Source organism: Mytilus galloprovincialis, chromosome 4, assembly GCF_965363235.1.
Source record: "Mytilus galloprovincialis chromosome 4, xbMytGall1.hap1.1, whole genome shotgun sequence".
NCBI classification, from domain to species: domain Eukaryota; kingdom Metazoa; phylum Mollusca; class Bivalvia; order Mytilida; family Mytilidae; genus Mytilus; species Mytilus galloprovincialis.
In genome coordinates, this window is record NC_134841.1 from 6,746,074 (window position 1) to 6,818,162 (window position 72,089).

At 31.6% G+C, this 72,089-nt stretch overlaps 3 protein-coding genes across 6 annotated transcripts; all 3 read left to right on the forward strand.

Moving 5' to 3' along the window:
• Positions 1-1,593: 1,593 nt before the first annotated feature.
• Positions 1,594-23,853, forward strand: LOC143071234 (interleukin-18 receptor 1-like). Of its 2 annotated transcripts, none has more exons than XM_076245418.1 (6): positions 1,594-1,690; positions 3,142-3,438; positions 3,742-4,056; positions 6,890-7,036; positions 9,615-9,758; positions 23,417-23,853. In XM_076245418.1, exons 1-6 carry the CDS (start codon positions 1,627-1,629, stop codon positions 23,767-23,769), a joined length of 1,320 nt encoding a protein of 439 aa, XP_076101533.1. In that variant the 5' UTR covers positions 1,594-1,626; the 3' UTR covers positions 23,770-23,853. The 2 variants fall into 2 exon arrangements, with proteins under 2 accessions (XP_076101533.1, XP_076101532.1); XM_076245417.1 differs by lacking the exon at positions 23,417-23,853 and adding an exon at positions 10,994-11,744 and having other exon boundaries at positions 1,595-1,690.
• A 2,355-nt stretch (positions 23,854-26,208) lies between these two features.
• LOC143071235 (uncharacterized) lies at positions 26,209-39,123 on the forward strand. Of its 2 annotated transcripts, XM_076245419.1 has the most exons (11): positions 26,209-26,288; positions 27,197-27,275; positions 29,102-29,701; positions 30,597-30,663; positions 31,349-31,390; positions 33,353-33,397; positions 34,709-34,732; positions 35,049-35,117; positions 36,237-36,377; positions 36,566-36,638; positions 38,720-39,123. In XM_076245419.1, exons 2-11 carry the CDS (start codon positions 27,210-27,212, stop codon positions 38,862-38,864), a joined length of 1,272 nt encoding a protein of 423 aa, XP_076101534.1. In that variant the 5' UTR covers positions 26,209-26,288; positions 27,197-27,209; the 3' UTR covers positions 38,865-39,123. The 2 variants fall into 2 exon arrangements, with proteins under 2 accessions (XP_076101534.1, XP_076101535.1); XM_076245420.1 differs by lacking the exon at positions 34,709-34,732.
• Positions 39,124-50,136: 11,013 nt separating this feature from the next.
• Positions 50,137-55,600, forward strand: LOC143071236 (insulin gene enhancer protein ISL-2B-like). 2 transcript variants are annotated; one of them, XR_012976828.1, is made up of 7 exons: positions 50,138-50,290; positions 50,407-50,596; positions 50,953-51,263; positions 52,691-52,971; positions 54,312-54,488; positions 55,012-55,302; positions 55,536-55,600. XR_012976828.1 is itself a non-coding variant. In XM_076245421.1 (6 exons), exons 1-6 carry the CDS (start codon positions 50,245-50,247, stop codon positions 55,228-55,230), a joined length of 1,224 nt encoding a protein of 407 aa, XP_076101536.1. In that variant the 5' UTR covers positions 50,137-50,244; the 3' UTR covers positions 55,231-55,305. The 2 variants fall into 2 exon arrangements, 1 of the variants encoding a protein (XP_076101536.1); XM_076245421.1 differs by lacking the exon at positions 55,536-55,600 and having other exon boundaries at positions 50,137-50,290; positions 55,012-55,305.
• Positions 55,601-72,089: the final 16,489 nt, after the last annotated feature.

Genomic DNA, 72,089 nt, shown 5'->3' on the forward strand with positions numbered 1-72,089 from the left:
AGTGCTGTAAAATGTAAAAATAGCACTTTAAATTTCATGCATTCGAAGCGCCTTTCTTGATTTATCTTCACTAGAAACGCTAATAACCGAAATTTGGAAAACGAGGATGTATAAAAACCGAAAAAAGTTGAAGAGCTAATCCATATAAAGTCAACTTTGCCTGAGGGAGTTGAAACTTTAAACGGCCAATTTTAGAAATGTTTGTTATAAATCATGTCAGTACTGAAGATACTCTTGTACTGGTATCGACCAAGTGCTATTAAATGTGAAAACAACACCTTATAGTTCAAATACGTCCAGTAAGAAATGCAAATGTTAAACCACTATAAGGATTTTTCCCCTTCAGAAACAAGTATATGTAGATTAACCATTTGCAATTTAAACATGTATTCTTACATTGCATTCAGTTAAAATGTGAAAAGAAAGGTTGATCAACAAGATATCGATCAACGTGGAATGACGCCTGTGGTAAAGGAAAAAACAAAACTTAAGATTTTTTTGAAAAGCAATTAAAATGATGTAGTTAATCGTTTATTCTTATTAATACCATAATCATTTACTTTTATTTATTTTTATTCTAGCGCATGGACTCTTGCTTTATTAGTCTTAGTTTAAAGTGCACTTTTCCTGTCATTCATATTTATTCTAACACTTAGAAGTACTTCAAAAAGTCTGGTTGAGTGAAAGTTCAAATCTTAAATAGTTTTACTAAGACTCATTGTTTTATTGTGTTATTGATAAATAACATTATGTTTTATTGTGTTATTGATAAATAACATTATGTTTTATTGTGTTATTGATAAATAACATTATGTTTTATTGTGTTATTGATAAATAACATTGTGTTTTTATTGTGTTATTGATAAATAACATTGTGTTTTTATTACTGTGCTGTTTGGGAGATAAGAAATTTGTCAAGAATCTTTTAACAATCAAAAAGTTCCGAAATGTCTAACTAACTGGAAATCTAAAATCAAAATTTATCATTAATAGTATATACCCTTTAAATGCATTTAAAAAAACGTGTTCACTCAAATCCATCGCTAATTTAAGTTAACACCTAGCTGATGACAAAGTAAAACAATAAATCGGCTTTCTTTTGCCTGTTTTTTTTGTCTTATTGAGAATGTCAAAGAGACAACAACCCGACCAAAGTGCAGATAACAGTAATCCATTAGTATAGATAATTGAAATCAGATTAAAATTATTCTGTTAAATTGAAATGTGCGTTTATTTCTGATTTCCCTCATATGCATCAATTATGTGCAATAATGGAAATATGCATCTTATACATTAACTGATCCTAGTATAGTGTTCCAGTCTTGGAGAGTGCAAAGTGAAGGTATATGTCTGATTTATATACAGTGAAAATGACAAAATACCTGTATAAAATTAAGTCATATGTTTAAACATACTGTCATATGTCATATCTGCAATACACATATTTTAGTATATCCTCTTTGAATATATTTCGAATTCAAAAGTCATTTGCTATACATTTAAATTTAAAAGATGAAGACAAGTATGTATCATTATCCTTAAATATAGTGTGGTTTGATAGTTAAACATATGTATATACGTGGGCGCTGAAATATTGCATTCACTGCAAAAACTAATAGTCATGTGATGTTGATAGTTATGGCCACCGAATATATTAATGTTTGGATAATATATATTTCATGCATTTCTGGTCAGTATTCTTTATTGTTTTGGTCTGAAATAGCATTGATAAACTATAATATAAATATATGTATATGTGTATAAAATAATGGTATAATTGTACCCCTTGATAAAACTAATTTGTACATATATTTATTCATTAAATTTAAAAGTTGTCTTAGCCATGGAATACGACTTTCGGTATCAACTTCTTCCGGTTTATACCAACTGGTTCCGGTTTATATCGCATGTCTTTCTGTAACGTTACTGATTGCATGGCATTTCGACGTCTTTCTGCAAATTCAATAAAATACACTTTTATGGTACATTTGTAGGGAAAAACATAACTAAGTAGGATGAAAAAACAGGTAAATGTATATCATTAAGAAATGCAAATCATATAAAACAATAAATGCATTTTTCAAAATTTTAAAAAAGTTCTTATCTGCGTGTCTTCTAAAAGTACATGATAAAAAATTAACATAGCATGTCATTTTTCATATCAGAACCCTTATCAGCCCATGGTGAAAATCATCCCTTGAGCCTGTCGGCTCTCGGCCTGATAAAGGGTCTGATATGAAAAATGCCATGTTATAATCTATATATATCATATCCGACATGGGAGTTGTTAACATCCTCGTTCTACGTTCACTTGTTAATAGATGTTATAAATACCCCAGCTCCTAATTTTTGTGTGTGTAAAATTACGACAGATAGGAAGCAAACGCTGTTGTCAATGGGCAAAGAAAAAGGCAACAGCAGATTAATGACGATAAAATCTCATAAATCCATTTAGATTATACAAATTATATTAAAAAAAAAGTTAATTCAAGGAAATTGCATTAACTCCAATCGGAGCTAAACTGTCTGTCGACAGGATGTTTTGAGAGTGTTATGCTATATATGCATCAACCTCTCGAGGACAGAATTGGTCAGTTAACAGATCCGACGCCTGGTATCTAAGACCATAGAAGCATAGGCTAGCAATACCAACTTAATTAATATTTCTACAATATATGACTATTTATTGCATTATTAATCCACTCAAACTGTTGTCGATCAACTATTCAACTCCTAGGGATTTTAAAAAGACAGCGTCTTTTAAATATTTGTTATAGACGAAAAAATATCTTTAATGTTCTGATCACAGACATCTATGTTTTGATGTACATAAACGCTTTGTAATTTGTATCAATATCAGCTTGATAAAGACTATCTATAGAACTGTATGTCTTTTGCTTTAAACCATGGACCATGTATACTTACTAACTTATTTTACAATCATGTAAATATGACAAATTCTCAGCAAGTTATTGTCAACCTTTTTATTTGATAAACTGGGTAGAAAAGCCGCCTTTTGGATCTGATTTTGATGTTTGGGGTTTTAATGCCACTTTAAAGCACCGCATTTAGGTTTTCTGCATTCAACTGTTGCAAATATTATGTCGTTATATATACATTTTTTTGTAATTCTACTTACAGGTGTGATAACAACAGAACATGTAAATGGATTGGTGCACTCAACAATCACATTAAACTGTTCTCTACGGGGAGGCATTACATGGAAAGGTCCACCTCACGAATCGGTTTATTCCTGGCAAAATCGGTTAAATCGTCCTGGAATCCCTACAAATTTATTTCCAAGATTGAATATAACAGGGAATTTTTCATTCGGAAGGTACAATCTTCAGATTAAAAATTTACAGGCTTCCGACGAAGGAATGTACAAATGTGACATATATAAAGATTCATTTGATCTTTTCCGATTAGACGTAGTAGGTAAGTGATTCCCATAAAGTGACATATAAAGAATATACATGACCACATTTCTCTAGATAGACTTTCAAAAATATGTGATTGAATTTCAAAAAATGATTAAATCTTGTATTTTTGTTGAAAAAAATAGAACACCAAGGTATTGATTTCACAGAAATTTAGATCGATCTTAACAACATGTTTTGACCATAATAACATAAAACTTAGGGTAATTAAATTTACAATTATACAAATAAAAATCCCTAAAATCAAAAGACTAATTGAAACAATGCCACCTTTGTCCATAAATAACATATATATTAACAGGTAGCATAACTGTAAGAGTCGAACAGTCAACATATATTGGAGCTATAGGAGGTTCTATAACACTAGGTTGTATTATCTCCTCTGCAACAAGCATTGTACGTCAAGTTAGATGGTATTTTTATTTCAAAGACAGTTACCAAGTAGTGAAATATAAAGAAGGAAAATACAGCAAACCTACGACAAAGAACCCGTCGTTAACAATAGAAAATTTAGACTTGAGGGATGTGGGGCCTTATATATGTTCTGCCACAAATACTGCTGGAATAACGGCTAATAGCACTACACCAACTAATTTAACAATGTTAGATACTGATGGTAAGTATTCATTTCTTTGATACATAATACGTATATTACTATATATAAGTATTCTTTTGGACTCTCAAGATATGTAGCCACTGAAATGAATTATAGGTATAAAATGCAGTAAACTTAAACAGTCAAAACAGGAATAACCAAAAATATTAGGTTCATATGTGAAAGAGAGGCGAAAAATACAAAAAGAACATTTACACTCTTAAGTTGAAAAGAAACTGACAACGCCATACCTAAAAACGAAAAAGATCAACAGATAAACAGATAAACAACAGTACACAAAATACAACATAAAGAATTAGAATGAAATTCAAAACAGTGTGGCTGTGGCCATTGATTGACACATTAAATTCATCCATTGACTGGGACAATTTAGGTGAACGTTTGTATGTAACGACCACTGCTCACTATGTACTTTTTAAAGACACTTAAACTATGGGATCACCAAAGGTTCTCAACACCTTAATAAAGTAATTCGAAAAATTAATCAGAAATAAAACGATGTTTTGATTTATATCAATTATATAAATCAAAACATAAAGGTTATTCCTGATTGATTTTTCGAATTATTTCATAATTAAAGGCGTTAAGAAACCTTTGGTGACCCCACAGTTTAAATGTCTATCGTAGGTACGTCGTGAACAGTGGTCGTTACAGACAAACGTTCACGTAAATTGTCCCAGTCAATGGATGAATTTAGTGTGTCAATCAATGGCCACAGCCACACTGTTTTGATTGGGAAATTAATCCTTAGCTTACCATAAGACATCATTGAATAGCGGATTGGAAAACTGACTCTTAGCTTACCATAAGACATCATAGAATAGCGGATTGGAAAACTGACTTTTAGCTAACCATAAGACATCTTAGAATAGCGGATTGGAAAACTGACTCTTAGCTAACCATAAGACATCATAGAATAGCGGATTGGAAAACTGACTCTTAGCTAACCATAAGACATCTTAGAATAGCGGATTGGAAAACTGACTCTTAGCTAACAATAAGGCATCATAGAATAGCGGATTGGAAAACTGACTCTGTGCTGACATGAATTATCATTGATATTGTTATATTTATAAATTAACTTTACAAAATTTTGAATGTTTTGAAATACTAAGGTTTTATACCTCAGGCATACATTACCTTAGCTGTATTTGGAAACACTTTTAGGAATTTTGGATCTCTATGCTCTTTAACTTCGTACTTTATTTGGCTTATTTAACTTTTTTGGATTCGAGCGTCACTGATGAGTCTTTTGTAGACGAAACGAGCGTCTGGCGTATATATAAAATTTAGTCCTGGTATCTATGATGAGTTTATTTAGCTAACCATAAGACATCATAGAATAGCAGATTGGAAAATTGACTCTTAGCTAACCATAAGTCATTATTCAATAGCGGATTGGAAAATTGACTCTTAGCTAACCATAAGACATTAATTTATTGAATAGCGGATTGGGAAATTAACCCTTAGCTTACCATAAGACATCATTGAATAGCAGATTGGACAACTGACTCTTAGCTAACCATAAGACATCATAGAATAGCGGATTGGTAAACTGACTCTTAGCTAACCATAAGACATCATTGAATAGTGGATTGGAAAACTAACCCTTAGCTAACCATAAGACATTATTGAATAGCGGATTGGAAAACTGACTTTTAGCTAACCATAAGACATCATAGAATAGCAGATTGGAAAACTGACTTTTAGCTAACCATAAGACATCATGGAATAGCGGATTGGAAAACTGACTCTTTGCTAACCATAAGACATCATAGAATAGCGGATTTGAAAACTGACTCTTAGCTAACCATAAGACATCATTGAATAGAGGATTGGAAAATTAACCCTTAGCTTACCATAAGACATCATTGAATAGCGGATTGGAAAACTGACTTTAAGCTAACCATAACACATCATAGAATAGCAGATTGGAAAACTGACTTTTAGCTCACCATAAGACATCATAGAATAGCGGATTGGAAAACTGACTCATAGCTAACCATAAGACATCATTGAATAGCGGATTGGACAATTAACCCTTAGCTTACCATAAGACATCATTGAATAGCGGATTGGAAAACTGACTTTTAGCTAACCATAAGACATCATAGAATAGCAGATTGGAAAACTGACTTTTAGCTAACCATAAGACATCATTGAATAGCGGATTGGAAAATTGACTCTTAGCTAACCATAAGACATTATTGAATGGTGGATTGGAAAACTGACTCTTAGCTAACCACAGAACATCATTGAATAGCGGATTGGAAAATGACTCTTAGCTAACCATAAGACATCATAGAATAGCGGTTTGGAAAACTGACTCTTAGCTAACCATAAGACATCATTGAATAGCGGATTGGAAAACTGACTCTTAGCTAACCATGAGACATCATTAAATAGCGGGATGTTAATTGACCCTTATCTTACCATAAAACATCATCCAATTCATAAACTATCGATCATGTTAACTTGCTAACCCTGAAACCTGACCATTGTTAAATTGAAACGAGTGTTTATGACAAAGGATAGAGGAGACTCCTAATGATAAAAAAAAATCACAAACATTAAAAAAAATAATGATAAAAACCTAGAAAAGAACTTATGTCTTGCCCCTTACTGATGTAGTTTAGTACATGAACATCATGGTGTTGTTTAGCACAAATACAATAAATTTAACTGTCAACACATATTTTCATCGATTAATGCATGAAAGCTTTGGGACTATTGTGTTAAAAACATAACAAAATTCAATAGCAGGGATTATTTTTGTTTAGCTGTATGTATTGAAAATCGCCATTTCATACATGTCACATAAATCTCTTTGTAGACTCCACAGATAAGAGGATTGCGTACATATCAGTTTTAGTGTCTTGTCTTATTGTGTTGTTGGTCATTACTGCTTTGGTACTGAGGAAAAGGAAACCATTTTTTCTTTTGAAAATTGCATACAAATTCCAAAAAGTTGAAGATGATGGTAAGTACTCATCATTGGTTGCAAAAAACACATATGTAATTAACGTAGATGATAAGTTGATAATATAAACACTGTCAGCTAAGAAAAGTGCCAATAAGAAAACTGTTAATAACATCTAACCATGCTTACACCGAAGACCATCATAGTTGCCCAGACTGGTTTTCTTCATTTAAAGATTTGAATTATACGTCAATTGCCATAGACATAGTGAAGAAAACATCTCGATCAATTTTCCAAACAAGAAAAATTTCAAGATAATAAACTCATCATAGATACCAGGAATGAAATTTCCTATATACGCCAGACGCGCGTTTCGTCTACTCATCAGTGACGCGCGAATAAAAAAATGTTGAATAGGCAAAATAAAGTACGAAGTTGAAGAGCATTGACATAATATGAATGAATGATCTTTATTCTCATAAACCAAATACATAGTTACAGAGAAGATATTACAATAATATACATTACATATATAAGATATAGCATGTGTGAAATACAAATAAATATGATAAATATTTACACAATTGAAAAATAAACATATAGTTGTATTAACCAGGAGGATAGACTTTCACAGAAATAGATTTAATAAATCTACAAAGTTTCTCAAGCTCAACAATATTTTGAGTTGAACATACTTGTTTGAATTTGATAACATTTATATTTTTATTACAATATTGTGGTAAGTATTTGCATCTTTTTAATCTTTGAAATAATTACATGACATGATACAATTGGTATTAATTACCAATGTCAGCTGAGGCGCAAAGGTGACACAATCTTTCAGATCTTGGGATGTTGCGCCACCTTCCCGTCTCAATGGGCAAACGGTTGTTCCCACATCTAAATTTACATAAGGTTATTAATAAATTAAATGGTAGTACTGATAAATAGTGTTCAAATTTAAAAACATTTTTGTACAATCTATAACACAGCCCCTTGGGCGAATTGTTCATTTCTGTTGACCATTCTTGAATGAACTGATCTCCTAATCTTTGCTGAACACTCAATACAACCCAACGTTTCTCAAATAAGTTGTGACTTTGCCATATATTTGACATTCCACAGTCATCAAAAATTTTCTGTATATATAATATCCATTTACTATCATAACCATAGTTATTGAGATTTACATATAGCAGCTTATATAATAAACATGATAGTTTGCTCTCTTTCCATTCTTGTAAACGACACCAGAAATTAATCATACGTGTCTTGACGGTAACTGAAATCGGGTATATTCCCAAGTCCCCATAGACCATAAAATTGGGGGTTGAATTTTTTAACCTCAATATATGTTTACAAAAACGCAAATGAACTCTCTCAAGAATATCTAAATTTTCAAATCCCCATATCTCACACCCATAAGTTAGTATAGGAACAATAGCCTTATCAAACATATCGAGTTGGCACTCGATCGACAAGTTATTTAATCTGGATTTTTTTATTACAGCATACATTGCTTTAATCGCCTGGTCACGTAGATATTTTCTGGTGGAAAGAAATGAGCCACTTCTAGAAAAAATAATACCAAGATATTTATAGCTACTGAATATCTCAATTTCATTTCCATCTATATTAAATAACAAGTTTCTAGGTATTCTACCTTTTGAAAATATCATAATTTTCGTTTTATTTATATTTATTTTCAATTTCCATTGTTTGCAATATTCTGAAAATTTGTCCAACATACATTGTAAATCATGGCTAGATTCAGCAAGTAGTATTGTATCATCAGCATACAATAACAGAAAAAAATTAAAATATACAAAAAGTTCATTTTCAATATCTTTTGTTACAGACTGAATTCCTTCAATATCAGAATTTTCTAAAAATTCATGTAAATCATTTAGATACAAGGAGAAAAGTAAAGGAGAATGGTTTTCCCCTTGTCTAACTCCTGTTTCACAAGCAAAGATATCAGAAACTTCTGAATTATGAACAATTCTAGATTTGACATCATCATACATACTTTTAATAATTCTTAGAAATTTTCCGTTCACATGGTTTAATATCAGTTTAAAAAATAATGAGTTTCGATGAATAAAATCAAAAGCTTTTTCGAAGTCGACAAATACACAAAATAATTTCTTCTTTTTCACCCGTAATAATTCAAATAAAGCATATATATATTTATACTCTTGTGACTAAAATTTAGAACAAAAATCACTTAAAAGATAAAGAAAACGGAATAATAATGTTGGCATGTCTAACAAATTTACATAGATTATTTATCAACAAACATATTTTAATGAAGCATGGAAATATTTTTAGCAGATTTGTACGGTCTATGAATTTAAAAATGGAAAATGTATTTGGATTTCGAATTTAAAAGTTTCTGAATAATTTTAACCTTTTAATACATATAAATAGAATGTTTCATTAAATATAACATTTTCTGAAGCTTTTGATAGATCTGTTGTGTTGGTGATAACACTTTTGATATACTCCTTATTGTCCTTATGACATTCTTGGTTTTACAATCATCTTGATGCCTCTGTTTCGAAACTTTTCATTGTTTACTTATCATAATCATGCGTTATTTAAAAATTGATATCTCTTTCACTCCGTATTCTTTTAGACTCAAAATCATGGGATGCATTTGTATCATTTAAATCAGAAGATGCAGATAACAAATTTGTGACAGAAAAGTTGTACGTGAAACTTGAAACACAACTTGGTTTTAAACTTTGTATTCATCATAAGGACTTCTTACCAGGAAAAGGTAAATATTATTCAACTTATGACTTTTTTTTATCTTTTTAATTTCCTTATTCGTATCAAAAGGAAAAATGATGCTCAAAAAGGACGATAGCGATTTGATGTTTTGTTCATAAAATTTATTTTTATATAGACTTATCAATAAAAACTACAAGTACCAGCGAAAATACTTTAAATAAACACATCATATATACCATGATTGAAAATTTGTATATTCGCCTGACGCGCGTTTCGACTACAAAAAAGACTAATCAGTGACGTTCTAATTATCTAATTAAAACATTTAAAATGGCCGGAAAAAAACAAAGTTGAAGAGCATTAAGCACCAAATATTACTGACAGTTTTGACAAAAACAGCTTAGATAATCTATTTCTGAATTGGAAAAATCCTTATTTGTATTTCAAAAATGCAAAGGTTTTTAAATAGTTATCAAAGGTACCAGGATTATAATTTTATACGCCAGACGCGCGTTTCGTCTACATAAGACTCATCAGTGACGCTCAGATCAAAATAGTTATAAAGCCAAACAAGTCAAAAGTTGAAGAGCATTGAGGACTCAAACTTCCAAAAAGTTGTGCCAAATACGGCTAAGGTAATATATTCCTTGGATAAGAAAATCCTTAGTTTTTCGAAAAATTCTAAGTTTTGTAACAGGAAATTTATAAAAATGATCATATAAACAGTCAATGTTTTATTTATGGCCATATCATTGATAGTTCATGTCAACACAGAAGTGCTGAAAACTGGGCTTGTGGTACCCTTGGGGAAAAAAACTCCATCAATATTCATTTGACAAGAAGCAGATTAATTATATAGAAAGACCTTTGATAAATTTAATCTTAGAAATATAATTTTCCAATCCATTAATTATCCAAACAATTCAGTTATATTGCTTAGATCTATTATAACTACATGGAGAATAGCACTTTTCATGTTGCATACTACATATAAGGTAGAGAGCCATATTTATCGATTTAATTTGGAAAACGTAAAAACTCAAACAGGTCTTCTTGTTTAGTTAATAAAAAAATAAACACCATACCTCATTTGTTAGTTGATGGGCTTTTAATATATTTCCATTGTCGAAGGTAATATACGATGGATACAATGAATTATCAATCAAAAAACGCCACAGATAGTTGTATTTTTGTAGAAAAACAAATGTATGCAGAAATGGAAATATTTAGTTTTTTGTTCTTGCAATAATAACATTAATTTTAAATGTTTTCTTTCACCAGCCATTGCCACCAACATAGTGGACTCTATAGTTAACAGCCGTCGTTCTATACTGATCATAAGTAAAGAATACCTTCAAGGAGGATATACCACTTTTGAATATGAAATGGCATATGCTGAAATGATAACCAGCAAATCTAAACATCAAATCATTCCAGTTTTAGTGGACACATTCGAAAATCTACAAGGTTTAATGGACGACACTATGAAATGCATTTTAAAGTCCGTAACTTATATCACGTGGCCAGGAGAAACAAATCGGAAGTCTTTAGTGTCTTTTTGGGATCGATTAGAATTATCAATGCCGAAGAAGTCAAAGAAATCTAGTCTAGGTTTGACTGAAAAGTCTAACTTGTTAGGAAGTAGATAACTTTACAAGAGATACAATTTATCATAAACATGGAAGACCGGGAAAGATGTATGAAGTATAATTCACAAATATATTATGGAAATTCAGAAACTGGACGGGTATTTGATGGAACTAGTATTCTGATTCCGACTCTGAGAGGACTTATATCTGGCAAAGAACTAAATGGCAAAGTTCTATAAAAATAGACTTTTACTAATAAACAAAACCAATATATAATTTCTATAGTTTCCGGGGTTTTTTGCCATGGTATTGTCAGTTCGTTTCCGAAATACGAGTTTGATATCCTTTTGTTATCTTTCGTCTCTTGTTAGTTAAGATTTTACGAAAGTTCAATGATGCAAACATTAACTATCAATCAGTGAAATAAAAAGTTACTTAGGTCATTGTGCAGCTGTACTTTATTAAGTGATAACAAATGCAGAATCACACTCTTATTCTCAGGAAATGAAAAATTGAAGTCATGTGCATGTAAAGTGTTTTCGCTGAAATTTCAAGTACAAAGATGATGTTGTTTTTTTAGACATTTGTCTCTCCTTTTTTTAAATTGAAAAGAGTCACTGTATTAACACAACTGTCTTGTTTAATTTTAAACCTTTTCCAAACGTAACATTTGAAGCTATAGTAAAAAAAGTAACAAAAGCTGCAATATCTTTTCAGTTTGGTAACCACTTACATTGTAAAAAAAGAGATAACTTTTTTTTATAGATAAAGGCAACAGTAGTATACTGCTGTTCGAAACTCATAAATCGATTGAGAAAAAAACAAATTTCGGTTACACCGGGTTAGAATAGCTAGTGTATAAAATTAGAAGATGTGACGTGATTGTCATGTATATAACTCTCCAACAGACACTAAATCACGTAGAAATTAATAATAACAGGTCATCGTAAGGTCTTAAATTCAGCAAAATGATGTCAACTGTTAGTGTCTCGAGTCATTTAATAGGTACTGTAGAGTACTAACAAATATGGTTAATACCAACAGTATACTTGACGGTTTACTTTCAGTCAGGAGTCTTTTAGAATAATATTGCTCTATCTTCATAGATAAATATTACTTGTATGCTGATGACTCAATCCAGATATTACTTGTATGCTGATGACTCAATCCAGATGTTACTTGTTTCACAATTTGCAACTGATACCCTTTTACGTCTGAATATTGTGGACTTTGATTGTAATTGAAGGGCCAATGCGGGACATTGAAATGCTTAGATATTTTTGTCGTGTTCGTTTGGTATGGTTTATAATTTTTCGGAATATTCGGTTATTAATGATCTTCAACTTCGTAATATTTGATTTGGCTCTACAACTGGTTTGATTCGAACTCTCATTGCGAGTCTTATGAAGATGAAACTTTCGTATGGCAAACCAGACTATACAAATGTTAATAGCAGTCATGCCACATCTTATAATCATACTATTTTGAGTGAATTCTCATTGAATTCATAGTGCAAATATTATTCTACCGATTTTATATCGTCACGTTTGTCATAAATTCACGTTTAAAGTCGTCCATATATGTCAATATCAATATCGAGGAATAGATCAAGATATGAAGCAGACTTTGTAGGTTCAGTATTATCCCTTCAAATTCAATGAGAGAAATGAGATGCAAATGCTTACTGAAATGTTGGCTATTGAGTGACCGAAAATCATCAGTATACATGTTTCTAAAAGTTCAAAATAAAACGAAAGAACTTCAAAAATTGGCTTTTATTCTTTTCATGTTCAAGAATATTTTAGAAGAATTCTGCCTCGTATTCATATAAAAAAAAATCAGAAAGAATGATTGCAAACTTAGTACCGATTAGGAAAACGACGTTTTTTCTAAATATTAATCCATCAAACTGAACAAAATTGTTATCGATCAAAAAGTCAATCATTTGCGGTTTTATCATCTTCGTTTTTTTATACTTGCGGTTCTTCATAAATCAAGATTGTTCTTAAACTAAAACGAGAAAGAACATACCAATTTGTGTTCTATGTGACGTTGTATTTGAACTTTCAACGTGTATTTGGAATAGTACTATAAAGAAAACATTCAAAAGTGTATATTAGCATTGTCTTCTTTCTATTGCATTTGTTGATCGGAAGGGTTGTTGGAGTTTCTAGCTAGATCCTCCTTATGTAATCTCTTTAACACATGGAGCGTGGTTGGAAATTTTGTGTTTGCTGATATATGTTTTCGTAAACAACTTGAGTTTGCACTATTCATAATATATTAAAATACGGAGATGCAAATTTCCGTGGTATGAAACAATGTGTCTGATGTTAAAGTTGTTTTGTTCACTACAAATTACAACCAAAGACATGACGTATTGCATTTAAAGAAGAAAAAAACCTTATAAGATATCATACACTTTTCTTCAAGAGGTCATTGTGTGACTACATCTTATTACCTTATGACAATATCACTTGTACTCTAGGATATACAAATTGTAGTCATGTGCACGTAAAATGACTTTCTTTCTCGGAAAACATTTAATTATAAATATACGAAATCAAGATGAGTTCAAAAGAGTTCGATTCTTTATTTAGACATATATCTGCTACGTAAAATATGTGCTAAATGATATGTGTATTGGATGTTAATTCCAATGAAGAAACATTAAATCAATAAGTATTTTTTGGAATTTTAGTTCCCCAATGCTCTTCAACTTTGTACTTATTTGGCTTTATAACTATTTTGATTTGAGCGTCCTGATGAGTCTTATGTAGACACGCGCGTCTGGCGTTTAAAATTATATTTTTTTTACACCACTATCGATGTCACTGCTGCTGCACATTTCATCCCCGAGGGTATCACCAGCCCAGTAGTCAGCTCTTGGGTGTTGACATGATTATCAATTATATGGACATTTGAATAAATTTCTTGTTGACAAAACCTTAAATTGTTCGAAAAAACTAAGGATTTTCTTATCCCAGGAATAGATAACCTTAGCCGTATTTAGCACAACTGTTTTGGATTTTTGGGTCCTCAATGCTCTTCAATTTTGTACTTGTTTGACTTTATAACTATTTTGATCTGAGCGTCACTGATGAGTCTTATGTAGACGAAACGCGCGTCTGGCGTACTAAAATATAATACTGGTACCTTTGATAACTATTTGTAGACTATATAACTACCCGCTCTCTCTCTCTTTTCACTTTCAGCACCAAGATTATTTGACGAATGTGTGAAACATTCTCATGAAAAAAAGCTCCATAGAAAAGATTATATATGGTGTATGAGATCGGTACAGCCTTTTGTTGCAATGATAGATCTGTCATCAACCTAGACATAAATATTTAGTGCCCAACCGCACTTCACTCATACGACTGACAAATTCAAGACAAAAAAAGTACATATAATTGTATCTGTGGTATCCGTTATTTTGTGTTCGATGGCGATCAATGAGCTCCGATCAAAATTCATCAACAAAATTTGAAATGTTCAGAGAAATATGAACTGTTAGCAATGTAATATCATTAGCAATTCAGTTCATTAAATTTTTATGAACAATTGCTTGGAAACTTGTTGCAAATAATAATCAGTGCAAGCTGGGTCGAATAAATTCAATGACATTTACTAATTCAAGTGTTATGTCATTTTTCTTTTAACACTATGACAGCGTGCACAAAGTTGACGGCAACTGTTAAATGTGCTTTTAAAAAGTGTGTTATTCAACCTTGTTTAAAATATCTTAAAACATGAATGGTTTTTGAATGATAAAATAATAGGTGTTAGCCATTAAAATCCACATTATTAGTAAGGTTATCAAAATTCAATATATAAAGTATTAAACGAACGTAGAGAAAACGGAAAAAATATGTGGAACTTGTAACATTAGATAAGCATAAAATAGATTTTTTGACATAAAATTTATACAAATTCAACATATTTACACGCATTTTCGTATGATACAATTTTTCGGAGTCCGACAATGACGTTATACGAAATTTACCCCCCAAAAAATAAAAAATAGCAATGGTGAATGAGTTTGGAACGTAGTTCGCTATGTGTAAGAAGTAGTAATTTGGAAGGATTAATATTCGAAAATGGAAGAATCGCCAAGAAAAAATATATGTAATTTCTATTTTTTATTACAAAATAACTTGATATTTCAAATGTAAAATTGAGAATGAAAATGGGGAATGTGCCAAAGAGACAACAACCCGACCATAGAAAAAAAAACAACAGCAGAAGGTCACCAACAGGTCTTCAGTGTAGCGAAATTCCCGCACCCGGAGGCGTCCTTCAGCTGGCCCCTAAACAAATATATACTAGTTCAGTGATAATGAAAGCCATACTAATTTCCAAATTATATTATTATTATCCAAAAATATGCTTTAAATGTGCATATCAATAGGTTAAAAAAAATCTGCAAAATATGAATGATTCGATAGTCTAGGCTGAACACCTGATTTTTATTAAATATCCAGCTAGTATGTTACAGTTTAAAGAAATGACGTTTTAACGCTATTTTCTGTGTAGGGCCCACGGAATAGTCGCTTTTTATTTCCATTACACTGCTCTTAGCATATATTTTTTTAGATTTCAAATGTGCATTTGCTGTGCTTTGTTGTTCGAAAAAAAAAAAGTATGTTCAAAATCTTGTTATAAACTAAGTTACCAGTGTGTTTGTTATGCTTACGTTTTATTGAGGGAAATATCGACGTCGTAAATGATTTTATTAGTTTGAAGACGTTACGTTTGTGGATTCAGCTTTATGCACGCCGTCTATGCATATAAATAGAAATGTGCAAATGCTCTTGACAATGTATCCAGGATGTAAAAATTAGAGTCATCAATGAATGGGGGCGTTAAAAGAAGAAAAAAAAGTGAATATCATAAGAAATAAGTCTTTCACATTTTTTTTAGAAGAGAGAACATGAGATGAACATGCACATCAATTGCTTCAGAGTTAAATTACAGCCCTAACACTCATTATGTAATACAACACAATCAGGTAGCAATATTGTAACTAACATTATAAGAAATATGTTTGTTTTGGCTGTATGCTGTTTTTGAGATGCCTTTTTATATATTTTATTTAGTCGATTTGAATATCTAAATATCAAATCTAATTTTGAAATAAAATATCTGTTATTTACTTCTAGGCTTTTCAACAGCAATACACACTGTGATAGGGCATGTTGACTCAACAATCATATTAAACTGCACATTAGATGGAACCATTACATGGTACGGCCCTGCCAAAAATCCCCCACCACATGAAGCTGATTATTCCTGGAAAAATCAATTAAATAAACCCAAAATTCCGGATGACTTGAGACCGAGATTGTCAGTGGTAGGGGATTTTGATCTTGGGAGATTCAACCTTAAAATTGAAAGACTAAAGGTTAAAGATCAAGGCCTATACAAGTGCGAACTCAAAGGTTCAGTCGACAAATTCAGATTGAAAGTAATAGGTATGAATAAAAGGAACGTTCATTCTAGTATGAGAATTCATACAATGATATAATTTCCTTTCTCAATTTTAAATGATGATTTATGGACCGTGTATGGCATCAATGACTTAACGGACATTTGTACCGTAAAGTATGAGTAGCAGTAAGAAAATAAGAAGATAAGGAATGCTTGCCACCTGAGCGACTGAGAATCAAGTTTGTTGCATGATCGTATTAATTTTAGTTTTTGATTCATTGATTATTGGTCGCTTAACGTCCAGTTGCAAATGTTTCATACGTGTTCAGGACGAGAACAAAATAGAAATAAATACCAGAGGTAGTTCCTGTAATGCGGGGTTCACACATTGACGATTGTTGCTCCTGTTTGAGATCAGACATCGATACGACACGAAAAGTGAAAAAGTCGGATTACTTTCCTCAATTATCTGGAATGTCCTATCATTGTCTGAACGCAGTCGTTTAAGTTCGTAACAGATTCCTACGGGTCGGGAAGGGTCAGAATAGTTCGGCGAAGCACCCCGACAGTTAGCTGCGTCCCGTAACATTCGGTAAAAATCAGCCGATTTTGTCTAGTCGGATTACAATCGTGCCTATGTCGTGACAGATTCTGCTGTATCGGATCAAAATCCTAACAATATTCTGTGTATTCTGGATGGTGTCCTGCGGAACGGTAATGATCTGGAGAAATTTTTCATTGCTGTTTTTCTGCCGATTGCATCCAGATCTTGTCGATTGCGAACCGTTTTTGCCGAAACCGTTCCGGAACAGTTCCGTTATTGATACGAAATTCGTCAATGATACCCACGTCTGAGTACCGACAATTACATTTAACTCTACTTTCCGCTATATAGATGACGTTCTTTCACTAAACAATTCAAATTTGGTGACTATGTGGAACGCATCTATCCCATCGAATTGGAGATAAAGGATACTACAGATACAGTTAAGTCGGCTTCATATCTTGACTTACATCTAGAAATTGACAATGAGGGTCGGTTGAAAACAAAACTTTACGACAAAAGAGATGATTTCAGCTTTCCAATTGTGAACTTTCCATTTCTAAGTAGCAACATTCCAGCAGCACCTGCATACGGGGTATATATCTCCCAATTGATACGATATTCCCGTGCTTGCATTTCCTATCATGATTTTCTTGATAGAGGGTTACTGCTCACAAGGAAGCTATTAAACCAAGAGTTCCAAATGGTGAAGTTGAAATCATCCCTTCGTAAATTTTACGGACGCCATCACGAGTTGGTTGATCGTTATGGAATAACCGTTTCACAAATGATATCGGATATGTTCCTTACGTCGTAACTACAATCCCCTTCCCTTTCATGAATGTGACCTACCGAATTAGACTATTTACCGGATTTGTAATCACATAAGCAACACGACGCGTGCCACATGTGGAGCAGGATCTGCTTACCCTTCCGGAGCACCTGAGATCACCCCTAGTTTTTGGTGGGGTTCGTGTTGTTTATTTTTTAGTTTTCTATGTTGTGTCATGTGTACTATTGTTTTTCTGTTTGTCTTTTTCATTTTTAGTCATGGCGTTGTCAGTTTGTTTTAGATTTATGAGTTTGACTGTCCCTTTGGTATCTTTCGTCCCTCTTCTTTTACAAAATACAATACGACTGAGACCGGACAAAGCCGTTTGCAATGCGATAGAGCGGACCGTGATAGGATTACGTTCCGACAGTACCTGATCATCCCGAGTCAGGCCGACAGTTTTCGAACGGATAACATCCGTCAGCGTCGGTTCACTGTCTGATCTCTGTCGGATTACATTCGGTAGAATCGGGACGTAGTCGTGACAGACTCGGGCGAATTTTACCAGGCGAAATATACAAATTGGATTAGAAGCGGATTGAGAACGGGATTATCGGGGTAAATTCGCTTGGAAACGGTTGAATATCGACGCTTCCTGAACAATATCTGATTGTTGTCGTGATTAATTTATTTGTTTTACAAATTTTAAATAAAGTTTAAATATCCATCCACGATTTACAGGATTTTGATCAGACTTTTGACAAATTTTAATCGGGAATGGTCCTGTCAAGGACGGCAGTAAAAATCGTGAATGTGTGACCCCAGCTTAATAAAGGCCGTTCGGGGTGAGGTAATATTGACTGCCACTTAAATGCATTGCAACAGGTCACCTACGGACCCCTCATAAAGTTTGCAAGGGTTCTCTACGTGCAGAGAGCGCAACATTTTCTATATTCGGCGCATTGGAATTAACGTCCACATTTAAGTCATTTTGGCCGGAATATTTTTTAAAAGATTTTTTTGACAGATCGTTAGCAATATCGCAGTCCCACTAGTCCACGATCGCACTACGATTTGTGAAATAAATTAAAATTTTGATGATCGTAGTAAGGTCGTATCACGGTCGTGGTGAGGTCTTCAAGATCGTGAAGAGCGTGACCAACTTTGAACATGTTCAAAACAATCGTGGTGCGGTCGTGGCGAAATCAGGTCGTAGAAGAAGCGTAGTGAGAGCGCACTAAGATCGTAGTAAGATCGCAAAGGTCTCTGTACAATCGTAGCGAGAGCGTAGCAAAAGCGTGATTTAATTCGGAGATATTGCGCTACGATCTCACAGCGACGTTATCGCGACCTCACTACGACCATCACGTTCTCACCGCGACCCAACTACGCTTCCACTACGACTATACTACGCTGTTCACGTCCATAGTACGATTCTAGCACGCCCTTGTCTTCCTCATCCCGCTCTTCTTACGACCTGGCTACGTTCACACTACGACCATCATTCTTATTGTCATTTTCACATAAACTATATAAAAAAGCTCCCTAGATTTTGTTAGTCTGAACGTAATTATCCATTTGCTCTAACGGCTCAATCATGCTTCTCGTTTTTATGTAGATTAGACCGTTGGTTTTTCCCGTTTAAATGGTTTTACACTAGTAATTTTGTTGGGCCCTTTATAGCGTGCTTTTCGGTGTGAGCCAAGGCTACGTGTTGAAGGCCGTACCTTGGCCTATAATGTTTTACTTTTATAAAGTGTTACTTGGATGGAGAGTTGTATATCACATCTTCCTATATCTATTGACACATCTGAGTCATCTCTGCTATCGTTCATTAAAATATCGTCATTTGAGCTTTATGGACCAGCAATAGGTTGCAATTTTGGTTGGATTGGTCGGTCAGACATCTCTGCTTGATTTGGATTCGTTATTTTGCTCCCTCTGTCTCTACATCAACCCCTACCACCACGCCCACGTGTTCTAGTGGATTTTGGTGGCATGACTGTATTTTTTCCGAGAAATCTACGTATTAATCAGAAATAGAAGGAATTGAACTGTATTGATATGGAACACAATGTTGACGTTATTGCTGAGAACGTAGTAAGATCGCGGTATGAACGTAGTATAATCGTGGTAAGAACGTGTTATAATCGAAGTAAGATCGTGTTGCAATCGAATAACTCGTGGCATGTTCGTATTGAGAACGTGAAGAGCGTAGAAAGATCTTGATAAGCATAGTGAGGTCGCAGAATAAGCGCGGTGAGAACGTGGTATAATCGTAGCGGGATCGTTGTAGAAGCGTAATGAGGATGTAGTAGCATCATGAAAGCAACGAAATTTTTTTTTTCGTTTTTTCGTCGGACACCATTCAAAATGCAAGAGGGGTTTTATTGGCACACTTTACTACTTCTTGATCAAAATGCAATAATTATTAATTCAAAAATTTATAAATTTATAAAAAAAATGACCATATAATTGATATTCATGTCAACACCAAAGTGCTGACTACTTGGCTGGTGATACCCTAGGGAATATATAAGTGATAAAAATCTTCGTGTTTATTTTATTCCTTTGTAGGAGATTTAACTGTAGAGGTATCTAAGACAAGCTATGTCGGAGAGATAGGAGGTTCTGTGAATCTAGGTTGTGCTGTTACATCTAAAACTAGTCCTGTCAATCATGTAGGTTGGTATTTTCTGTATCAATCCAACGGAAGCTATATACTCCTTAAACCTAATGAAACAAAATACAGCAAGACCACTCCAAAGAACCCATCAATGACAATACAAAAGTTAGAATTAAGCGATGATGGACTATACATATGTTCGGCAACAAACAAAGCTGGTGTTACTGGAAACAGCACTACATCAACACATCTAACAGTTATCAACAATGACAAACCAGGTAAATGTATATCAACACAATTTTACTTGTTTTTAGTGTTAAGCATACGCTCGTAAATTACAGGCGTAAGCTTTCTTTGACAATGTTATCCAAATATGTTAAGAAATATAAGATGGGTTAGGGTTAGACTTTAATAAGAGCAACTGAATATACACAGGTAGGGTTAGGATTTAATAAGAGTAACTGAATATACACATTCGTGTGTTTTGTTTCTATTACTTTTATTTTTCTCTGTTCCATCTTAAATGACGCCAACGCGCACCTACTAGGATTTCAAATAATTATTTGAAATATTAAAACATGCCTTTTCTGCGATAAGATGGTCAATTTTATTCCCTCAGTAATTTTCTATACTTAAATTTACAATTGTGTGAGATGCTGTAGATACATACTTATCTTTACAGGTTCCACTGGTAAAAAGATTGCATACATATTTGTTTCTATGTGTTGTCTTCTTGTATTGGTAATCATAACGATTCTTACCCTGAAGAAAAAGAAACCAATATTTCTTCTGCAAATAGCATATAGATTTCAGAAGGTGGAAGATGACGGCAAGTATATAAAAAAATAGATTTCAAAACAAATAATAGATAACGACATAGGCGACTAATAAAGGTGTGAAGTATTTAAAAAAAAACGACCCTATAATTATAAACGATATTAACAGTTTCGTTTAGCATAAGCATTTATACTCTCTTTTAAGTTTCTTGCCCTAACAACAATCAGCAGCAATATATGAGTATATCGTATAACAGGAGACATGATATCATAAGTTTGTGTTACTTGAGTTAAAAGATCGAAGTATAAATGTGCCCCTTGATATCAACTACGTGAAGGTACCCAAATTTCACATATTTTGACATTTTTTTTTTCGTTCTGCGTTCATTGAAGAAACAGACACAAGTTTCCATTCTGTGTTAATTTTATAGATGTATCCTGATTTACTATACACTTACTCAAATGTAACTTTGAATCCATGCTGAATCATAGAAAAAAGGGTTCGAACCGACCTCCATATATAACAATCAAGATTATATTACTGTTATGTGGAGTACCTAAAATTGCATCCATGTTTAACAACATATCTGTAAAAATGAATAACTGATGTTTTGTTTTATTTCTTAACATTTTTTTAAAACAATTTGACATTAGCCCATGTTTGCTATGTATTTTTGTTTTATGAAATGGTAGTCATATTTTTAAATTTCCAACTTTTATAAATTGTACATTGTCGCATGCAACATGCATGTAATGCGAACGTTTTGTTAATATATTATGCCTCATTCACACGTACGTTTAATTCGAATTGAGTATATGTAGCTATCTTTAAAGACGTGCATTATGACAAATTATATAAATACAAATAGTTTAGTCTCTATGAAATCCCATAAGATTTCGTTTGTTATCTTGCATAATAGATGCAATTTGGGAACTTTTACGTTATACTTAAATTGGTCCATTCATTAGTCGTTACACAGCCACCTATCTATCTACCTTCTGAATATTCGTAAAACCTTTAACAATCATTTCATCATTACATCCAAATAGTACACATCGCTGCTAATCGGAATTTTAAAGCAAAATTTTAAAAAGTTCACGTAAATTTGTAAAATTGCACCAAAGCATACATATCGACATAGTAAAAGCTTTTTTTTAATTAAAATTATCTGAAAATACGCCAAAAAAGTTCATAAACCCTTAACTGCATGCTGTCAATTTAAGTAGTTTGACCAATAAACTTTCAGAAAATGGTCTGCTGTGAAATAAATGCGGATAAATTGTATCTATTTTATTTTTACAATTATATAATTATAGTTTATTGACTTTTTGTGTCTATTTTTTTTTCAGATTCTAAATTGTGGAATGCATTTGTATCGTTTAAAGAGGAAGATAACCAATTTGTTTATCAAAACCTGTACCCTAAATTGGAAAAACAACTGGGATTTAAATTGTGTATTCATCATAAGGACTTCTGACCAGGAAAAGGTCAACTAATAAGCTTTTATGAATTTAAAAGGGTGAAAATGGGATAAACATCAATGCGTTATAGAATATAATCACAGAAACTAATAATTATTGAAATCTAGATGACATTTGTCTTCCACATATTTAAAGCTCTAAATAGCCCTGGGACTTTACAACACCATCAACATCTGCTTGAATCTTTGGTTAAGAAAACTATGAAAATACTAGGTGACCAGTCAAACTTTTAAAAATCAAAGATGGGTAAATAACGCAATCGACAAATGATAAGATAATAAATAATCTTTCCAAAAACTTCACACAGAAAATGAAAGACTGAGCAACCCAAACCCCATGAAAAATATCTCTATTAGAAATTTTGAATATGAAAGCTAGCGATCCGATTTTTACATCTTATTAATATCACCACCACAGCAAACCGTGTCACATTTTTAATTTTTTCGTCTTATACTGAATATAAAGGTTAGATTTATATTTTTCAGCCATCACTTCTAACATACTTGACGCCATTGCCAACAGCCGTAGAACAATAATGATAATCAGCAGAGAATATTTACAAGGAGGCTATACTACTTTTGAATACGAAGTGGCTCATGCTGAAATGATCAACACTAAATCAAAACATAAAATAATTCCAATATTTCTGGATAAATTTGAAAACTGCCAAGGTTTAAAGGATGATACCCTCAAATGTTTTGTACAATCCGTAACTTATATCACGTGGCCTGGAGAAACCAATCAAAGGGCTGTAGATACTTTCTGGAAAAGACTGGCATTATCCATGCCGAAGAAATCAAAGATCGTTCAGACTTACGTGAAAATTCTAGTTTGTTAAGACGAAGCATGATGTGAACGATTTAGTAAATGAAATTAGACTGATGACAAAATAAACTTAAGGTAGATGGGGTGTCTAAATTAAAATCCATAGAATTTTTTAATAATTTGCCAAAATAAAGTTTATAGTATGCTTTTTTTTTAAAGTTATAAAAAGAATGGATCACCGGGCTTATTTTCATGCTACACGGTGTTCAAAATTGACAAATTTTGTATAGATTATGCATGGAAACCCCAATTTTCTGCAATAAATTGTAAACTACACCATAGAATTTTGAGATAACATATGAAAAGATAGCTTTAATAGAAGAAAAAGAAAAAATGGGGTCATCGGACCCGTTTTCTTGTTACATAATAAAATAGAGAATTTCCTAACACATTCTATTGTAAAAATACCTTAATCTGAATTATCTGCCCTTGCATTTGAGTTGCTCCCCTTATGTGGCAAAGTTGCAAAAAAAAATGTTCAGACAAACATTTTCTGTTTTTTTGTAAAAATACAATCATAAAAAGGATAAAAATGTCATTTTCTATGTAGAAGTGGAAGTTCTTACACATGAATTACCTACTACTCTAAAAATTTGCACATTCTATTAAAGATCTAGACCTTGTTTTCTGGTATTTCCAAATCCAAGATGGAGGAAGACACCCTATCTACCTTAAAGGATTGAACATGCAATTTTTTAAATAAGCACCACATTTGCACTTAATAAAAGAAAATAAAATATGAAAATGTGGCATTATTTTCAATAGCAGAGCTAACTAACAAAATCCAATTAACGTGGATTAAAGCATTTTTTGTTACATTCGACAAAGATTAAAACACATAAAGTTAAGTCTGCTATGAAATGGCTCGACATGACAACATTTGAAACAATTCAAACAAAACCAATCGCCTGAATTATGAAAAAACAATAAACGAAACACAAACATAACAGACAGAATACAATTATATCAAGTTAATAACTACTTATTAAAGGTACCAGGATTATAATGCAATACGCCAGATGCACTTTTCATATACATAAGACACATCAGTGACACTCAGATTAAAACAGTTATAAAGCTAAATAAGTACAAAGTCAAAGAGCATTGAGGACCCAAAGTTCCAAAAAGTTGTGCCAAATACTGGTAAGGTAATCTCTTCCTGATATAAGAAATCCTTAGTTTTTCGTAATATTCAAAGTTTTGTAACAGGAAATTTATAAAAATGACCATATAATTGATATTTATGTCATCACCGAAGTGCTGACTACTGTGCTAGTGATACCCTCGGGGATAGTTATCAAAGGTACCTGCTCCTGACTTGGGACTTTCACATAATATTGGGGCTGGGTGAAACATGTTTTCCAGAAAACAGTATTTTATATATATATAGACCTAAATGTACGAGCTTTATAAACAACCTGAGCGTACGATTAGGATAAAATTATGCTATAATACTTACACACGTTATTTTCTTGATTCTGTTATACTATTTGCATTCCCCTTCTGGTTATTAATTGCCGTTTTGATAGATTGTTTAGATTTTAACGCCTCTTTCAGCACTATCGTGCTATTCCGTTGCCACTGTTCAGTTCAGTTCAGTTTCTTTTATATTCCTCCATTAATAGTGGAGCACTACCCATAGGGTATAATTTTAGCAACTATATGTACACCTTAAAACATCATGAAACATTTAATTATATACAGTTGACTGAATTTGGTTTTAATTATAACTAAAGCGACGCCCCACATTTTGGCAAAAAACAACATAAAAAATCGAGAAATCGTCATTTTTATTACATATATAACGTCAAGTTATCATGGTATAAATTTCCAACGTCTTGGTGTTGATTATGTATGATTTTTTTGATATCTTATACCTCTTTGTTAATCTCGCAGGAGATAAGAGATAGATATTCTTTGAAACAAATTCAGACTCAAAGTATAGTTTATTGTTAACTTGTTCTGAATACCTGTATTTACTGAGGAACATACATATATAAACCTGCAAACTAAGTTAGCCTGACCAAATGAAATAAAAATTAAGCAAAAGTGAACAAATTAGATCCATGGACAAACTGTTTATCTTTTTAATAACTTTACCATCATAATCTTATAAAACTCTTTGGTTGGATTCGTGTTTCTCAGGCTAAAGTGGGTTTTTTTTGGGTTTTTTTTTATTATTTGTGTATTGTTTTTTGCCTTTTGATCGATTTTCCTATTTTGCCTCAGGCTTGTACGCGTTGTCAGTGCATCTTCAGGTTACATTTTTTTTACAATTCGAACATATTATGACCAATGTCTATAATCGAAAGTATATTATAAAGAATGTTCTTAATTTACTTACTTTTCATTGAATACTACATCATAATACATATGTAACGAACTCAATACTGGGAAAAAAATTGAGTACGTTATTGGTCTGTTTATATAAGGTATTTGGTCAAATCAATGAAACGAAAACGAAAGTAACTTAGTATTTTTAACAAAAGGGATTTTCCATGTTAAAAGAGGAAACTAATAATCAAGAAGAAGGTTTGTATATCACAGGAAAACACTTTATTAATTCATAAAAAAATAAAAGAGCCCATTCTTTCGTTCATTTTGGTAATTGCAAGTTAATATTTTAAAAAGACATTTTTAATTTGAGAGATTTCTAGATACTTTCAGTTTGTTTTCAAGAATGAAATTAGATCGTATTACTTAGCCTTTACTCTCTTCCCTTACTGGTATGTGCTTCAATCTAGGTCTATGTGTTTTTAAAATGGTTTACTTCGGGTTTTTCAGTTTCCTCTAGTGTGAATATATCATATATATAGCAGTTTTAATGTGCGTCATAACCACAGCTAGGGCTTTGTCAAAAACTGCTGATAATAATTATAAAAGAGAATTTAAAATTATACAACTTGTTTAATCTAAAATTTATTTAAATGTTTTGAACAAATGTCTTCTAAGTGTGATATTTGATAAATTAATAAGATATAACGTGACACAATTTTTATGAACTGACACAGATTGAATTTCAGAGTAACGTTAATTGTTAAAAGAAAGATAACTCTATTATAAATATAAACTAGATAAACAAATGTCACACTATATTAGATCAACATTATTAACATTAAACAATAGAATCATAAAAGATAGTTGTTACAAGAATATTGATGTTTAAAATTTAATCGGTTCAAAAAGTTGTGGAGTATTCGAATATGGACCAACCACAGACGATTCACAGGCACTTGTCTCAGAAAAAAATATTTTGAGACAAGTGCCTGAGGGACCAACCAATAACTATCGATTCATTCATAACTGCAGACAAAATGATAAATACATTGCCTTAAAAGGGGAGAGGGGGTCAAAAGATTTTTGTTTATCTGTTGGTAAAAAGGTAGACTACTATAGATTATTTTAAGTAATATTTATGATGATTTTTTTTGTATTTTCAGTAACATTACAACAATGGCAGAGAGTTTAGTACAACTTCCGGAATGGGCATACAAAGCAACCAATACAGATAGTCAGGAGGTATAAACTGTTACATATGTTTTTCATCCAGACATGACTAACTATGTGTAAAATTTTCATTTTGAAATAACAATATTGTCTACTATAATTGCTATACAGAAATGAAAATAACGAAGGAACAGTGATTTTATAAATAGTTTGTCAATGTGACTTAAATTATTATTTCATGCATCAGTTTAGATCAGATTTATAACTAAAGGTTGAAATAAAACAACATATATAAATTACAGCCATGTTTTTTAGGAATCATATCATATAGAAAAATTGATTTGTATGCATATTGTTGGTTTGTTTTTGTCATAATATAAAACACTGTTAAATAAAGCTGATATTTTAGTATTGAAAGTTATGGTAGATTGTTTTTTTCTTCTAAACATTAACAGCTTTTGGAAGCTTTGGTAATATATTCAAGAATGGTAGAGTTGAAGATTTGATAGCATTTATATTTCTGGGAGTATTGACAGTTTTGTGGGGAGGATCTACTTACTATTCATGAGCACCTAAGAACAACTCTTTTATGTTGGGGGTCGTGTTGCTCTGTCTTGAGTTTTCGATGTTGCGTTTTTTAACACTGTTGTTTGTCTTCTTTTTTTATTTGGCAGTACGACTTATGAGTTTGAAGATCACTTTGGCGTCTGTCGCATTCTTTCGGTGTTGGCTATTTTGATAGTATTTGCAATTCTAGTGGTAATAACAGTTTTGGTAGTGTATGCCGATTTAGTAGTAGAATATTGACAGCTGAGGTATAATTTGCATATCTCTTCATGGTAATATTACTATCATTTACGAAACTGTGGTGTAAACTTGACCTACTGACTTCTCACTTACAGATTTTACTTACCCTCTAAGTCTTTGGAGCAGTAGGTGGCCTGATTAGATTCATATCAAATCAAATAACTTATAGTCTGGGCCTTCTTGAAAGAACTTATTTATCAAATGATATTAACAGTTTTTTGCGATCATTGTATACGTGTCCGTACGTCCAAATAAAATGCATTTTATCTCAAAAATAATAGTACAAACTACACAGCTATTTTTGCACATGTATTATTTCTGTACTAAAAATATGTAGTACTGGAAATTTACTTTTAATATTTAGTACTATTTCTTTACTTAAATTATTGTAATATTTAGGTACTTGTATTTTACAGTACTTGATTTGTACTAAATATTTTGGTACAGAAATAATACAATATTCCATGTTTGAAAATCATAATTTTAAGAGATTTGAAATAGAAAATACTTTCAAAATGCTGAAAATGTAACGGTAGTAACCAAAAATCTGTAGTACCTAAATTTCAAGTACAAATCAAGTACTGTAAAATACAGGTACCTAAATATTACAATAATTTTAAAGTAACAAAATAGTACTGAACATTAAAAGTAAATTTCCAGTACTACAGATTTTTAGTACAGAAATAGTACCTATGCAAAAGTAGCTGTGTAGAGCTGTCTGAAATATTACCAGACTGAGTATTGATGAGAATATTCTTTATCGTCTTACATGCAGTTCAAACTACTCGATTCTCAGCTTCCTGTGAACCGAATACTTTGTGGTAAATTTTTGTCGCAACTACAATTTACAGTTTCTTAAAATTTGCCATCGAGCTTCGTGTAAAATTTCTTTATCATGTGAAACGCTGTTCAATTCATCGCTGATAGCAACTTCCTGTTTACCAAATTATAAAAGCGTGGGTATCTTCTCTTATTTTCTCTAAATATCAAAATGTATAAAGTTTAAACATATATACAACATGCAAAGGGTGTTTGCTCTTTTTCTATATTAATGAAGTCATATTGGTTGATGGTAATTATTTTTTATAAAGGTCAAAGCGGCAGCAGAAAATTCAGATAATTACTCCCTGATAAAAGTGGATGTGATAGGCAAGTTTACCAATAATGAACCATGCCAGTTTACAATGGATGGCAATGGAGATAATTGTATTATTCATCAGACAGAGATTACCCGATTGAGAAGTTGTTTGTTTAGAAAAGTTGGAGGTGAAAATGGTGATACAAAGTATGGTGTACAGATATCTACCATGATTGGAGCTGATTTTGTCTGGTTCTTGATACTATTTGAATCACTAGATGATACTATGAAGGTTTTGAACGTATGCCGTCGGAACTTGCATTTAAAAGGCGGATATATTGACTATCTGTGTCCAAAATGGACAGGTGATCTTGAAATCCAGGTGTCCACTGTAACTGGTTCCGAAGACGAAATCCCTAAGACGAGTTATTCTATCGTTTTAGATGAGGAAGCACTGTTTTTGTTCCGAGACTTCAATAAAAGACTGCCGGACTTTTTTTTAATGTTTTACAAAGAAGGAACAGACCATAGTATAGAACGGGCCCTTGTACAACACTATTCCAATAATATCGTATTGGAAAGTGTTAAGATGAAATTTGTGATACAAAATGCTGTAAGTATTTAATTGAAAAATTCATTACAATATTTTTGGATTTAATAGTACAGTTGTGAATGATTCAGGACTGAGTAATAAAACGACCAGTTGTCAATGGTCCAGTTATTAATGTAGTCTATTTTTAAGCAATGATTAAAATTTCAGTTTTATAATTTACAGCTGCTGATATTTATTTTGTGGCTTGCATCTCTATAGGAATATCCAATATTGTGTTACTCAAAAAGAGGCACAAGATGGCAAACAGATGTTCAAACTCATATATCCCCAAAACAACAATATATAACACAAACATATAAAAAAAAAACTATGGACGTCGTAACACTGATCGCAGGTGCTCTGAAAGGGTAACCAAATCCTGATCCCCATGATATATTTGTGTCTTGTTGCTCTTGTGAGTACACACCTTGGATATGTCTAATTCGGTTAGTCACATTGTAGGAAAAGAGAATGGGATTCTGCACAAATGGAACATATTCATCGTCATCTGTGAAACAAATATTTCATACGGTTTACCAACTCGTTGTGGGGTCCGCTAAATTTTCGAAAGATGATTTTCTCTTCAATCAACGCACTGCTTTGCATTTTCTGATGGAGTAAATCCACAAAAATATGTCGTGATTAAATGTCACCCTTTATTTTATTTGTGTACAGCAATAGGAAATAAGCACGTAAAGAGAAAGGAAAATTAATTTGTTAGCATACGATTAATAAACCAGTTTTAAGGAGATAATAATTACAACATCAATAAGAGCCTTAGCAACTTTAACTTTCTTTCTTTTTGTCAAGAAAAAAGTTCTCCAAATAATCTTCTGTTCAAGGATTATATTTTTATATTGTATTTAATAAACAACCCATGATGTTGATCTCTATTAAAATATATTTTTTCGTTAAGGTTGGCTACAGCAGTTTTACTGAAGCTATCAAAATGATCAAACCAAAACCAAAGCATATCTTTGAAGGTAAGTACAAACGTCATGTATTACTTGATGTAAAGCTCTGTTATTTATACCTTTTTTTCTAACCAGAAAGTAGTTCTTACTGAGAAGCAATGCTTCACATTACAATACTTGCACAAGATATCATTGCCATTATTTTAAAGTTTGATATACCGAAAATGATAACTGACATGTCAAATCTCTATGAAATTAAAAGACAGCCAATTGATTTGGTTTTAACAATTAGAGTGTGTTGGAGAGAAATGAAGCATGTCAAGGACTACTACTGCTAGTGTGAAATATATTGGTATATACTCAAGCTATAGCATGTCAAGAACACATTATGTCACACTGCTGTGTACTAGATCAACACACAGAGGCCGATTATAATTTGGTCCTAAATGAGGTGTACCTGATGGAATATCTGAAATACCAAATTTAAATTCTTATGTTTGAACTGGCTGTTGATTGCACCCGCAACTCTTTACTCTTATGGTTACCATATTTGAATAGTACTTCCAAGTAAAAATGCTAGAAAAAGATTGAAAGCTGTTTTTGAGACAACATTTTTCCACTACAAATCATTTCTCACGACTGATTATTATAAATAAATGATGTTAAAAGCAGTACTGAATTATATCTGGAGGAAATGAATGGCAAAAGTACAGTTTTTATAAACATTTTTCATGATACTCTCTTTTTACTTCAGATCATTCAAAGATTGCCAAATATCTTACAGATTTAGAACAAAGTAAGTTACTCAGGTTATGTTAACGTAGCAATATATAATAGGATCAGGAAAGGGTGTTAATTATAAGACGGTGAAATTTTGTATGTAAGAAACCATTCTGGTCATATAGAATACGTCAGTTTTAGATAGTCTGAATAGATCCTCCATAATTGGAAGATTTACTAGATAGCATATTTGCCCTATTGTATTGAAAATGGACACATACTTTATTGGCAAAATTGTCTTTATACGTCCGAATTGAAAAAAATATTGTAAAATGTGGTTTGTATGTTTTCTGTTAAAAAGGGGCGAAATATACCAGAGGGACAGTCAAACTCATCGATAGAAAATAAACTGACAACGCCATGGCTTAAAATGAAAAAGACAAACACACGAATATTACTACAAAAGACACCATTAAAAATTAAAGACTAAGCAACACAAACCCCAGCAAAAACTGGGGGTGATCTCAGGTGCTCCGTAAGGGTTAAGTTTTACCTGTATTTATGGTTGAATTGTAAAACCATTTTGAAATTTTGTACAAATCAATACACAAATAATTCTACTTAATATTTTTATAGGTAGTTCTTATGGTGTAATGTAACACCACTATACCAGGTTAGGGAAGGGTTTTCGCCATCAGACTATTTTAAACCGCCACATTCTGTATGTATCTGTCGCAAGTCAGGAGCCTGTAATTCAGTTGTCGTTTGTTGCTGTATATCATATTTATTTTTCGATCAATATTTTGTATACAAATCAGGTCGTTTGCAATTGTGTTTTCGTTTGAATTGTTTTATAGATGACTATGCAGTATCGGTTATACTCATTTTTGAAAGCCGTAAAGTTAACTTATGTTGATAATTTCTGTGTCATTTGGTCGCTCGTAAAGAGTTGTATCATTGGCAATTTTCCCAAATCTGGCCCGAGAACAGTTATTTCATAGTGCATTTCCTTTAGACAATAAATTCAAATTAAAAAAATCGCACCCGCTCTTTCTCAAAAAGACTTTTACAGTGTAGTGTACTACCAGTGAGACAAATATATCAAAATTATAGAAACTTCTACCAGCTCTAACTCAAAATATTGACAATTCTGTGTTAAGGGGGTGTAAAATTCAGTTTGACAGCTTCAGACGTGATAAAATTTGACCTTTTTGAACTGGACCAAATCACTACTTAACATAAAGATTCAGCACCCAAATTTTTTTGACATGTAATTACATCCCCCTACTTAATATTTCATGCATTTAATATCAAGAAATAAATTGGGAAAGTGTATCAAATAAAACATGCAAGTTATACACTTTTTACACTAGGGACTATATTCGTAAAGGACGATAACTGTGTCCTTGGACCATCTGTTTGGTTTTATAATGATTCACTTACTAGCTGTAACAATATGTCAAGAGTATTTTGCACTGTATTTGTATAATCACCCATGATAGTTCGAAAGTAATTGTTAATTTTAACTACCACTATTCTTATTCATATATTTTCATTTTTTTATATAAAAATTCATAATTCTAACAGTGAAAGATTTTACACCTCACTTAGAGTACTGACCTTTAAAAGGGGGTTTTACTTTTCAGGATAAAACAATGAAAGCTGTCACTGTTATTGCAAGAGTAAATAAAAGTGAAAATAAAATAGCTGTGATATTTTTAAAATGACATAAATTGTAATTGTTTATACGGGCTTGGCTGATTTCACATTAACCTCTTATGTCTGTGTGGTATGTTCATCCATATTGTCAATATAACGGAACTATTAAAAAAATCCATACAAGTATGAGGTTATCCTTTTTACTCGGAAAATGTCAACTCTGGAAAGTGGTTTCCCATTTGGTTCATTGGTTAATATTGTCTAACGTTTGATTATGACAGTGTTTGTGGACTTCCCCTTTCTGAATTTACATTGGAATTCTGTTTCTCTGTTTTATTTTTTTCTGTAGATATATAAAAATATTATTTTAAATTTACAGTTAATCATGATGAAAATGTTAGCCAGGAACTTCAGAAAAGACAAGGTATTTATTTAAAACACTTCGTAACTGCTCGTCATTGTTAAAATTTGATACTGATCCTTAAATTCACCCTGAGCAATCACATTTGAGGGTATATATGATGACAAATCATCTATTCCTCAATGACACGATAGTAATACACCCTCAAAACTCAAACCAAATTGGCAGTGCTTGATTGCTGTTCTTCATCTCAAATCACAGAAGTTTAGACAAACTATAATATGTAATCACAGGGACGGCTATAGAATTTCAAGCAAAAAAAACAAGGATTGTAACCCATTTCTTTGTAAATTCAGTTATAGTGAGTTTTATAACTAAAAGAATAAACCAAAAGTTATAACTACAACATACGATTTATGGTTCTGATTTATTGAAACTTTATCATTTAATATGGAAATCAAGGAAAAGGAAACCAGGAATATGAAAGACTTGTCAAAATGGAACGTTTTGAAATATTTCCTCAATTTCTTTTTTGTTATTTATAATTTTAGTTAACAGAAATTTTTTGGACTGTAACACAATAAATAATATTTGTTATGACATAAAATGCTTCTTCTTTGAAAAGTATATTGTTATTTCTTTGATGAGCACACTGTTTACTGAAATTATTATTATAATATATTTTCATCTAAAATTGCAACAAATCATTTTCTTATTTTAAAATTTTATAAAACGATGGTACAATGGGTAAAAATGACGTCTGATGTCACATGATTGAAAATTACAGTCGTATAAACTAGCAATGTTTCTTTTCGGAGTAGATTCATATTTCACATTATATCCCTGTTCAAAAATAGACTATTTTGTGTCATGGATATATTCCCATTATCTTTCGTTTTTCTATTGATACCATGCATACTACTTTGTTAAATTGTTTTTCAATGTCTATTATCGTTTCTATACCATTCCAAATAAAGGCAACAGTAGTATACCGCTGTTCAAAACTCATAAATCCATGGACAAAAAACAAAATCGGGATAACAAACTAAAACCGAGGGAAACGCATTAAACTATGTATGAACCTGTCCCAAGTCAGGAGCCTGTCCTGTGTTACATATTTGTTTTTCGTTCATTTTTTTTTTGTATAAATAATGCCGTTAGTTTTCTCGTTTGGATTGTTTACCATTGTCATTTCGGGACCTTTTATATCTGACTATGCGGTATGGGCTTTGCTCATTGTTGAAGGCCGTACGGTGACCTAGTTGTTAATTTCTGTGTCATTTTTTGTCTCTTGTGGAGAGTTGTCTCATTGGCACATATCACATTTTCTTTTTTTAATCAGATGCTACATTCATCTGTTTTTTATTTTTTCAGAAAAACCTTCAAGGCACAGAAAAGGTATAACCAAGAACACTTTTAACGTAGAACTATCAATGATTTATAACGTCTCATCATTTGCAACTACTTTCTTAAATTTAAACCATTGATAATAAGTGTCTTATACAAGGTGAAGCTTCAACCTTGTTAAATAAAAGTAAATAATGGATGTTAAATAACACGAAAATAACAGTATTAAAATCTTGAAATTAAGATGTAAAGGAAAGTTCCATGATAGGAAAAACATCTTATTGTCACACATTTATATAGCGGATGAAATTAATAGTGATTTTTTTATTAAAATTAGACAATAGCATACAGAAAATATTCCTTTCAGACTATGAACCTGAATGGGGAGAGCGATCAGACACTTCTGAAGCAGGGAATCAAGCTTCTATAATATCAAGTAAGTTTATATATCATCGAAAACGGAAAACATGCAGAGAGTATACAATAGAAAAAATATAGCCAGTAAGTTTATATCTCAGTTCTATCTTATAAAACTGACATAAAACCCAATTTCATAGAGTATAGTCATACATGACTGTAGGGAAAAACATTCATTATAGCCTGAGAATTAAAATCACAAAGAACAGTAACAAACTGACAAAGTTGAAAAGCTTTAGTTTTAGTCTGTTTTGTTATATCGAATAGAACAGCCCAACACTGACAAATGAGAGAACAATTTCATGTATGCAAAATGTTCATATCTCATGGACAGTAAAACAATGACAAAGAATTGAACTATTCATTATAGATTGTAAGTTTATATATAACAGAATACAGATAAAGCGAAGAGAATCTTTTTCACTGTCACCTGTAAGTTTATTTCGTGAAAAACATCCACGAAATGACAGAGGAGAAAAATGATCTAATATAACCTGTAAGTTTATATCTTATTGAAAATCACCAGATAGACAAACACATGTATTGTTTTAAGAAAACACTATGGTTATATCTCATGAAACAATGCCAGTCTATCAAGTAACAGAACCAAGCATGGATAATGCAAATATGTTTATTTTCCATAGAATAATGTTCAACTGTCAAGGGCGAGACCCCCTATTTATATAGCTAGCATGATTATATGTTGATAAACAAATACAAGATAAAAGTAATATATCTTTTATATTTTAAAGAAGGAGAGTATATATTTGATAAACATAACTTAAGATGGGAGTATGGATCTAGATTAACCATTTTTTTATAATGTTTGTAAAATGAAATGTTAACATTGCTATATATAAGCGGAAGTTTTGGCTAACCATAAAACGGGGTTCAATCCACCATTTTATTTAAAATATCATGTAACATGTCATAAATATGGCAGTTGTTATTAAATAGTCTGTTTCTATGTATGTAGACGTTTGGGTTTTTTTTGCTGCAGTTCAGTGTTTCCGTTGTTTTCCTCTTATAGTTGATGTGTTTTCCTCAATTTTAGTTCAAACCCGGATTTTATTTCGCTCAATCGATTTATGACTATTGAACAGCGGTATACTACTGGTGCCTTTATTTACATTTTCAGGCGAGTTAGATCAAGCTTTGGAGACATTATCAGTTAACGAAGATTTAAGTTTACCTTGGATAGTGGCAGAGGATGAAATGAGATTAATGTTAGAAAATCCAGAGGCATTAGAAGGCAGTCAGACAGATATGTTATCTGGCGGTAAGTTTCGCTGAATGCAATATTTAAGTATTACAGGTATATTAATTATTAGTAATTGAGGCAACACTGAGGTCCTTATCGACTATCAACTTTTAACAAAGAATATTCATCCAATTAATTGAAGAAAAGCAATTATTGTTCTTGTACTTATTATTTTCAATTTACATTTTTCTGTTATTTGCTTTTAGGGTTAGATCCAAATGATGCAAACCATTTAATGAAAAGTTTTAGTGAAATCAAAGAACATCTTACAAGCCAAAGGTAAGTGTTACATGAGACAAGGACATACACAAATAATATTTCTACTGTCTAATGTAATTTATTTTGGATATGTAAAAAGATAATCATGACTGTCTTACAAAAGTTGCACTATGTTTAACTGTAATGGTCATTTTGATTTGAACCAATCAGAAAAACTGGTGTTTGCATTAGTTAGTTGTGTTTATTCTCTAAGAATTATTGGAATAGTTACTCAATGGTAGTACGTGTAAATGTCTTAACAGAGCTGGATTCACCACAAGCATAATCATACCGACTCATTGGCAAAACATATTAACTAGCACTTTATAGACAGATGTTTCCCCATGTAACAACGAAAATATCTCATTTTCCTTTCAAAATAATATTTAAATTTAATGGTTGCCACGTACATTTACCTTTATTTGTGTTCTGCATATTGATATAGCAAGATATCAGCGGTGTGCTACACAATGAAACTGTTATTGCATATTCTTGCAGCAAACAAGATCATCAATCTATAGATCATATATATGTTTGGTTTTGGTTTTCATAATTGAAAGAAGAGTTTCTTCTATTTTTTACACTCAAACCAAAAGAAGAATTCAGTTAGGCCATTTCAATTGGTATTTCATAGGGTCTTTTTATGATGTAATCACTGTCTCAGCTTTGTGTGAAGGTTTGTGCCTCTTAAAACGTTTAAACCCGCTGCATTTGTATGCACCTGACCCAAGTCGGAATTCTGTCCAGTGGTTGTCTGTTGATGTGGTTCATAAGTGTTTCTCGTTTCTCGTTTTTTTTAATCTAGATTATACCCTTGGTTTTCCTGATTGCATTGTTTTACACGACTATTCAGCAGGGTTGGCAAAAACCCGGGTTTTATGAGTATTGCCCAGCCCAGCGGGAAATACTGGGAAAACCCGGGTTTTACTGGGTTTTACTGGGTAATACTGGGCAATACTGGGTAATATGAAATACTGGCCTGAATTTTGAAGAAGATTCAGTGATTTAAAACAAATGCAATACATTTAAGGTATTCATAAACCCAATTTGATTTACAAATCAGTATCATACTCGTTAAGAGACTTATAATACAAGTGAATACATTTGAAAATGTATTATTTAAGCAACTCTGAGACAAGTGTACAAGAAGACATTTTAGGCAACATAAATAGCAAAAAGCCTTTCTCAATATTTATCCTAAAAATTTATTAAATCACCCTTCTGTCTAGATTGGTCAGACTGTTAGCATTCATGTAAAGCCAAAGAATTCATTTACTTCAAATATATATAGCTAATATCAAGTATTAACAATTGCATGTAAGAAAAAATTCTTTTAAATAATATCATCAGTCATCACTAATCATGCTAATTAGTAAGTAATTATTCAGATTAGAATACAGATATATTTATATAACAATAATCAGCCTTTTCATTTCTATAAGTGTTAATGACATGACCCTGTAGGGTGTTTATTTAGCAATATGATTGTATTTCTATTTGAATTAGCCACACTGCAATAAAATGTATTTTTTTGCAAAGTAAGCATTATTGAAACAATGCCAGGAAATTAATGAGGTATCCTAAAATGTGCAAATCTTGTATTCTGCCTACATAGAATAAGGGAAGTAGAGAATGAAATTGAATTTTCAAACTTGTAGCAATGACTCTCAATGGTAATATGCATAAAATGTATATATTTAGCTATAACACTATGAAACTAACACAAGTCTTTACTTTTTTGTGTTGAAATAAGCTTAAAAACTCATATTGCCCAGTATTGCCCAGTAAAACCCATTTCAGGGAGTATTGCCCAGCCCGGGAAAACCCGGGTTTTCCCACCTGGGTTTTCTCGGGCGGGTAATACTTTGCCAACCCTGCTATTCAGAGACATTTTGCGGCCCTTTATAGCTGGTTTATCGTTGTGAGCTAAGTCTCTGTTTATTTATGTTGCGTTTTGTTTTACTTTTGTTTTTCATTTTCCCTTTTTTCGTGTTTTGCCATAGCGCTGTCAATTTATCTTCGAATGTTCCTTTGGTATCTTTCTTCTCTATTTCACAAAGAAAAGAAATATCTTCTTGTCATCTTTTATTATTTTATTTCAGATATGACCTGGCTTTGTCTCGTTTGAAAGGAACAAAGACTGTATTCCAGGAATCAGCCGTCCCAGAAATAAAGAGACTGATCGGAACAGATGAACTTGAACTTCTAAAGAAATTGTATTTCCACTCTTTCTTGGAGGGCTTATGAAGAAAATATTTTCATATTTATAATAATGCACCTATTCATCAAACCAAGGAATATTATTTAGTCTATAACTTAATTTATTTCAGGTTTGGTTGGATTATTATAAAGAATATTTTAATAGAAATCAAAAACCTGATATTGAAATTACTACTTGATTACAATCAACTTTAATATTTTTTCGGACTCTGGTTTTCACATAGTATTATCTTTTCTGTATAAAAACACAATTTGGTATAATAAAACAAGTTTTGTAAATGATTAAGATTTTCGTCTCATTGTCTTTTTAATGATTTAAAAAGTCGGTAAAAACGTATGCAAATAAACTCATCATAGATACCAGGATTGAAATTTTATATTTACGCCAGACGTGCGTTTCCCCACACAAGATTCATCAGTGATGCTCGAATACAAAAATATTAAAGAAGTTGAAAAGCATTGAGGACCACAAATTCCTAAAAGTTTTGACAAATACAGCTAAGGTAATCTTTACCTGAGGTAGAAAAGCCTTAGTATTTCAAAAACTCAAAGTTTAGTTCACAGTTTTTTTTTAATTATGAACATATCAATGATAACGCAAATCAACACAGAAGTGCTTACTACTGGGCTGGTGCGAATGGTTAGTTTTTAATGATATTTTATACATAACTTTTTAAAGCTTCAACTCATGGAATGTCATTGTGTTTTCCTATCATCTTCATCAAGTCATGATGGAAACAATTAAAACTTAAATTACATACTATAACATTTAAATTGGCCATTTTAACTTTTGTAATTCGGGCGTCACTGATGAGTCTTTTGTAGACGAAACTCGCGTCTTACGTACACAATGTTTAGCCTCGAATGCATGTGGAATTTATCTTAGAATATAATTTAATTTTACATGTAAACCATATCACATTTGCTTAATAATCAAGCTAATGAGAATAAACCTTTTTCTAGATTTATCGAAAATACATGATTTATTTTAACTGTTTTTATATTGATTATGTTTTTATTAAATTCATGTATAGATTTCATAATTAAAGATTGAATTTTATTGACAATTATTAGAAAATTGATTTTAATTTTTTTTAAAAATGATTGAACTTGCATGTGAATGCAGAACAAAGCACCAACAACAATATCACAAACATATAACAGTGCTTATTCACTCATTCTTAATTAAATGATGCACACCGTTAAATTTTTAAACATTTTAATTTATCAACATGTATGTATCACATAGTGTATTAAAATTGTGATGGTAATGGTATCAAAAAGATTTACTGTTTGTTAATATATTGCTCAAACCTACTCTGTGATCCAAGTTCATTGATCTGACTCTGATCACTAGTGCTCGAGCAACTTCATTTATTATGTCAATAGTCAGACTTAATTATCAAGTTGATAGATATAAGTAGACATGATATGAGTGCCAATGAGACAACTCTCCATCCAAGTCACATTTAGTAAAAAGTATACAATTATAGGTCAAAGAACGGCCTACAACGCTGAGCCTTGGCTCACATCGCTTGAAAGGTCCAAAAAAAAGAACTGGCGTAGAGCCATTCAAACAGGAAAAACCAACCGTCTGTTCTTTATTATAAAAAAGAGAACCGAGAAACACTTATGAACCACATTCACAAACGGCAACCACGGAAAACGGGTTCCTAAATGTGGACCGGTGCAAATAAAAGCAGTAGGTTTATTCGTTTTGACAGGCATCAACCCTCATCCCTACCCAAAGTAGTGGTGAAACATTACGATGTAGAAAGACGCACTATAAAATATCAGTTGAAATGGCTTAACTGAATCAAAAACACACCAAAAGCACATACTTACAAAAACAAGTAAACATACACTGAACGCATAAATAGATATATGACACAAAATAAATGCAATGCTAAAAAAAAAGGGAGATGTAAAACAATATCAGAAAGACAAATATAACCTTGACCAAAAAGGCGTTAAAAAATTACGTGCACAGGTACATATAATAATTTTGTTGTAAGGATTACATGGAGTACGGTGATACATTTTTACAACATACACAAATTTGTATGTTTTTTTTCAGTAAATACAGGTATCTAAAACAAACAAAAAAACAATAAACAATGTTCCATCCATCTAAACTCGATTTACTCAAAACAAACGAAAGTTATTAAAGGGAGAATCGAAACTCAAAATACTAGTTATCTACTTATAGTATATTTTGTTCAGACAAATAAGTGATAATTAAAAAGACGTTGAGTACAGTTAGTAGATTCAAACTTGTGTTTATGACTTTGAAGATGAACAAGGAGTGTTTATGTCTTAATCCAGAAGGAATATCAAGAAAGAGCAACTAGATTAAAACAACAAGAAATGCAGAACAACCATTACAATTGCTTTTCCTTTTTACTACCAGTATTACCGTTTCTTTTACTACAACTATGATAAATGGCCATATCAGCAATTACGGTCCATGTTCCATATTCAATCCATATGCATTTATCCGAGTGTTAAAAAATGTTTAATCTTTCAAAGTTCCTATGAAACAGAAATCGGAACCGCTATATTCCTTCCATGATATTTCATGAATTCGCCATGACCGAGACCAATTTCCTGTCTTCCGCATAGAGATCGATAAATTGTCAATTTTTATTGGTAAATCGCATGCAAAAAAGAGAGAAGGTAATTTTCAAAGGAAACATTCTCAAAGTAGTCACTTTATTTCCTCTGTTTTATTTTACCCTTACAAATTATGAAGTTAATGAAGATATTTTTATTGACGTTAACGATCGTAACAGTTTGCTCACGTGTAATTCTAATTTTTTATTAACCTGTCTCACGCGCATATGCATGGGAGATCTGAAGCTGTAAAAAGAAACATCTGCACGTGATTGAATGTAAAGAACAAATAAGGAAAGCGTAAAACATTTAGCAAAAGTTTTAGCGTAACGAATGTCGATATCGAGAATAGCACACAATAATTAAAGCAAGTCAGCTACAAATATCAGTGTTCGAAATATAAATATAAATATATGCCAAGCATTATAAATATCTTGTTCTAGCAACGAGTATACAAAAAAGTATATCATAATTACCTAACGTCTAGCCATTTTCAAATAAGGGAAATCCATAAGAACTGTCAAAAACAAATGTTACCAATCAATGAAAGAGAGTACTGTATATTATCGGTTACCAAGTGGGAATTTAAAAGAAAAAGAAAGAGGAGAGAATGAGTTCATGAAATGCAAGCATTTCATTTAAACGGAATATGCGAGTATAATTATTATTTTTATTATCTTATGGTTTTCTGGAAGTAAATTAAAATATTTAGAAATTAATTTCTGTGATCTACACATATTTCCGTTACATTTGTAAATAGTATTCTTTTATATAGGTAATCGGTTTGAGATTAATACAAAATAATTATAATATCGCAATGAGTAGATTAATGTAACCTTCATGAATTTAAAGTTCATTTGTAGTCATATCGACCTAGTAGTATTAGCAATCAGCTACAGAAATGTGTGCATCTCTAAATCCAACTTCCAGAGGTATATAGATGGGAATAAAAACACGCCCTTAAAAACACCCACAGTAAAGGAAAAAAATCAATTTAATAAGAAAAATATATTGTTTAAGGGAAAAGAGGGACGAAAAATACCAGAGGAACTTTCAAACTCATAGATCGAAAATAAACTGACAACATCATGGCTAAAAAGAAAAAGAGAAACAGAAAAATAATACTAGTAGTTCACAAGACGCAAAATATAGAAAAATAAAGACTGAGCAACACGAACTCCATTTACTTATTTGACTGCCTTTTATCTAGCTCAAGTATTCCTAACTCTAACCCGCATGATTTTTTTTTTGCTACAACCATCAATACTAAGAAAGCAATCAATGTAATTAATTTGTTCCTTTTCTATGACAACTCCTACCATAATTCCACAATTAGCCATTGTAACTTTCTGTTTCCTTCACCCGTGTCTTCTTCTGTAGTTTCAATTTCCCATGCGTGACTTGACTTAATAACTTTTATACCTTAACCATCCGTGAATATAAAATTGCAATAAAGCATTGAAATCGGATTGAGAATCTTCGATAATTTGTAACTTTCTTTCGGCAAACTAAACAAAATGTCGTACACTGGAGCAGCGAATAGAAAATTAATTTCCGTAATTCTGATTTCTAAACAAGACTTATTTCACAATGTCAACATATTTCCATTTGTGTTGACATTTGTCCCCTAGAAATTAGATTCATTCAATTATAAAAAGAAAGAGAACATAAATTGTTATTTATTTTGTTGTACATCTAAATAAACAGTTAGGTCGGGGTTTATTTATTTGTCTTAATTAAATGTCTTGTCAGGTCGTCATTGCATGCAACTAGACAGTCAATAAAATCGTCTGTGGTGCAAAGTATAAATTATACTAAACAACAACTTACTGAGCATTTAGTTCAAATACCTTTTCATTGTGTGTATACCTTATCCATTTGGTTTTAATTGTTGTGACTTGTATGTTGTCTTGTAATTTTCTCTGTATTTTATGTAAAAGTTTCAAATGATCACATAAACACGTTGACTTTATAAAACAATAACGAGATACTAGCGGAAGGATTGAGTTATTGCGAAAGTAATTTAAACGTTTTTTTTTTAAACTCGTCATAAACTGGGTTACCGTTATCTCTAGCAAATTCATGTCACATTGTTTTCAGCTACTACGAGTACGAACTTCTTAATATTTGGTACAAAACTTCAAATTGGTATGCTATGATAATATTGTGGGACACTTCAGATCTGTTTTATCGGTTTCCAACTGATTGCCTTTTCGTGTATGTTCATCTTACTAATTAATATATGTCTCATTTTTCTCAGTAACTGCTAGATAGAATTTTTTTTATTTTTAATACCATGGGGAAGATTGTAATATGTAACATTTTTCTGTTTGTCTTTTTCCTTTTAAACCATGGCGTTGTCAGTTTATTTTGGACTAATGAGTTTGAATATCCCTCTGGTATCTCTCTCCCTGTACCAAGTCAGAAATATGACAGTTGTTGTCTACCGTTGTCTATTCGTTTGATGTGTTTTATCATTTGATTCTGCCATTTGATTAGGGACTTTCCGATTGAATTTTCCTCGGAGTTCAGTATTTTTGTGATTTTACTCCCCTCCCCCTTCTATAACATGTTACACATGTCTAGATCCTTCATTAATTTGATTCGTGTTTGCAGAGCATTTGTATTTGATGTTTTTTTTTTCCATTGTAATGACCAAAGCATTTTCGTTGCCATTTCTTCTGCAAATTTAAGTCATAGTTTCTTTATATATAGCATCAAGATTCATCTGGGTATACCAAATTTCATGTTATCAATTTCTTCAATGTTGTACTGTTTGTTTGTCGAAAGCGTATACCTGGATATGGAGTAAATAAATGGATGATAGCCCACAATACGTCTGCTTTGCACTTTAACTTCTATTGGGCGGTAAATGACAATGGCAAACAATGATAGTCTAGCACGGGCGGTACCAATAATTAATAAAAATAATCTTCTTTTCATATTTGATGAACAAATGATTTGATTTTCTCTAATTTCTGTGCTATTTTCACATTTCCTGACCGGTGTGAGAAAAATGTTTCTCTTCACTAGTGAAAAACTTGTTCTCGGCAAATGATTGGTTGAAATTTAATTGTGGCGTTAAATTTTCTTGTTTTCTTCTGATTTTACTTAGTGTGACGTCATGAAAAGGGCATCCATGTCTGATGACGTCACATCAAAAGTAAACAAATTTTCCTCAAACCTTTGAAAAGGAAGGATAAAAACAATAAGAGAAACAGATTCCACCACTGTAACTCGTGTATTACGATATTTCTCCACTCTCGTCAGTTAAATTATAATCATTTAAAAAGCTCAGCAAGTCTCGCGCTTTAAATAATAAAATTTAACTGGCTTGAGTGGAGAAATATCGTAATACACGTGTTGCAGTGTAGGAATCTATATTTCAGTCTTCCTAAGCAGTTTGGTACATTTTATAATTCATCGGAATCAAATAAAATGTAGTGCATTAAAGTTAAGATTATTGTCATTATTCTCTCGAGAATTTGCATGTAGCTCATACATCTGACGGCGTCATCCTTGACGGATCAATTAATGTATCATAATGTTTATTTTAATCAAATAGAGACAACTTAAAAAGTATATTTATTTATATTTGGAACAATACACAAAAAAATAGAGAGGTAGAGATAGACGGATAGGTGTGATGCAAGACAAATTATTATAGATAACATATAGAACAACAGATATTTTACAAGGACAATGAAATGATATTGTAAATTTTTGCAATGAGATGATATTAAAAAGATACAATTTTATCATTACTAATAACAAAATGATTCGTTCACTGTTTTATTTAGTTATCTTTGCAAATAAAGAATATAAATTAAAAGATCAAAAATTTAAAACAAAAAAGCAAAATATACAGAAATAGAAAATATTCTTATATATATATAGTTTTGGTAATATAAACATGCATTTCATACACAGAGCTCCCTGTGGGAGTGTTTTTTTTTAAAGATTTTATTAGGTTTGTGAATATGTCGTACATTTCAAAATTGTGGAAATCACTGAGGAGCAAGTAGGAGACACTAAACTGCATTTCTACTGATAAGTAAAAGCACACAAATACTGAACACCGAGGAAAACTCAAAACGAAAAGTCCCTTATCAAAAAGCAAAATAAAAAGTTCAAACACATCAAACGAATGGACAACTGTCATATTCCTTATATTACTTAGTACAGGCATTTTCTTATGTTGAATTTATACAAAATGATTATATCGATGATATTTCTTGTTTAACAATATAACGATCGGGTAATTTTTGTCAACAAACCTGGAAAGTTTATCGGCCTGCGATCAACAACCACTGAATGAAATAGAATCTGTCGATAGTACCTTATATATAGATATATAATAAATATTAACGTGCATGCAAGACTTAGGTTAGAATATATACATGCATTGGTTGAATGATTTCAATAACATTGAAATTTCAATAAACTCGTTTTATATGACCCTATCTATATCTTTATTTTTTTTGTAACCAAAAATAAGTTTGGTTTTATTTTAATTTCTTAATATGCATTGCACGTGCGAACCGGGTTGCAGTCTGTTTGTGAAATACTTTTGTAATTATTGACAATAAATAAGAACAAAACATTGTTCCGCTTGCAAGAAAGAGTTAGAAATCAGTTATAAGAAACTTAATTTTACATTTCCGATTAGCTTAATGTAAATCTTGTTGACCATGATTTAAATATGAGCAACAGTAGTCTACGGATGTTCAAATTTCAAACTGATTTAGAAGACACAAAAAATCCTAGCAACACACAAAAATTGAGAGAATCGAAACTCCAAGAGGATCTAGCCCGAGTGACAATACATTGTGTGCACCAATAGTCAGTATTGTCAACAAATCATAATAGTGTCTCAGAGTAAAGCGGTCGCTCTGTATATGATAGTATTAAAGAGGATGTGTTTACTGAAATGAAAGTGTGAAATTCATGAGCCGACGCGGTAAGGACATATAGAATCATATTCATAGCAGCTAAGAGAATAATATTGAATGGCGTACTGAAGTTACCTGATGGCTCAGGTAATCGCGACAATGATTTGTCACGTACGAAGATTACATTTGGGCCTTGGAATGGGTGTTCCAAAGTATTTTTTATATATTCTATTTAAACGATATATAGTGTTGTCTCCCTTTTCGTGTTGATCTACAAACTGACATTTTTGTTTATATTTTTATGCCCCAGTAGAGGGGCATTATGTTTTCTGGTCTGTGCGTCCGTTCGTTCGTTCGTCCGTTTGTTCGTTCGTTCGTTCGTTCGTCCGTCTGTCCCGCTTCAGGTTAAAGTTTTTGGTCGAGGTAGTTTTTGATGAAGTTGAAGTCCAATCGACTTCAAACTTGGTACACATGTTCCCTATGATATGATCTTTCTAATTTTAATGCCAAATTAGAGATTTTACCCCAATTTCACGGTCCACTGAACATAGAAAATGATAGTGCGAGTGGGGCATTCGTGTACTGAGGACACATTCTTGTTTTTAGTATATTACAAGTAAAGTACTTATACATCCCGTCATTGTGTTATTGTTTTATGAAAATATTTTTATTCTTGTCTTTCACTTTGGCTATTGTGCTTTATCTATATACCTTTTAGTGTTTCTTTGATACATATGACGATGTTCTGTACTTATACATCCCGTCATTGTTTGTTTTTTTTTTTTTTTTTTTTGTGCTATTGTAAAATTTTGTATTCTTGTCTTTCATTTTTGCAAATGTGCAATGTCTATATGCCGTTTTGTGCTTCTTTGCTACAATCTGTTTGTTTTTTATTTAAGAATTGAATGCTTCTTTTTGTAAATTTATTGGGGTGCAAAAGCGTTGACCGAAATACATTTTGTATGAAGCGCGGAAGCGATTCATTCTAAAAATGTGCGCACGGTCAACGCTTTTACAACACTATAAAGTTACAAAAAGAAGCATTCAATACTTATAATTACATTTTTTAGCTATGATCATGAAAACACGAATTTTATATATTTTTTTTAATTTAATTCACATGTGCACTTTATTGTTGGACCACGTGTTATCATGAATGAAAAATTGTATTGAGCAATGCAACTGCTTACGGAATAACACGTGATGTGCAGTTAGCCAATTAGAATAAAGTATTATAATGAAACATACATCTAATGTAATTATAGGGATTAAGATTAGAACACAATGTTGAATGCTGTACCCAGATTTTTGACATTTTTACCTATTATAAAATAAAATTGAGAATGGAGATAGGAAATGTGTCAAAGACAAAAACCCGACCAAAGAGCAGAAAACATCTAATTGCCACCAATTGGTTTTCAAAACAGGGAAATCCCGCACCCGGAGGCGTGCTTCAGCTGGCCGCTAAACAAAATATGCACTAGTTTAGTGAAAATCACGTCATACTAAACTCCGAAATATTAAAGAAACTAAAATTAAAAATCATACAAGACCAACAAAGGCTAGAGGCTCCTGACTTGTGACAGGCGCAAGAATGCGTCGGGATAAAACATGGTTTGAGATCTCAATTCTTCACCTATACATCTAGCTAATGTAGAAAAAATAAACACACATCAATACGCACAGTAAAACTCAGTTCAAAAGACGTCCGAATCAGGTGTAAGAATAGGTAACAAAAGAACATAACAAAATGACAATGATACATAAATTAACAAAGGACTACAAGCAGTTACTGAAATGTCAGCTTCAAACTTCAATTAAACTGATTGAAAGATTATGTCTTCATCATATAAAAATCAAGCACAATCCCTCCCGATAGGGGTTTAATATCATACCATCATAAGATATATGAGAAGAACATAACCCATATCATGCCAACAACTGGTTTAAAAATAGATTGTTTATTCATTTGGTGTGTTTGAGCTTTTGATTTTGCCATTTAATCAGATACTTTCGTTTTTGAATTTTCCTCGGAGTTCAGTATTATTTTATGATTTTACTTTTTACTTTACAACATATTTTCATGATAAAGTAAATAAGACAACAGCAGTATACCGCGCTGTTAAAAAGTCATAAATCGATTGAGAGAAAACGTATCCGGGTTACAAACAAAAACCGAGGAAAACGTATCGACTATAATAGAAAAACAACGGAACAACGGAAACACTAAAGTGCTAAAAAAACGCCAACATACAAACATACATAGATAAAGGCAACAGTAGTATACCGCTGTTCGAAATTCATTAATCGATTGGAAAACGAACTATTTGATAACAATTATCATATTCCTGGCTTTGTATATAACGTTTTAAGAAAAATGGTTGACTGAACCTGGTTTTATGGCTAGCCAAACCTCCTGCTTATATGACAATGGTAAAAATATCGCTAAATGCAAACACAACGTGACAGCAATACAGCACAAACAAACAGAAGAACACTCAGCACAGATAAACGTACAAATAAATAAGACAATAGTATTTACAGCATATAAACCGCTGAATAACAACGAACATATTCTGAAACAGGATATCACAAACAGCGAGTTTTAAAACATGACTAGATATGTATTGCTATATGCATTTATGAAAATATATGGTCTACCGTCTATGTTTTTTGGAGGAGACGGTATTTGTTGCAGTCGGAGTTTTTTTGTGAATCAATTTGAAGTCGTTATTAAGTATTTGTATATGTTCTTACGCATATACAACAAATTTCCGAACTCAGTTAAAATACTACTAAAACCTTTTTAAAAAATCTTTATAAATAACAATACACCCTCACAGATTCCATCTTCATAATTTACTGTATTAGAAAAGGCATTTTTGATTCAACCCCTTTGTTCACTGACTATATAGCCCTGTTTTTCAGACGAAAAAAATATGCACATTTATCAGATTGATCATTCATTGGTGTTTACTTCACATCCACTGGTCAAAACATAAGATTTTGAAATACAAAAATCCCATAACAGAATAGCATATAGCAAGCTGAACTTAATCATTTGATATATGTCCTATGCAAAATCAACAAAATATACCTTTTGTTGCATTTTAATTTTAAGATGGGGAAATAAGAGTTATAAAGTGCTTTATCGAGATGTTTCAATATATACAACCAATGCAATCTGTGGTTTGTTAGATTATGCCACAACACACTTGCCATGAAGTTAAAGCAAGTAACACAATTACGAAAGTGTTTATAAGTTTAACTTTCTTAAATCTTCTATGCACGAATTTAGAAACTTTTCAGACGCTAAGGACGACACACCTTCATGCAACGTTGACTTTAAGTGCAATTAGCTACAGTACTCTTTTAATATTTTTAGTCCTTGACTTAATTTTTTTTTTTATTTGTGCGTTTCTTATAAAGGTAAATCCTACAAACCGCTTGGATCGCTCTAAATATTTATAGAGCATTCTTTTCGTTTTATTTTTTTTATTCTTTAGGATATTTTAGAATATGATATTCCATTTGCATACAAAACTAAGCATTCATAGACAAATAGTAACTTAGCATAGAAAGATATTATGCGACAAGAAAGAAAACGAAATAGTTATAAAGTTTAAACGAGGTTGTCTTTCTTAGTCTTCATTAAAAACTACACTTCTTCTTTACATCAACATAAATACTGATACGCCCCTTGTCAAATCGACCAGTTGTGTATACTGATTGCAACTAGTACAGGAGCCAATCAAAACAGAGATGACAAAGTAGGATTTCTTGTGGTAATCATTCAAACCGATATATCATAGATAAGGCGTTATTTTCTCGTTTTAAAGGTTGTTTTGTCTATTTATTTACAAAACAAGTAATTAAAATACTTTTCATTTTAAGTATTCAAAATGACAGCGGATGCAGCAGCACAACAGCCACAATCTATCGGCAACAGTAAGTTTGATATACCAATTTATTATAATATTGGATACATACAAGTAAGATGAAATATATATACTCATTGCGTTTAACAAAAAATAAAAATATTTATTTTCATTTTTACCTTTTAGCAAATAGGAAAATTTCAATCTGTGTTGGTTGCGGCTCCCAAATTCATGACCAGTTTATCTTGAAAGTGGCACCGGATTTAGAGTGGCATGCATCTTGTCTAAAATGTGTGGATTGTAGTCAGTATTTGGATGAAACTTGTACGTGTTTTGTGAGAGATGGGAAGACATACTGTCGTAAAGACTACGCAAGGCAAGTAATTTTATAAATATCTAATATTTAATATAGAAATAATGACTGAATAAAAAATACAGAAGATTTTATTTCAATTAAAACCATTTAATTTTATAGTCCCGGAATTATGAATTTTATTGGTTTATTTTATTATTTTCAATTATAGTGTAATTGATGCTTTAAATGTGAAAATAGAATAAATTTACGAAAATCCTTGAACTTTTTTAATATACTATTCATTTAACTATAATAATGTATGATAAAGAATTGAATTAACTACATATTCATGAAGCTATTTATTAAGACTATGTCTTTGAGGAAATTGTTGTGTAAAGCATTAAACAAACAATAACATAAACCAAATTTATATTTAGGTTGTTTGGTGCCAAATGTTCTAAATGCAACAAAGCTTGTAGTAGAAATGACTTCGTTATGAGAGCAAAGGATAATCTGTATCATATAGACTGTTTTCACTGTGTTGCTTGTCATCGCCAGCTTATTCCTGGGGATGAATTTGCCCTCAAAGACAACGAATTGTTTTGCAAAGAAGACCATGAAGTTAGTGATATTGATATGAATACGGCGTTAGAAGTGGAAGATATCAAATTAGAAGCGGAGGAACACACAGTGAAAACCAGTGAAAATGTGAAAGAAAAAAGAGAAAACGGTGTTCATAAAAATAAAGGTACAAGTAAAACAAATATACTTGGAAAAAAGTGCATAACCATCTAAATATTTAAATAACAACAAGTAAAACAATTTAAACGCGACAAATATGAATGTCTGATTACTGTACGAACATGACAGGGACATTTATAGACTTGAATGCCAGTAATATTTTGACGTTCATTGCTTCACCGTTGTATATTGTATAAAAACGCGTTATTTATGATCATTAGTTCAAATAATTTAAAATTTGTAACATGATTTTTTAACCGTTTAATTAGTTACAAATATTAAAGTTTTAATTTTTTGTACTTTGCTGTAAAACTTTTTATACTTTCGTTTTTTAAGATATGATGTATTCGGTTACAAGGAAAGCTAATGAGAAATACTTTTTTTATTGTCGTCTTCGATGCATTAACGTAAATTCGGTATTAATGTAATTTATCCAACAGATTTCTTACTTCACATGAAATTATATTTTAGACTTTTTTAAACCTTATTTTCTATTTATATTAAAATTGAGAATTTGTTGTTATATGAACAAACATAATATTCTATTTAAAATCGGGAACCATGGGGAATTTTGTATAAATCATGACTAAACTATCAGTTTTATTTGGGTTTTTTATATTTATAATTCAACAAATATGAGAAGTAATTTGTCTTTTTAACGCTAGCAAAATGACAATTAAAATCAATGGTAAAATCCCAATAATGAGTTTTTGATGTTTATCTCCTGATGTTTAAATGTTAGAGTTGTTGATATCACTGTACAGAATTCGAAATAGAAATCGATGAAAATGATAATCAATAATGGTTATTTGTTTTCACTCCAGTAAACGCCGACAGTTTTTATAAAATTACAGATTTAAGTGGGACATAGCTATTAATATGATAAATAAAATCAAATCTAAAATTCTGTTTCATGCATATTTTGTTTTAACTGAGTGTTTACGGGTGACTGTAACAATTTTTGTAAATAATTAAAACAATTAAATAGTGGAATCCTATAAAAATGATCAAAGGTGGCATCTCCAAGGACATTTAGATTGATGAAAAGCTATAAAATAACAATCTGCATTAAAATGTATCTTAATTTCTATTAATTCATTGTTACAAATATAATGCGTATAATCTTAATTTACTTTTGAAAATGTGGATTTAAAATTTACTAAAGTAGAATAAATTTCTATCCATTTTTTGTTATTTATATTTTTGACTGTGAGAGAAATTGTTTTTTCTAGATTAAGCATGTTAAAGTTGGTAAGATACACTTGAAGGAAGAAGTGACTATTTTGAATACTGAAGTAATAAAATATAGAAAACGCTATAACTCTGAGACAACAAAGCTTTGTCTGAGTTTTATTACATAAATGGGTTTGTTTTTTTCGTAATAATAAGGTAATAAATATACACGGATAACTCATGGATTTATATAATTCACAGGAAATAAAGATAAAACTAAAAATGGTGAATCTCGACGAAAATCAGATCAAAAGCCGACACGTGGACGAACTGTACTCAATGAAAAACAGCTTCACACTTTATGCACCTGGTATAATGCCAACCCACGGCCAGATGCTTTAATGAAGGAACAACTTGTTGAAATGACAAATTTGAGTCCTCGTGTGATCAGAGTTTGGTTCCAAAACAAACGCTGTAAGGACAACAAACGAAGCATTCTGTCCAAACAACAACAACAACAACAGCAGCAACAACAAGAAAAGGTACAAAATTTTGTTTGGTTAAGAAAATTATTGATCTATAGGACCAACACGTGGATATGTGATTGAATTTCAACAAAACAAACATACATTCAAATTAGATGTGCACACACTCATGTTAGAATTGCACACACTGACAGTTATATAATATTAAGCAAATATCAGGAACAGAGATACACAAACCAAAAAAAAAATTAAAAATAGACATTTATACACTGACTATAAAAAGTCACTGTTTAAAAAAGGCACTGATAAACAAATATGGGCTTAAAGTGAATAGTAAGTGAATGAGATTATATGTGTCGAAAGGGTGCTGTAGATCTGAAGTTATATAATTTGCATATGTAGCTCTTGGTTAAATGACAAAACTGTTAATAATGGGTTCTGAAAAAAGGTGGATATGAGGGCTCCATATGGCAAGTAGACAAGTCTTCACTAGGTCAATATCACGAATCGGTTCGTAAAACTTGCAAATGGATTATTTCAGTTGTTCTTTATAAACCTGTTGAAACAATTTAACCTTGACCATGAATCGTAGACCTCATTTTAGTCGAAAAAAAGATAAACATAGACCCTCTTGAGTTTTGAAGTATGTGTGATATGAATATAAAAATATGAAAAGATGGCATGATTCAACTCTCCATGGCACTAGAGAAATCACATAGAAGTTACAACTATTAAGTCACCATACGGCCTTCACCATTGAGCAAAAAACATACCGCCATCACAGGGATGATTTGTATGTACTCGCAACGATTGAGAAAGTCAAATTGATAAGAATTAATAAAATAGTTTGCTGAATGTTTTATTTCTTTTCTGTTGTGCACTCTAATATCGATTGGCATACAAACGGAAAACCATAAAACTGAATATATATATTTATCCTTTGGTCTTTATGGATAGCGGTACTTATGTTGTCTTCATTTATAACAGTGGTTATCAAACCACATCTCCTTTTTCCTATACATTTATGTTGTCGAGTAAAACGTCCAGTCTTTCGATAATGTAGAAATTGGCCTATATGGTAAAGTCTGGTTCCTTTTAACAAAGTAGAACTTTCTCGCTACCTTTGAAAAAAAAGAGTTTTCTGCATTTATACCATTTTTATAGAAGAAAAATTTGTTATGAGAAGAAACATTGTTATGAGAAGGTTTCAATGATCTTTCAATTGTTATGAGAAGGTTTCAATGATCTTTCAATTTAGAAACTGGTAATTGTACAGTAAAGAAAGGGGGAAAATGTTATATCACCAAAAAAATATTTTATTGACATCTTTAATTTTCGAGAATCCACATCTGATTTACATCGCTTGTAGATTGACAGTTGATTCGCTCTCTTTTCAGAATGCCAGATTTTGTGGTCCATTACAAGGAATACCAATGGTGGCGTCAAGTCCGGTAAAACATGAAAATCATATACCAATGAACCCAATAGAAGTGCAGAGTTATCAACAGAAATGGCAACCATTCAATACTTACAGAATCAAAAATCAGATGGATGAGGCTCCTCTTCAACAACTCGTAAGTGTAATATGTCAGCTTACAAAATCGACATATTATTTAGATACATATAATTTTGCTTATATTAATTCAATTCTTAAAACTAAAAGACCTCATTAAATAACTAAAAAACCAGCAAGTAGAAGCTTAAGTTCATTTTCAATTTTTGTTAAATGTGGATATAATTTCACTGATGAATATCATGATGGTTTTATCAATAGGACAGAAAATCACAATATATAGAATGATATTAAGGAAACTTTCAATCAACGCAAAGGTTTAAATCAAAGGCAATTGTGATTTGCAATACCCTGCATTAACGACTCATTAACAGAAACATATGGTATTGAATGCAATCGTTATTGAATAAATGTTACCTGTTCATTAATGAATCGAAATTCACCTCAAGTACAAAATATGCTCTTATTACTGGTATTTTGCACATTGAAACAATACAAATACAGGTATGCATTAGTTATTATTGATAAATATTTAACGGCATATGCCATCAGCTGTTGATTGTAATGCTGTTTCCGGTTTTCAGATGAATTCTTTTGACAATATGGAATCTGACAATTCGTCTTCGTTTCACCCTAATGGAACCGGATACAGTGACGGATATGTGTGGAACCATCCTGATTATGACAGTAATACTCAGTTTTCTGATTCTGACTATAACCACGAGTCCAGAATGTCGTCCAGTCCATATGGCCGGGAATATAGCATCGAATCCAGAATGTCGTCTAGTCCATTAAGTCAATGAGTTTGTGTGCCTTGAATGTACCTACTGGGCGGTAGGATGGATCCAAAGACAGAGCTGTAGGAGGGAACTTCGGTATGTTTTATACTATACTAAAAAGCTAGGATCTAACTACATTTAGTCACATCTCTCTTATTTATTTTTTTCATTTTTAATATTTTTAGCCCTAAGTTATACATGTATCTATTTTATTAAGTAAATTATATAAGTGAGATTCGAAATGCTCAAAACACGATTGAATTTCAAAAAAAAATAGGAGAAAATAGGTAAAACTCACAAATAAATGCAATTTTGTTTTACGTTTTCAGATTGATACTTCTTGTTGGTTATGATTATATGGCAAAATGGTGGAAGTAATTGGTACTATAGGAAGGTGAGTTTCAGGAGATAAGTTTAGTGATAATGTATCTTGAATGAAATTCCTTAAATGACATAAATGTTACGTTTAAACAACACTTTTTTAGTAATTTGGGCAACTAATATCAAACTACAGACACAAAGCCAAAATCAAGTGTGTAGTTGACTTGTTTGACATCTATTATATTAAAAATACGACAATTGGAAGACATTTGAAGTGACAAAAAAGTTTTTGGTCATATCTTTTTAGGGCTTGCTATATGCTTATGGCAGCTTTCTATGAGGATGGTAGTTCTAACATTTTAATAATACATGTTCTTTTACCGTTGACTCGACAACTTCATATTCATATATTATGTAAATAAAATTGAAATAACGCTACAGTAACTTGTAAATTTCAAAACCCGTGTTAGCTTGGTATTTGTAATTTTAAGAGTTCTTTTTAGCGATACTATTCCATATTGCCTGCTAAAGGACGTTGTTATTTGCCCTGTTATACCGGTATCAAGAGTTAAGGTGGTATGGGTGTCTTCCTCCATCTTGGATTGTAAAAAACAGAGAATCAAAGGTCCAGATTTTCCATCAAGTTAGCAAAATTTGATGCAGGAATGCAGATGTTTAATGTACATTTTCATTTAAAAGTACCAATTTATAAGAATATAACTTCTAAATATTGATATTTTTGCAAATGTTAATTATTTTTTGGTTGTTTTTATTTTTTTTTTTAAATTGGCATTTTAAGGGGAGGTAACTCTAAAAAAGTGCATTTTCTGAAGGATTCTGTATGGAATTTTCCTATTTTGTATTTTAGCCGGAAAAAACGTACGGTGAACCTATCTTTTCTTTTGATATTCTCAAAGCAGTGTCTGAAAGCTATCTTTTCCTGAAGTATTTAACTATTCTATCATTTTGTTTAGTTTCTAATCACAAAATGGTGTTTTTTCCTGTATAATCCATACAAAATTTGTCATTTTGTCCCGTCCTGTAGCTTGAGAAAATGCGCGGTGACCTATCATTTTTATAATATTTTTCAACATGTATCAATAGATACAACGTTTTGGCAAAGTATGAACAAATTCTATCATTTTTATTTAAGACTCCCATACCACCTTAAGTGCTTTTATGTACGGATTCTATTGTACTTTCATTTATGAACCATGTTATTTCACACTGATTGAGATTAAATGGGAAATGATTAAAGTATAGAAAAAACTGTTTATACCAGTTAAATATTCATGATTTATTGATGTTCTTACGTGTATGTGTTTTATATTTACAGATAAAAAAAAACACTGAAGATCGCATCAATGACATTTTGCTCCCTGCATAACTATCAGAAGTGATAATCGTAGATCCATAAAGCTTCAGCATGAAATAATATATCTATGCAAATGACATTGGTACAGTTTATTATATGTTTTTTTATAATAATAAATAACTATGAATATTTTGACTCTTATTTAATGGAAAATCCAAACAAATGATAGATTATCATAAAATGTAATTACTTTCTCGTTTCTGTTTACTGTAAATTCTTAAAACATTATCAAGCAAATAAATTACAGATTAAGTGGTTGTAATGACAAGAGAAAAAAGTAAAAGACAGCAAATAGATAAATTAAAATCGATATCGTACATGTTATATGAAAAAGTTTAGATCAATCTCACATGCAGGACAATATTTTTCTCCTCCTTGGTTTTAGCATTGCAATGAGAATTCCGCTAACACACACACACACACACACACACACTAACAGCTATACCTATTTGAGTTTAAAATAATATTAGTATTGTCATCCTTTGCAATATTTTGAGGAAAAAAGATGAGTTGCATAAATACACCAGCTCCATGCCTCTATAGACATCATCTCCACACCTCTTATACTAAGCTTTCTTTATAGTATTTCAACTCTTCTACAAACCCAACGATGAAAGTCTTTCAACGGTAAAAAGCTTGAGATACAATATTTTACTCTGGTAAAGATATGCAGCAAAATGCAGAAATGCCGTTCATTTATTGTTGTGCTGGATTGAAATTGAAACATCTTCTGAAGGGTAATTTCTCTCATAAACATGGATAATGGCGCTTCTCCTTTTTCTTTTACAAAAAATAAAATTTGCTACTAAACATATTTTAAGAGGGGAAACAGGCTTACAATTAAATACACCAGTCGTGCCTTTATTCACAACCCCAATCTTCAGTGGCGCTTGAATAATAAAAAATGAAAAGTCAAATCTACTACAAGTTTTAAGACCAAAAAGGAATTTAGTATAGTCATACCTAATTTCCTTATGGAACTTGTTTGTTAATGGTAACTAGTATCTTACTGTACAAAAAAGGATTGCCACAACATGACCATAGACATTTCTAACAGTACTATTTCGAAACATTTTATATTGGTGATCGTTTAAGAAATGCTTAATTTAATTTGTTTCCCATACTTTCGGTGAAGTTTGTAACGGTTACTTCACACACATGTGGTGTGCATGCACTAAAAGCGCTCTCTCCTTTCTGCTTTTGTAACAGATTCTAAAAACAGCATTGATGCAAAACTAGATCTCTACTGCAAGAGAAAAGTTTGTAGGGAATATGACGTTTGCAAACACATATGTAGGAGGAGTTTGTCTGGTTATAAAGGCTACGAAGATTGTATTGCACAAAATTAATAATCAATTTGTAAATGTTAATTGAAATGAATTAGAAAACTTCTCAACAAACTTTCAAGCAAACTTATCAAACTTAACTTTAACATGCTTTGGTAGTAAAACTGTATAGATGATGGTGTTATGCCCTATAATACTGCACGCATCCAAATAAAGATATAAGATTCTATCCATTAAATACACGTATCGAAACGATCTTTTCCAGTGATGGAAAGAGATTGGATCTGTTAAAACATGTTGAACAAATGTAACAAAATATGGTTGTGAGGGTTTATTCGTAAAATTGCCGAATAAGATTATACTAGAATGTGGACAACAATAATGGAAATATCACTTATCAATTAGGATTATGAGAATAAAATGCTCAAAAAGGACACAAGAAATCAACTTTCAAATAAAATAATAAGGTTGTTTCTGAAATAAGTTATTATAATAAACATAATCATACCACTTCGTGATGAGGTTGAAAAGAAAATCATTTGTACAGCAAAAATGAATAGAAATTATGGAAAAAGAATTAACTCATCTATCAACAAGATGAGTAGAAAATAATTGAACAATCACAAAAATTACAAAGTGATACCTTTATATTTCATAAGGCATCACTAGAAAAGTTGGTAATACACATTCGTTATTACTTCTTATTACAAAGAAAGGACAGAGCAAACACAATCAAATTAAGAACGTAGCATTTACTCCTATGTCTAAGATCCCGATCCTGTTCCTGTTATGTCTCTACATTTACTCCTATGTCTAAGATCCCGATCCTGTTCCTGTTATGTCTCTACATTTATTCCTATGTCTAAGATCCCGATCCTGTTCCTGTTATGTCTCTACATTTACTCCTATGTCTAAGATCCCGATCCTGTTCCTGTTATGTCTCTACATTTATTCCTATGTCTAAGATCCCGATCCTGTTCCTGTTATGTCTCTACATTTACTCCTATGTCTAAGATCCCGATCCTGTTCCTGTTATGTCTCTACATTTACTCCTATGTCTAAGATCCCGATCCTGTTCCTGTTATGTCTCTACATTTACTCCTATGTCTAAGATCCCGATCCTGTTCCTGTTATGTCTCTACATTTACTCCCACTAAATAGTATCCAGTTTATATGTTGAACTGTGTAATGTTGTCATCAATAAGTGTTTACTTGACTCAGGTTTAAACATTTATCTGTTTTACCGTATTAATTATTGAGCTCGGTTCATATTACTTTTTTTTTTTAATAAAATAAAGAGTAACCTCTAGGAATTTTCTGACCAAACAGTAATCCGTATACAAGTATGCAGACTCTAAATCATATGTAGAATTCATTATTAAAATAGATATGAAAAAGTTTTAAAAAGTGTCCTTATAAAAATAAAGAGATGCGGTATCATTGCCAATGAGGTAACTATCCTTAAAATTTAAAATAAAGTGGATGTCAGCAATTATAGGCAACCGTACGGCTTTCAACAGTGAGAAAACCCAATACCGAACAGTCGGCTATAAAAGACCCGACATGAAAAATATAAAACGATTCAATTAAGAAAACTAACTATCTAATTTCTAACAAAACAATTTACGAAAAACAAAAATGACAAAAATGGCAATATCTAAAGAGTACAACGCACATTTCACCATTATCAATTGGCCAAAACTTCCGCCATAAAGGGTTGGGATTCAACACAAACCACGAGAGAAGGAATATGAAAAATAGGTAAACTAATTCAAAAGTAAAATAACATAAATTTGGAAATGCATGGTATCGGAAGAAAAAAAGAAAAAGACAACCACTGAACTACTTATTTTCTTGATTTGGACAGACATATCTTAACTCTATAGTTGGTTTAGCTTACGATCTCTTCTTTATATTCCTTTAAATGAAAGTTCAATGTTGCTTGTTATTGTGAAGACATGACAAATATTATACGTAATGTTTAACTTGGTTATTATGTATATTTATACATTAGTTCTGATTAGATAATTTTTCTACGAGACGTCACCAAATGAAGTCAACATTATCTAAAATAATCAAAACTTTAAAATTTCAATATTAAAATAATTAGGATTTAAAACATTTGCTTTAGAAATCAACAATAAAAAATGTAGGTTATCAATCCTGTTCCAAGATACATCATATGACGCTAAAAGAAAAAGGTGCTATGAAAAGACAAAATAATTGGCTCTGAAAGGAGATATATATCACAAATTTTACACAACTGATTGTAAAAATTTCAATTCCTAATTTAATGGTACTTTTACGATGAGCAAATGTTTTTAATTCACTTTGCACGAAAATTATATTTCATTTTGTATTCTGTGATAATGTATAAGGTTGTTTTGTGAAATGATAAAATTAAGTTGTACCAGAGCAAGTGTGTCTCCGATATTGTCATCTGTTTCATATCAGCAATACCTCATCATTTCTCCTATTGATCATTAAGATTAATGTAGCCATTTGTTAAATTTATGACAATATTTAAATTTAATAAAGCTCTCGAAATTAGATTATTTCTAAAGAAGACGTTATTTTATGAGAACATCTTAATTATGTTTGTCAGTTAAAACCACAAACAGTCAATTTAGAAAACACACTTGATACTTAATAAAGCTGAAAATATATAAACCAAGGTTTGAGGAACACAACAATAAAATAGATACTTTGCTTAATAGAAATAGAATGTATTTTTAAATTAGTTTGTCTATATGAAAGGTTAAATAAAATCTATAAAAGTGTGACAAAGCAAAATCTAGAACTTTGAAGTGAAAGAGACAACATAAGATTTTTTAGAAGAAAATTGAATGTGGAAACCTTTATTAAAACATGGTCACCACATCAAAATATTGGGTAAACAAATTAATATAAAATGATGCAATCTATCAAAAATAAAAAACAAACAAACAATTCTGATAAAACAAGCATAATAATATTACTAAAGGTTTTACCAATAAAAATCAAAAATAAAATCAGCTGTTTGACAGAAAGGAGTAGTATATTAAGATAAATAGTCGGAAAGCTACAATGCATAAAAACATTTCGTAAAATTAATTAAAGATATCATTTACAAAGTTATTACGATGAAAAAAAATGTGGATTTGAGCGTTATTGGTTAAGATAATCTGAGAGAAGTGTTTCGGTCACATTTTGCATTTCGGTCGAGTAGTTTTTTAGCTAAAATTATACCTCTTGTATAGTGAAACCATCATAATGCGAACAAGCCATTGACAGGGGGTAAAATAGATGTTACTACTAAAGACCAGAAAGTTGACAATATGAAAACCAAAATCATAACGTTTGTCATAGAGCATAGCAGTGCACAAGCACATAATTTCAAAAGATATAAGGCAGATCTTCCTGTCTCTGCATCAACTTTATAAGTTCATACATGGAGATATATAAGATGAAGTACGCTTAAAGTAAAACATTGAAACTCAGTGATTAAATGAAATTTGACAAGCTATTTTTTCCTTGTCTTTTAGAACCTTTGGAAGATAAAAGATTTGTCTCACATAAATACAAAATAAAATTAGCAAAAGGGACACAAGGCGCACAAGGCGCACAAGGCGCTCACAATAATTACCTATACACTGATGGTATTTTGTTGGAATACCAGTCCACTCATATGCAATATATTTATGTTGTCGATCAAAACGTTCAATTGCTCAAGATAAACACCTACTTCAAAAATATACGTATAGATGTCAAGCTTATTTCTTCAGACATGGACAAGCGCTCAAACTATAGGACAAGCTCTCAACAGTCGTTCATCAGCACAGATGACTGCAGATGCGACTGCAGAGCAATCTTCAACACCTTAATTAACAAATATAAAATATATTGTATCAGCAACAGGCGAAAAACTAATATTTGCGGCGGAGTTAAGAACGTTGTTGAGTTCTCCTCAAATTCATTCAGAATACTCAATCCAGCAAAAGCAATAAGTTCCTTTCAGATAACAAAACATAGTCCTTTTTCCATGTACGCAATCTGAATAATACCGTATATCATGCAGTTAATGAAAGCGAGCTAAGAGTACTTTACTTATTGATAGTAAAATCAAGCATGCGACATATACAATCTTAAAGTGGTCATTATTATGGTTCCAAATAGATTTTTATACACCGGCGCCATAAATATCTAAAGGAAAAAATATCTACAGCAATTGCTATAAAACATTTAGTTATAAAATTGAAAGAAGAGAGAGAGATAAAATAATAGCAATGTATAATGCTTTTGATTTAGTTACCAAGGTCGAGTTCAGTTAGTGAACTACAGAAATTTACATAAAACTTGCGGTGAAAACGAAACAGCTATCATATCTGTTTGAAATAAAATCAAAATCAAAATAAGACTTGGAATGATCTCCAATGAACAACTGTATATAACGACCAAAGGACAAAGATGTTAACAACTGCAGGACGTCGTAACGACTTTCAACAATGAGCAGTCTATCATGACAAAATAGTAAAAGAACTCATATCTTGGTGCATTTAATTTGTTAGGGAAATTTGATTTTGATTGCAGATCTTTGACAGTCTTTAATTGGTGATATTGAGGATGATAAATAGTATAAACTTTGATACTTATATTGACCTAAAAAAAAAGTCTGTTTGGCTTTGTTAAAAATGGTTTAAAATCTCATTAAGGTCTCATCGCACTGTATAAATGTAAAAAATCAGCAAAACACTTACTTGTATAACTTTGAAGAACACTTAGTCTAAAATTTCTGCGTAATAAAAAGTTGACATTTTCACCTCCTTTATGTTCGTTAATGATTATTTCATGACCGATAACTGAAGGGACGGGATTTTTTAAAAAGTGTCTCAAAATACATAGACTTAATGGATATAAGTTGGTATGTTCAAATAAAAGACCAGAGTCATTTACCAAGTATTGGAACTTGCCGTTATGTTTTGCCTGTGATTTTGCATTAACCTTTTCATACTCTTATGGTAACTCAATGCGATATGTTTGATACTTGACTATAAAAATATATACCTTGAAGTAATGGTAAATCATTAAAACTGAAGTAATTGGCTAAATTTTAAAATCATTTTAATCATTTATCAATATTAAAATCGGATATAAAATGCGTTTGAATTGAAAACGACCATTTACGATTAACACCTCAGCATAAGGTGAACAGACAGATTATATCTGCTTGGTTTATAGAAATGTTCTCATGCGATCAGGGTCTTAATCAAAACTTAATGATCTGCATCAATTAAAAGTTTGAAAATGAAACATTTTTTAAAGATGATAAATACGTGGGTTTTTTGTTTAACACAAATTAAAGAACGCTTAATGTCCTTTCTTAAGTACCAAATCAGATCACAGTCAAGTGGATTGGGACTATCAGCCTCACATTAAGAGATTCAAATGAAATGAAAACATCAGAATTTGTATAATAACCCAAATGTTTAGACATATGTCTCAGGAAAATGTCCTTATTTCAATAGCCACGCGAGACTTTGCAAGACCGTTAAAAGATTAAAACGATTGTCAAAATTTAATTTGTGCAGGATGATTTCTGCCTCGGGGGCTCCAATCTAGTACGCATCATCTCCCAATTTTTATGACTGAGTGGTGTTTATTCGCTGTTTAACACATCGTTTCACCTTAGCTCTAACTTTAGAACGTTGTTTTATTAACTTTCTAAAGAAAATACGTTGTGGTTGAACATCCAACATCGGAAAAATATGTTTGATTACAAGTGAAAGTTTTTTCCGAGTCATTTAGTTGGTGACAGCACGACCAGGTCTGTTCGTTTAATTTGATGGTTTAGAGTAATAGAGTGCGTTGCTCCGAGAAAGGTGATTAAATCTAAGGAACTTGGCTTCATTTACTCTGTTTAGGACATCCTGTGACTTAATCAAACTAGTATTCCCAATACAAATTGATTTTATCTCATTTGAAATGTAACTTTGCCGTTCTAGACTTTTCTTGAATTAAAACTTAAGAGATTGGTGATAAAACCAACAGTGCATTAACAATGTTTCTGCTAGACAATGGTCACAATATAAGATAATTTACCATTCTAGAAGATCCTAAATTGACCTGAAGAGGTCTAAAACCTTACATTGACCTGCAGACGTCCTTTGGATTGGGTCGTTTGGTTGTATTTATTTATACATCAAAAATGAAAATAGCACTTTATAATTTGTTTGCGTCAGATGAGCCTATCTTCATACATCTAAAGGAACGCACATACTAAAAGTTTGACATGATTCAAAGCGTTCAAATTGGTTATAGGTCTTTTTCAAAAAGTGTACATATATACATGTAGTATTGTGAAAGAGAGCAAGTATCTATAATACTAAAATTACGAGGTCCAATTTGTCAGCCGTCATCACGTAAAAACGACGAATCAAAGAATTCAACTTTATATTTAACTAATATAGTACAAAGGTGTAGATTAAAAATTACACCACTCCAAGCCCTTTTGTTTTCCACGTAATTAATATTGCCAATAATTAAGAAGTTCCGGGTCGAGTCCGATACCGATACCAATAGTATATTCACCTGTTACCGATTACCTTATCTGTACGTTCCGCATCTGACAGGCGCACCACCAAACGGTGTATTCAGGATTAATATGCTATATAGTATTACACGGGTCATAATCATAGGGTTGACACTACTTAATTGTCAAATTGTTACCTATTGTAGTATTTTAATCAGTTAGACTTTCTAAGATAACAATACGAATACTAAAAATCTGGACTAAAATAAGGCGTATAGGTACAGTTTTCAATTTGTTAGCGGGCATGACGTAAAACAGCGAATCAAAGAATTCAATATTTATAACTAATATAGGACAATGCTGTTGATTAAAAAAATACTCCATTCCAGGACCTTTTGTTTTCCAAATAATTAATGTTATCAATAATTGATAAGTTCCAGTTCGACGGGTTCAAACAGAAAGATTTGAAAGCAGAGAAAACTGTGTATCTTATAATCGAGCATGACTTTATCAGATGACAATACTAATACTAAAATCAGGCTTGCGCATAGTTATATACTTTAATTCAGTCACGGACCCGCGATATACGGGTGTGTTCTAGTATTTACTAGATGTACTTCTTTCCTGATTAACGAAAACATTTTCATTAGCCTAAAGACATTGGTCCAGTAGTCTGAATACGTTTTTACTTTTATATGTTTCTTACAAAACAGATACTTGCTACATCACCAATTAATTAACAAGCTATTGATAACAAAATTTATATACTGTTTTAAAAATGTTTATATATGGGCACATATACAGAAATAGCTCTAAAGTTAAATTCTGAAAGAGTCTTGTGAACTACCACAAGATTGTGTAGATCGGCTTTTATATCGATATAAATCATAGATTTCTGTAAAATCTGTAAATCTTGTGAACGTTTTTGTAACACTTCCTTGACTGTCCTTTTGAATTATTTAAAGTTAAGAGATCGGTGTGAAGACTCCATTAAGACCCGAGAAATCCGAAGTGACAATACGATAAGTGAATAAGAAGACGGACCAGGCTTGTCATTATCACACCGTCAAATGTCGATTTCTCGTCAAGATGGTGACCTCTCTTGTTTTTACTAAACCGGATAATTCAATTTTGAAAACTATAAGGATTCCATGGTGCATAATTACTGGTTTGGGAGAAGTGGTGATACAAAATTGTGCCATCTTCTGTCTATAATTGACACAAAGAAAGCAGAAGAATCTTGTCAGCGCGCTAAAGTAATTTGATTATAGTAATTATGTGTATTTTGTTGGCGACTAGATAGGAAATGACAGATTATTATTGTAAATTTCACAAATAATAAATATTGATAAATATTTTGTCATAAAATAAAATATTGTTATATGCTAATAGTAAATCAACAAATATGTCATGTAAGGAGATTTATATTATTCGTTGAGCTTACAAAACCTTTCAAGTTTGTTATAACCTGGAATATAGAAATGTCCATCAACATACTGTGTTTCTCGTGACACTGGTTCGACATACTGATTTCTTGTATCAAATGGTTTTGAAATAAATGCTAAATTAGCATTTAGTGTATTTGCTTTCATGTGAAGAAAGCTTCCATTGATAGTATTATTCCCTCGAACTTTGTCAATTTTTTTTATTTATTTTTTACAGTTCTGGGACTTTTATACTATTGGTATAATAGTTCCAGTACAGTTTAAATAAAGGTTTTTAAAGAGACTGCACAAAACCGCAAAATGCAGATTGTTTGTAATTGCACATATAGATACAATATCGTTATAAACAAATACTAAGTACAATTTGGTATTATTTTTATAAACAGTTGTGAATTCTTTATACTTGGTTTTATTGGTTTTCACGCATAGTACATTTGAACGTCTTTTATTTGAAATTTACTTCTTTTGTCGGCATTTAATTCATGAAATTTAATGTGCATGTCATATTTTATTTACAATATTTATGACTTTTTTTTAACTCCTTATTGATACATCATCACCTTGACGGCTTACAAATTACTATGTTTATCGTGATGTCTCAATTATTTTGGCCAGGTACACATCATATGACACCGCCCAACCAATTAACGATCGTGTACCTGCCAGAGGCGGAGTAACACTAACTACCAACCATCCGTATCAAAACCATGAAAAGCATGGCGACGAAAAGGACCAAAGGGAAGACTTTCATGTGTATCAAAAATAATTAAAGACTCCTTGCTAGGGTGATCAAAGTGATTAACGTCTTTCTCAAAAGTTTACATCATGTATTTGAAAATTGATTTTTATCGCTTCCGTGCAATGCGCTACAAGGATATCTTTTATTGAATACAATAACAGATTTTAATTTGTGTAAATATCAATAAATATATTTTATGATTTTTATCAAAAATTTCAATCACAGATCCGCTTTGGCTATGCTGACTAAGCGCCTACAGGTCGACAAGTTTTGACTCTTGCTTTGATATATATACCCTTTATTTGACTTATTGGACTTCGAATGGAGTGACTCAGAAAAGAATGAGGGCAGCACATTTTGATATGCCATTCACGTAGTTTCTTTTTCTTTTCAATAAATTTGAGAATTGCAATAATCTTTATGATTATTATCAAAAATGTATGAGTAAGCTAGCATCCTAATTTCATTTGAACCCCAAAAATTGGTGTTGCTTGGTCGCTTTTCGTTTTTTATTTTCAGTTTGTTTTTGACTAATAAGTGTTTTAATATTCATTTGATTTCTTCCGACTGTCTTAGTATTAATTTCTAATGATCTTCTGCTGGACAGTCATTTTCATGATGTACACTGATTTGTGAAACCATAGAACAGTCAGAAGTACAAATGTAACTGTTATATTCATTTGGTGTGGAATATAGGTTACATTTACTTAATTCGATGTAAATTGACCACTTATAAAAACCCTACTATAGATGTAGAATTAGATGTTTTTTCACTATAGAATACGATTGCATTAAACACATTCTTTTGTTTTGATAGATCACCTTTATTCTATAAAGGGCATAATAGGGCCTTTTATATATCTGATCATATCTGACTATACGGAAAAGGTTTTGCTCATTATGACTGAGGCTATATGGTGATCTATAGTTGTTAAATTCTGTGTCATTTGTTCTCATGGAAAATCATGCCATATCTTATGTTTATGTAACAACATTGTAGTGAGAAATTTAGTAAAGCAAACATTGATGTACGTAATGATTATCACAGTATTCGAAATAATAAGATATCTGATTTTAAGGGAGGAGGTTCACCGCCATGTGGAAAACTGTATTCTGTGTTTAGCTTATATTTTTTTCTGTTCAACCATTTCAAGAGTGTTGGTTTGGTATTTGCTTCGTTTTATTGTTTTGTCTTTGGATTATTGTTGACTTTTCACCCAAAAAGTAAAGTAAAAACAAACATTAATTGATAAATGCAAATCACGTACATATGCCTTGATTATCACGTTTCCTGTTTTGAATTAATTTTAGATTTTGTTAGATTACAAAAGATCATTCGACAAAGATATTTTCATTTACAAAAACATCACAATAATTGTTGAGTAAATCACCTTTTGATGACAACTTTAAATTTATGTAAAATGCTCATGGGACATAGATCTTTTGAGTAGATACAAGTTTCGCTATGGCCGATAAGGATCTTCCGGTTAATACGGACCTGAGATCATTGCCCTTGGTGTTTACTATATCTCTACCTTTTGGTATTTTATAGCGGTAAAAGCTGTTATCTGAATGTTCGTTACAGTTACACTTTTTATCATTCCCACATTATATACCACGAGATCTGTCTTTATTATGTTATCATTAAAACAGGGATATCGGTGTTGTTTGTGACAATATGCCTTTCGGAAACCAATTTATCATATTCCATCCATTATTGACATAATCCTTTCATTTTAAATTAGAGAAGACACCATGGAAATGTTCTAAACTGCTTAACTGTTAGTAGTGTAAAAGCTGGTGGTTTATTTGGTGGTCAGAAGTGGCTTTCTTAGCTTCCTGTAAAAGAGAGTCTTCATGGCCATGCTTTCAAAAGTATATGTATCGTCTTTAATTTTCTTATTTCAGTTATTTTAATTTTATTTATTGTTGGTCTGTTCGGCATTTTCCATAGTCTGTTTAGTATTGTTGCATCACTTGGCATCAGTTTATTTTTCTCAAATTTAATATCTATTGCTTAAATATATACATGTAACATGATTGATACGTGAAAATTAACTATAATAATACTTTATTAAAATACTTTTTTGGTATAATGATTTAGCAGTACTTGTTTTCCTGTGAAAGAATCTTGCAGCCAGAAAGAAGTATTAAGGTAAAACGTACAATCAAAAGGATTAATACTAGGTCTTATTCTTTTCTCTACTGTATTGCCAAATTACCTGCATACTGTGTAACAGTTCTATCATAAGCTACATGTAACATTGTAGCACACGAGACCGTTACTGTCGTATTCTTGATCATTCTTGATAAGTTTCCATCAAAATGATACAGTTTATGTAATCTTACTGCAGATATACATGCTATTTCATGTAAACATTACATTATATTATTATGGAGTAATTAGTGTATTAGATGTTGTACATTTGTTTACATAAGAATTGTGTAATAAATACACAAACATATAATGTACGTACATCGACTTCAAATATACCGACTTCATCGCATGGACAACAAAGAACCATATAGTTTCATTCCCTAACACAAGGATAGAAAAACTTTTTTATGGGATATTTATGTTGTGCTATAGAAACATGAAATAGTGTTTCTCACCAAATTCCAGTTGGTGAATACTTTGAAAGAATATGTATACTAGATCATCAATGAAGAAATACGCATCTGGTGCAAACACAAAATGGTTCCGTTAATGTTAGTATGGCTTTGAAAAATGAAATGAAAATAAAATGATAAAAGTGCTTCAGTAATGTCGTAATTCTATCTCCACAGTTCATCTTGCGATGTGTCGGTATATAAGGAAATTCTCTTTTAAGCATCATGAATTCTACTTCTACTTCTAATTAAAAACTATCGTAGAAATCAGTGATACGAAATCAGGGATGATAACTTTCACCTTAAAATCCAAAAAGTTTGTTATTCAAAACTATGCACCTGCAATGATGAAAATTGAAACGTCACTGAACCACTGAATGTTTAAATGAAAATTAATAAGTGTAAATGAAAAGAAATACGACAAAACACATTTTAATTAAAAAGACATCGTTAAAACAAAATCAAGAGAACTTTACCTATGACTCGGAAAATTAGTCTCAGATTTTCTTTGTGATGCTTTCATAGATCTGAAAGCTTGCTTAATTAAAACTTTATTTTTTTCACAATAGTTAGAATTTGGCCACTTTGATTATGTGTCAGGGCTTTTGTTTGGTAAAATTGATTTTTGGGTTGGAAGCACGAGGAGTTGATTACCTGCGAATAAAAACCTTGATTTAATACCAGACCCCTGCTTACTCTTCGAAATTAGTTTCATAAAAAGCAACGTTCGTGCAGTTTTCCTAATGAAATGTGGTAAGCAATTGCTTTCATAAAAAAGATGTAATTAGATTGTATTTGGAAAGTGTTAGGCCATACACGTGCATTAAATAGCTACGTGTTGTATTATCAATAAATACTAGGATAATATTTACCAATAAAGGAACATTTCCCATGTGATGTTTACTCTATACACGTGTCACAGAAATGTTTCTTTTTATCACTAAGAAATTATAAAACTTTTCATCATATATGTAAATAATTGGAGCACGCATTTGTTTAATAGTACTTTTGATTAATTAGATCATGTGACGACCCCGTGGTGTAAATATGTGCATCTATTAAACAAAGTGCATGTTTTAATCAAGTTGAGTGTGGTAATCAGTCCTCAATCCATTTTGTTCATGCAATCCTTCATTTTACAAATGAGTTTTATTGGCACATCTCGCAAGTAAAAAGGACATTTAATGTTCTCAACGTGACATTTTTGAATCTTTATTTCAGATTCAGATCAAAACATACCTATTAAAAAAGTGTGCAAGTACTGTATAAACGAAGGGTACATGTATACTTGGTTTAGGTTGCTTGTGATGTTTATGCCAACAACTATATACGCTTACATAGCGGTTAAGCAACTGTTAAACAATCAACCTATTATAATTCTATACAAAAGGCTTATCAACATGATAAATAAGCAAGTTCTATCATAAAAAGTGACGGAAAATACCAAAAAGACAACCAAAAATCATAGGTCGAAGAGACAACAAAAAGCAAAGAAGCGACGATAAAACAAACAGTTTGCCGATTCAAGTCCTATGAAAACTATTTTATAAAACAATTGGATAATACAAATATAATTTTTGTGTTTTTATTCAGTTGTAATAATGAATGACTTTGAGTCAGGTAAATGTTTGTCTCATGAATATCTCGGTCAACTAAACATGTGAGACGTCGTATTATACATTCAATTTCTTAATGAAACCCACTAAACATGTCCTTTCTCGAAAGACATATTTAAAAACAAAAACAGCTTTATTTTACCAAAAAGTTTACTGGACTGGAAAAAATGAGCATGAAAGAGACAGGAACACTTGAATATACATCTCAATCAAAGTAAAGGGCTATAACATACAGTACCAAAGCAACTATTTTAGAAGGAAAATAAAAGTTTTCGAATTTTATACGACATTACAAGATCGACATAACAATAATTGAAAAAAGTACTGTTATGCAAATAATCAAACACTTACAGACACACAAATTACTATATTAAGTTGAGTTGTAACTTTTAAATGGTTGATCAATATAATAATGCCTGGAATTGAGAACCCTTGTATTTTTTCTACCCGGTTGTTTTTAAATAAAAGTTGTTTTATTGCATTTTTTAAGCTCAGATGGTTGGAATCATCATGTGTATAGCACTATAGATATATTTATTTTAGCAGTATAATTAAAATCAAAATCTCCAATACAAGCATTTTTATTAGCATTCGATATTAATCTGTAAAGTAAACCCCTAAAATTCTCGCACTGGACAATAATGAAAGTCTTAAATACAGTTTCTTCAAGTCTGGATATTTTACGAAATAGTCAGACATGTGGGTTGTGTAAACGTAAAACTTTTGACAACGGCGTGATTGGATGAATTGATGTTAGCCACATATATATTATATGTATATATTCATATTTAACTTTTGCAAACTGTTCTTTTGAACAACTTTCAGTCAGATTAACTGAGTATATAATAGAACCGAACAATTCATTCGAAACGTTTCAATGAACGAATGAATGATCAGAGATTTAGAGGATTTGAAGCTCTTTATGTTTAATGAGATAGAAAGATATGCCTCTCATAAGGAATTGTGAAATTATACCAATGATT

What these genes read in the sequence shown, in the direction of transcription:
- LOC143071235 (XM_076245419.1), top strand. Translation starts at nt 27,210, where the DNA reads ATGGCAGAGAGTTTAGTACAACTTCCGGAATGGGCATACAAAGCAACC. An exon ending in ACCAAAGCATATCTTTGAAG is followed by an intron (nt 30,664 to 31,348) that starts GTAAGTACAAAC and finishes TTTTTACTTCAG; the next exon opens with ATCATTCAAAGATTGCCAAA. An exon ending in GGAACTTCAGAAAAGACAAG is followed by an intron (nt 33,398 to 34,708) that starts GTATTTATTTAA and finishes TTATTTTTTCAG; the next exon opens with AAAAACCTTCAAGGCACAGA.
- LOC143071234 (XM_076245417.1), top strand. Translation starts at nt 1,627, where the DNA reads ATGTTGATAGTTATGGCCACCGAATATATTAATGTTTGGATAATATAT. An exon ending in AACAATGTTAGATACTGATG is followed by an intron (nt 4,057 to 6,889) that starts GTAAGTATTCAT and finishes ATCTCTTTGTAG; the next exon opens with ACTCCACAGATAAGAGGATT. An exon ending in CCAAAAAGTTGAAGATGATG is followed by an intron (nt 7,037 to 9,614) that starts GTAAGTACTCAT and finishes GTATTCTTTTAG; the next exon opens with ACTCAAAATCATGGGATGCA.
- LOC143071236 (XM_076245421.1), top strand. Translation starts at nt 50,245, where the DNA reads ATGACAGCGGATGCAGCAGCACAACAGCCACAATCTATCGGCAACA. An exon ending in TGTCGTAAAGACTACGCAAG is followed by an intron (nt 50,597 to 50,952) that starts GCAAGTAATTTT and finishes ATTTATATTTAG; the next exon opens with GTTGTTTGGTGCCAAATGTT. An exon ending in AGGCTCCTCTTCAACAACTC is followed by an intron (nt 54,489 to 55,011) that starts GTAAGTGTAATA and finishes TCCGGTTTTCAG; the next exon opens with ATGAATTCTTTTGACAATAT.